At 33.7% G+C, this 72,089-nt stretch overlaps 1 protein-coding gene across 1 annotated transcript; it reads left to right on the top strand.

Annotated features, from left to right (window-relative positions):
- Nucleotides 1-16,745: 16,745 nt before the first annotated feature.
- LOC139841748 (protein TEEBE-like) lies at nt 16,746-24,659 on the top strand. The gene is made up of 3 exons (XM_071831956.1): nt 16,746-16,893; nt 17,036-17,647; nt 24,142-24,659. The coding sequence occupies exons 1-3, from the start codon at nt 16,746-16,748 to the stop codon at nt 24,657-24,659; spliced, it is 1,278 nt and encodes a 425-aa protein (XP_071688057.1).
- The last annotated feature ends 47,430 nt before the right edge of the window (nt 24,660-72,089 follow it).

The raw sequence follows: 72,089 nt of genomic DNA, 5'->3' as shown, positions 1-72,089 counted from the left end.
TGCTTTTTAAATTTAAGTTTTGTGTGAATTTAAAAACAAAATTTACTTTATTTCTTTAAGTTTAAAAACAAATGATTTCTAAAATTCGTCGTGAGTTAAACACTAGGTCATAGAACCGAAATTGCTTTACCCGAGGGCGGGGCGAAAAATTTTGTTATCATTATTTATAATTTTATTGATCTAAAGTATGCAAAAAAAAAAAAAAAAACCCAAAAATATTTGCTTTTAAAACAATCGCTTTAAAACGAAAATTTTAAAATTTTGTCGAGGGACGGACTAGGTAATTGTACCGAAACTACCTCTACCTAAATAAAAAGGAAAACAAAATTTTAAATTTATCAATTATTTGTTTTATTAAGTTAAGATTTTTATAAAAAAAAAAGTATGTATATATTTGTATGTAGTTTATATTATGTACAAATCAGGGTAAAACAGCGCACTTTCAAAGACTGACATTAAGTTCAGGAAAAGCTACTAATTTTAACGGCAAGACGTAAAATATCAAATGTGATATAAAACAATAGGTTTGCAAACTCGGTATTTTTAATCATTTTTCTATGCTAATCACCCTCATGAATTTAAATTTTTACTGATTTCTTGCAAATGAGGGCATTGCAAGATCTCAAGTGTGGGGAAGGATTACAAATTCTCTCGGGTTTACACTTGGTTTAATTGTCAAATTTTGTGAAAATTTGAAAAATTTTCAATTAAATGAATTCAAAATCATGTTTATACATATTTATGAACGGTAAAACTAGGTGATAATACCGAAATTATTGTTACCTCAGAAAGGACATAAATTGAGAAACAACCCAAAACGCTTGAATTCATTTAAAATGGAATAGAAGAGAATAAAAAGGCAAAGAAAGAAATTAATAAAAGCTAAGTGTGAAAAGAATGCACCAAGTTCTTTAAAACATATATCACATATTTTTGTACAAGATTATTGCAGGTACTTTTGTTTTGGACTAAACTAATCAGTTTTACCCAATTTACAGTAATATATTTGAAAGAAAGATGGATCTACACGATGAATCAATTCCATCATTAAAAGGAAGTAAAGTCTTCCGAAAAAGACACGCGCTTCTTGATTTAGGTCAAGAAGTTGTCGTCCAGACTAGCTGTAGGTTGACGAAAAATCTAGAAAAGTCATCTCTAAAATCAGCAGGAAATCCACGGACCTCAGCATCAAACAGGGTCGTCATGTGGTCAGACTTATCCTAACCATGAGAGGATCTGTCTCGTAAAATGGGGAGGGCGCCGTGCAAATTAGCTTGATAAGACTAATGAATCAGACCCCCAGAAAGGATAATCTCCTTAAACATTAAAAATCAGCATTTAAGACTGATATTACTCAATCTTTGAGATTGACTTTAAAGATTGAGAATTACAAACTCATGGAATTCGATGATATCTAAACTCGAGCTTGAATGAGAAAATATTTTGATCAAATTAAAACCGATTTCTTTTCTGAAAACCTATTTTCAATGCGTTCATTACCATTGAACGTAAAATCCTGAGAATTCATCAGAATTCATTAGGTCACCTGAACCAAATCGGGTGTCAACCGTAAGAACGGTGGTTGCATAGCATGGTCAAAGACACGACCTTGTGCCAGACCGAAAAAATTATAGGGCGATCTTTACTATTTCTCCTACAAAGGATAGTAATTGCATTCGACACGTTGTGGACCATGAACATCTGCATGTCATTAGACATTGCCTTAACAGTTGCTTGTTCAACGCTTTCCTTTACAACCGAACGGTAGTTTACCGAAAGTTAATATACGGGGTAAGTATACTGGATGTGTGCTTTTCTAATACAAGGATTAGCAAGTGGGTGACACAAAACCGCAAAGTTTTAAGCTAAAATTTTCAAATATGAACCCCACAAAACCCACAAAAATATTTTGCAAACACCGGTGAAGGGTTATTCCGAAAAACTTATCTAGGGTAAAGGCTAGAATGAATTTTCAAAAGATCAAATGTTTTCATAAAGATCCAAATTCCTTAAAGGATCTAAATTTTCATAGTCATGTGGGACTGTAAACCACACTTACTATCAATGTTTATACCGCCGTATCAAAATCACTGATGTATAAAGTGTGAGAATAAAAAAAGTGATTCGAGTAAAGTATGATTTAATTTTAAGTTCTGTATTGTTTAAGGACAAGCAACGTTCAAGTGTGGGGATATTTGACATTGCTCCAAATGAACATATATTTAGGCGCAATATCCTTCCAATATGTAAAATTTTCAGTTGCAATTGTTCTATTTTCAAGTAATATTCGTTTAAATAAATAAATGTGAAGACAGAGACGATGATTTGAAGATGCAAATGACCAAAAAGTTCAAATGTACAAGATACAATCCAAGTGGTTCAATTTATTGATGAATAACGTCTAAAAATGTCAAGAGTACTAGCCGCAAAATGCAAAGTACAAGATATCTAAGCATACGAAAAGGCGTTCGAAAATCCGGAACCAAGACATGAACCAACTATCAACGTACGACTCAACGGAGCTAAAATTACAAATCAACTATGCACAAGAATATAATATAATATATATATATATATATATATATATATATATATATAATTCATAATAATAATAATAATAATAATAATAATAATAATAATAATAATAATAATAATAATAATAATAATAATAATAATAATAATAATAATAATAATAATAATAATAATAATAATAATAATATTAAGTGCATGAATTGTAATGAACGTATGATTGAAACTTTCAACTCATGCACAGTACTCCTAATTTACCTATAAATACAACATCTTACGGAGAAGAGAGGTGTAACGACCCGACTTTTTCGACTTGCTTTTGTGCCTTGTGTTTTTGCGAAACTGCGTATTTGTGCGTACTGTGCTACTTTATACTCTGGAACATTTATATACATGGTTTACTTTCATTTATATATTAAAACATGCCAAAGAGTACGTAGGATATTTAACTTGTTCACCGGAAGCATTTATGACCGTTAGTGTCACTTGACGTTTCGAATAAACCGCGAACTGCACACAGGTTTAACTTTTGTCATAATCGGAATATTATGACTACGAAATATTAATTATTATTTTATAGAAATAATTACTTGGGTTTTTGGATGCTTAATTATGCGTAGTAATTTAATTATGCTTACTAGTTAGTCTTGTTGGACCTAAGCCCACCCTACTCTAGCTAGTAGCCCATTTATTTAGCCCACTTATTAATTACTAGTGACCCATTAATATGTAAGATAAATACCCATTTATTAGAGGGAACATGCTTGCTTTTATGTCAAGTATTATCCTTAATGTTGCATGTGATCCTAACATAAGCACCAACTTTAGACAATCATCCCCCTTGTCCCCCCCTCTAAATCACGGCCACCACCACCACCCTCACCCCTCATTCACCTATAAATACCACCCTTATTCCATCCATTTAACACTTGCTCTCATTTGTATTTCACACACACTTACTCTCTTATTTCCTTTCTAGTCTTTCTCACTCTAAAACTTGTAAGTTTTTGATTTTTCTTCTTCTTCTTCTCCTTTCTTTTTCGTGATCATCATCATTCTTTAAAAGATCAAGTTTTTTAGCTTTGATCTTGATTACATCTTGTAGATTCAAGCATGAATCCTTCAAGAACATAGAAGATTCAAGCTTTCTAGCTTTGAATCTTCACCTACTTTATAGATCTATATCTTTTAGCTTTAATCTTATTATTTTGTTGTAAAGATTCAAACTTTTATTTGTAATCTTCATGTAACTTAAAGATCCAAGCTTTATGCTTCAAGATCTTTAAGAACAATACAAGCTTTCTAGCTTGAATCTTCATATCTTTTTGTTGGATCTAAGTTTTCTAACTTATGATCTTGTTGTTTTGTTATAAAGATTCAAACTTGTGTTTGTTATCTTCATGTAACTTAAAGATCCAAGCTTTATGCTTCAAGATCTTCAAGAACAACCAAGATACAAGCTTTCTAGCTTGAATCTTCATATATTTTTGTTGGATCTAAGTTTTCTAACTTATGATCTTGTTGTTTTGTTATAAAGATTCAAACTTGTGTTTGTTATCTTCATGTAACTTAAAGATCCAAGCTTTATGCTTCAAGATCTTCAAGAACACAAAAGGTTCAAGCTTTCTAGCTTTGTAGCCTTGAAACTTATGTGAAAAGGATCCAAGCTCTCTAGCTTAGAGTTCCATCACCTCATTTGACTTAGATTATGTTCATACTTGTTTGATTGATGTAAAGTTTGTAGCTTTAGTTGTAAATGGAGCTTATAATTGTGTTAAGACTAAGGATATGATGTAACTTTGGTTCATCATCCATCAAAACTCTTAATTGAGTTGTGTTCTTACTTGGTCTTAACTTATTGTGTGTTGATGGTGGAATCTTGGTCAAGGTGATGCTAACCCATCAACGAGTTGTACACTTGAAGCTACAAGCATCAAGGATGAGAACCGTGATGAGCATCAAGCACCAAGAACCCCACCGGAGCACTTGTTTACTGTTTTTCGAATCTGATCAGTAACCTCTGGTACTGTAAAGTTGATTTTCAGTTATTTTGGTTCGATTAGATGATTTTTCGTTTAGGCCTCGTCTTAATCCGAGTTACGGTTTAGGATTTATGGCCCTCCGAAAGTCACTACGCCCTTGTAACGTTGTGCTGAAATTTCTGACCTACTCGCACTTAAACCATCGCCACGGTCAAAGGAAGACGCTTTAGGATCTGAAAATTGGTCAGCGGTTAGAGGACTCACATACGGAGCCATAGCCACTGACTACGCATCTTTTCGATTTACGTAGAGGTCGTAGCAGCTGATCCAAGTCAGACTATTGTTTTTACCTCTATACTTGATTAATTTACTTAGCTTTTATGATGATGAATGATGATGATGATGGCACTTAAACTTATTTTATGCACTAATAGAACTTATAAAGACAATCTACTGACCTAGTAACCTTTGATTTAGGTTGACGACCTTTCGGACCGACTTACTACTTGCACACTTTCGTATCGACTTGTATTGCCTATTCACTGTGAGTTATAGCTTCCCTTTTTACTTTACTATTTTTGGGACTGAGAATACATGCGCTTTTTATGTTTTACTTATTTGACACGAGTACTTAAACTTTACATATGTGTGGGTTATATAACGGCATAAACTTTCCCCTTAGCACGGTAACGTTTAACTATTGGTTTTTGAACCGGTAGATGCGAATCTTAGATATGGATCCATAGGGTTTAACATCCCCACTCGGGCTAGTCGCGCTAGCATTTAATGGGTGTTTAATACTTCGAGGACGTACGCACTCGCCAGGTGTACTTTTAGGGGGTGATATTTATATTTACCTTAAGTCTAGTTACCATGTGCCTACGGTTATACATATACTTTTCATACTGTTTTGAAACATTGAAATCCCGTGGTCAATCTTATATTACTGTTACAATTTAAACTATAGCTCACCAACATTATTGTTGACGTTTTTAAGCATGTTTTCTCAGGTGCTTATAGGTTTGTTGCTTCCGCTGTTAGACTTGCTGTCATACTGTTTAGACTTGCTGTTAAGGACCTGCTGTGTTAGATACCCGCTGCATAACTTAGAGATGTCTCAATCATGGAACTTTCCTTTTGCATTCGTAGTTTAGGTTATTCTCAAATAATGACTTTGTAACGACCTTTGTGTCACGTTATCTTTTGTAAACACTATGTATTTTAATGAATGCAAACTAGTTTTTAAACAGCATATAGTATTTGACCGTGTAAAGATCCTGTTGTTGACGAATCGTACACGATGGTTTTGTACGGGACGTCACATTTGGTATCAGAGCATTGGTTTTAGGGAATTAGGTTGCATTAGTGAGTCTAGACCAGGTCGAGTAGGATTCACTAATAGGACTAATCTACAACTTTCTTGTTTACCTGTTTCTGCGGACCGCTTACTTCTACTGCTGTTAATGCTTACTACTACTGCATGCCACTGCTTACTTCTACTGCTGTATGATCTGCTGCATGTTACTGCTTACTCTTACTGCTATGTGAACTCGCTGTATGCTATTGCTTATCCTTGCTACTGCATACTACTATCTGCTTTCGATTGCATGTTACATCTGTTTAGTACTGTTAATATTGCCATGCTATATACTGCTGTAGACGATCTAGGTTGCTGTAGTGCCTAATTACGTGCTTGCTTCATGCCTGCCATTCGTTGTACCGACTTGGAAAACATACCTTTCCTAGTTCAGATGTTTTTCTGAACCCTTTTCCCACATGTCTAACCCTAAGGATTGGTATTGTAATCCACATGTTACTATCGTCCCACCGTTCTGGAGATCGAAACGATTCTTCACGCAATCTAGGAGGAGTACCCCTCGGATTACACGCCCACTAAAGTTGATCCTCGGAGGAGGAGATATTGGAGGATTTGTCGGAGTAACCGTACCCCGAGCTCACCCTAATTAGCCATGTACGATGTATGAACATTAGAAGGTTGTTCAGTTTCCGCAAGTTGACCCGTATTCCGTACTCTTTCATGACCGTAACTTATCTCTTTCATTCTACACTACTACTCGATAATCTAACGACACTTCTGGACTTAGGTCCCCAACTCTCTTAGGAATTGGAGAAGTCGGGAGGACATCTCCTTTCACAAGGTTAGAATGCCTTCTACTAATGCTCGGCCATACCCAAAGACTTGGAAGTCGCCTAAAGACATATCGTATTACTACTTGCTACACGTACAACTCGACACGTGACCCAGATTGAATTTCTAGAAAGGAACCTAACGACATTACCTAAACCCGAACATTTTGGAGAAATTTCGAGACATTTAGGCAGTGATGCATGACCTGCGGAACCTACGCACCCACACCGAGATAATCATGAGATTAATTATGTAGATTTTGTTTTGAGATGGCATAGATAAAAGCACCGTTAGATGAAATTGAGTAGAACTTGAAGTGATCACGTTACGTTGACCATATGAAGTGATATTGGAATGAACGTACGATTTAGTACAATATAATGACGCCAGGCCAACGTGATTATATTGAAGTAAATCATGCAGAAGTCCCAATGTTATTACATGAGGAATATGAAGTGATTCAAGGAAAATTTTGGTAGGAACCACTTGAGTATACGCATTATGGTCTGTTAGAGGTAGGGAAAGAATAACCACGTAGCCCAGATATTGTACAAATAGGACCTTGATTCAGATTGATAACCCGACAATATGTTATAGATATAGACACCCTGGACACTTAAGGGAACAGTTCTCAAATAGAAAAAACTTTGGACTTACCTGCGGTAGAGCAATCATTACCTCAGTTATGGAGACTCGCATATATCCTGATTTTTGTTAGGGTACCTTTCATCACGACGTTTTCTTTGTCTCGAAATTGTTTAATACTAGAACGATAGAAACTTTATATCTAAGAACCTTAGTGTTATGACTAATAAGCCATTGACAATCATGAGAGTTAAGCATTCTATAGGACGAGCTAATGGTAAGCTGGCAGAGATAGAGGAATAATTTAAGGTAGTATCTTAAAATTAACAGGTGGGTCATTGGAGACGACCTCATGTCAACAAAACTTGGAAGTTTTAAGGTAGTAGTTGGAAAGGATTAGTTACCTATGCACAAACAGATGTTATTTGAGATGATTGATAGAATTTTTCACGGTAGCATAATAAGATTAGTTGGAATGGACTTTAGGATTAACCTAATACTCATCAAGTTAGGAAGCTTTGATGAAATAGTTGAAACGAACTGGCTTTCAAGGATGAAAGCGAAAGTTATTTATAGTAAGAAGATTATTCGTATACCTTGCGAGAATGGTGAGCCATTAATAGTTTACGGGGAGAAAAGTAGCCCGAAGTTGAACCTTATTGGTTGCATGACAACAACCCAAAATCCCACAATGGAAATGGGAAGGAATAACAATGGATTTCATCACGAATATACCAATAACGGTAGGCGGTTAGGACACTATTTGGGTTATGATTGACCGCCTCACCAAACCTGCTTACTCTCTAGCCATGAAAGAAACTGATACAATTGACAAACCTCACAATGATACATAAAGGAAAATGTATCCCGTCACTTCGGCAATTCAAATTCTATCTTAAGGACTAGCCAGAAATCTTATTTGATGCTCATTCTTATGCGACTCTGAATCCTAACTTATTCCGAGGGAATTCTTAATCGATGATAATCACACCATCACCCTTTTTACGTCGATATTAGTCATACCAGTTCGAGATTTCCAAAATCAATAGGTAGTTAATCCCCATCCTCGTACTCTCCTTTTCGTAACTCACTTATAAGCAACAACTTTACACTTAAACATTTTTGGTCGAAAGACTCATGCCCTACCAATAGTCATCAACCACTTTTAAACTCAATGGTTTTTATTACCTCAAAGATCACCCGAAATTTTCAAAATCTTTTACTCAATCCTCATCAATCCTTTTCCAACTTGTAACTTCCGAAGTATGAAAATTTTGTTTGCCAAAAAAAAAAAAAATTTCATACACTATTTTACGGTACGATCCTCTCAAAGTTTTATAAAAATAAATTTATTTTATTTGCCCGTGCAAATTTTTGAAATCGTATATGTTATATAAAATAAAGTGAATAATTACTTATTTTTTACTAAGACATATGAAATTTTACTTTCACTTTTACAAACCAAATCTTTCATTCAAAAGATATTTTACTTTGAATGGTACATGTTATACATAACCCTAGTTTACTAAGAACTTCGTTTCTTTTCTTACATTGTCACCTAAAACAATTTCGATAAAATTTTCGTTGCTTATTATATAAAATTTTTCGTTGCTTATTCGTATCCAAGTCATCGTGAAGACTTTACAACCGTCGAAACCTAGAGATTCATGTGTGTGTGTGTGTATGTGATGAAGGCACTTACTATCACGTCATGCAGAGCCTTTGGGCATCCGCTAAAACTTAAACCATTCAAAATTATTGCGTCACCCCAAGGATACTATTTGCCACACCTGTTGGAACGATGCTCTTTCTTACATAACTCTAAGTCCTGACCTAATCCAAGGGATTCTCATCTAGCGATATTAACATCATTAGTATTCCGACTTTAATATTAGCCATAACCTGTTTGGCATCTTGCAAAGTCAAGAAGCGATTAACTTCTCGTCCTCATGCTTTATCCTTCGTACCTCACCTTTTAGCAACGGCTTCACACGTGAACATTTTTGGCCCAAAGACTTATGTCCTGATAATTTTCAAAACTACATGTAATTCATTAAGTTTTCATTATCTAGTAACATGTAACTCGCTGATTCAAAGATTTTTCACTCAATCTTTTTCAACTCGTAACCTTTGAAATACGAAAAACTATGTTTATCAAAAATTTTACACGTTGTTTATTTGTGCGGTCCTCACGAGATTTATGGACAAATGAAAGTACTAAAAACTTTTCTGTCACTTATGCAATTTATAAATTCATATATGTATAAATCTACCCTTACTTATTTTGGTTAGTACATACCAAGTTATACATCCAAATTCTTTAAAAATCGCTCCTCTGTTGAGTTCTTTAACTGAAGACAAATAGTCTTGAGCAAAATGGTACACGTTATACATACTTCTAAATTTACTAGGAACTTCGTTCCGTTCATGTTGTCACATCGAACGTTTAAAGGTTTTTCAAAACTTCCTCGGTTGATTTTATTAAAGGTTTTCGTATTAGACTACACCATATAGGGATCACACTTCTTCTCGCCCTCCGTTAGGGATGAAGCTTACTATTAAAATCTTTGTTAAAAATGCTTGAGCCACTTTGGGTGGCAGATTTATAAAATTTGTTAGAAAGTCTTTGCGCTCGTAAAATGTTCCTTTTAAGGTTAGACATGGCAAAAACGCGGGCCGATGAATCAGTAGGTTGAGGTACTAGGAATCGTTTTTAAGATTCTTTTCACTTAGAGTAAACCATTCTTTAAGGACCAAGTGTTCACGTATCTTCTCATCCGCGCATCCCCTTAAGTATAAGGATAAATTCAGGACAAACCGCTCGAAGAGTTCACTCTCGTTCAAAGATCACACTTTTCGTGCGATTTTATTTCGAAAATGTAGTATAAAATACCTTAAGAATCTATGAATCTTGTTACCCTCTTAGAAGGGACTGCTTAAAACGTCTATAACACAGATGTGGTTACTCTACACATTCCTTCCTCCGTTTGTTGCAACTATATGTTAATCTAGTTAATGTAAACCCTAACTTCAACATGTAACTGAAAGGATAAAGTTACATTATGGAACTGTGCTTTCAATTCATCCAAGGATAAGCTCACACGCAGTATGTTGTGATTACCATGTTTTCCATTCTATCTGCCAGCCTTGTATTGCGACATAAGCGCTCAAGATTTAGATGAGTATAGTAACATTCATGATATGTTTCATGCATCCAGCTTACTGAAGATGCCTGTAGGGCTAAAAACATCATCTTTCCTTTTGTGGGTATATATATTCGGATGACACATTCGTGTTAACAAGAAACGAAATAAATTTGTTGATCTCTCAGGACAAGGAACTTAATTAATGGCATGTACCTATTCTTACTTTCATACTCCCGAGTACCTTTCAAGGTAAATAGCTCACTTTTGAGCCTACGAATCTTTCGGAACTCTGATACGTTACTTCTTATTTAAATACGGTACCATTTTTAGTCACTCCTCAAATTTCGGGACGAAATTTCCATTAACAGGTGGGTAATGTAACGACCCGACTTTTTCGACTTGCTTTTGTGCCTTGTGTTTTTGCGAAACTGCGTATTTATGCGTACTGTGCTACTTTATACTCTGGAACCTTTATATACATGGTTTACTTTCATTTATATATTAAAACGTGCCTTAGAGTACGTAGGATACTTAACTTGTTCACCGGAAGCTTTTATGACCGTTAGTGTCACTTGACGTTTCGAATAAACCGTGAACTGCGCACAGGTTTAACTTTTGTCATAATCGGAATATTATGACTACGAAATATTAATTATTATTTTATAAAAATAATTACTTGGGTTTTTGGATGCTTAATTATGCGTAGTAATTTAATTATGCGTACTAGTTAGTCGTGTTGGACTTTCTACCTTGTTGGACCTAAGCTCACCCTACTCTAGCTAGTAGCCCATTTATTTAGCCCACTTATTAATTACTAGTGACCTATTAATATGTAAGACAAATACCCATTTATTAGAGGGAACATGCTAGCATTTATATCAAGTATTATCCTTAATGTTGCATGAGATCCTAACATAAGCACCAACTTTAGGCAACCATTAACCAAAAAGCAAACTTTTGTCCCCCTTGTCCCCCCTCCCCCCCCTCTAAATCACAGCCACACCACCACCCTCACCCCTCATTCACCTATAAATACCACCCTTATTCCATCCATTTAACACTTGCTCTCATTTGTATTTCACACACACTTACTCTCTTATTTCCTTTATAGTCTTTCTCACTCTAAAACTTGTAAGTTTTTGATTTTTCTTCTTCTTCTTCTTCTTCTCCTTTCCTTTTCATGATCATCATCATTCTTTAAAAGATCAAGCTTTTTAGCTTTGATCTTGATTACATCTTGTAGATTCAAGCATGAATCCTTCAAGAACATGGAAGATTCAAGCTTTCTAGCTTTGAATCTTCACCTACTTTATAGATCTACATCTTTTAGCTTTAATCTTGTTATTTTGTTGTAAAGATTCAAACTTTTGTTTGTAATCTTCATGTAACTTAAAGATCCAAGCTTTATGCTTCAAGATCTTCAAGAACAACCAAGATACAAGCTTTCTAGCTTGAATCTTCATATCTTTTTGTTGGATCTAAGTTTTCTAACTTATGATCTTGTTGTTTTGTTATAAAGATTCAAACTTGTGTTTGTTATCTTCATGTAACTTAAAGATCCAAGCTTTATGCTTTAAGATCTTCAAGAACAACCAAGATACAAGCTTTCTAGCTTGAATCTTCATATCTTTTTGTTGGATCTAAGTTTTCTAACTTATGATCTTGTTGTTTTGTTATAAAGATTCAAACTTGTGTTTGTTATCTTCATGTAACTTAAAGATCCAAGCTTTATGCTTCAAGATCTTCAAGAACACAAAAGGTTCAAGCTTTCTAGCTTTGTAGCCTTGCAACTTGTGTGAAAAGGATCCAAGCTCTCTAGCTTAGAGTTCCATCACCTCATTTGACTTAGATTATGTTCTTACTTGTTTGATTGATGTAAAGTTTGTAGCTTTAGTTGTAAATGGAGCTTGTAATTGTGTTAAGACTAAGGATATGATGTAACTTTGGTTCATCATCCATCTAAGACTCTTAATTGAGTTGTGTTCTTACTTGGTCTTAAATTATTGTGTGTTGATGGTGGAATCTTGGTCAAGGTGATGCTAACCCATCAACGAGTTGTACACTTGAAGCTACAAGCATCAAGGATGAGAACCGTGATGAGCATCAAGCACCAAGAACCCCACCGGAGCACTTGTTTACTGTTTTTCGGATCTGATCAGTAATCTGGGATACTGTAAAGTTTATTTTTAGTTAGTTCGGTTCGAGTAGATGATTTTCCGTTTAGGCCTCGTCTTAATCCGAGTTACGGTTTAGGATTTATGGCCCTCCGAAAGTCACTACGCCCTTGTAACGTTGTGCTGAAATTTCTGACCTACTCGCACTTAAACCATCGCCACGGTCAAACGAAGACGAGTTAGGTTCTGAAAATTGGTCAGCGGTTAGAGGACTCACATACGGAGCCATAGCCACTGACTACTCGTCTTTTCTATTTACGTAGAGGTCATAGCAGCTGATCCAAGTTAGCCAATTTTTTTGACCTCTATACTTGATTAACTTACTTAGCTTTAATGATGATGAATGATGATGATGATGACACTTAAACTTATTTTATGCACTAATAGAACTTATAAAGACAACCTACTGACCTAGTAACCTTTGATTTAGGTTGACGACCTTTCGGACCGACTTACTACTTGCACACTTTCGTATCGATTTGTATTGCCTATTCACTGTGAGTTATAGCTTCCCTTTTTACTTTACTATTTTTGGGACTGAGAATACATGCACTTTTTATGTTTTACTTATTTGACACGAGTACTTAAACTTTACATATGTGTGGGTTATATAACGGCATAAACTTTCCCCTTAGCACGGTAACGTTTAACTATTGGTTTTTGAACCGGTAGACGCGAATCTTAGATATGGATCCATAGGGTTTGACATCCCCACTCGGGCTAGTCGCGCTAGCATTTAACGGGTGTTTAATACTTCGAGGACATACGCACTCGTCAGGTGTACTTTTAGGGGGTGATATTTATATTTACGTTAAGTCTAGTTACCATGTGCCCACGGTTATACATATACTTTTCATACTGTTTTGAAACATTGAAATCTCGTGGTCAATCTTATATTACTGTTACAATTTAAACTATATCTCACCAACATTATTGTTGACGTTTTTAAGCATGTTTTCTCAGGTGCTTATAGGTTTGTTGCTTCCGCTGTTAGACTTGCTGTCATGCTGTTTAGACTTGCTGTTAAGGACCTGCTGTGTTAGATACCCGCTGCATAACTTAGAGATGTCTCAATCATGGAACTTTTCTTTTGCATTCGTAGTTTAGGTTATTCTCAAATAATGACTTTGTAACGACCTTTGTGTCACGTTATCTTTTGTAAACGCTATGTCTTTTTATGAATGCAAACTAGTTTTCAAACAGCATATAGTATTTGACCGTGTAAAGATCCTGTTGTTGACGAATCGTACACAATGGTTTTGTACGGGGCGTCACAAGAGGGCACACCTTCACACTTATTTTCTCTCTTTCTTTCTGTATGTTATATTTATATTTATATTTATAATTTTAATTTTAATTTAAGTTTAATAATAAAATAATTGGGTTATTGTAAGAAATGTTTTACGGGTTTTAAAGTCGAAACTCTGTCTGTGTAACGCTACGCTATAAATAATCAATGTAAGCTATGTTCTTCCTTTTTAAATTAATGTCTCGTAACTAAGTTATTATTATGCTTATTTGAGCCGAAGTAATCGTGATGTTAGACTAAATATTATGACGCGGTTATTGGATTTTGTACCATAATTAGGGTTTGGACAAAAGGCCGACACTTGTGGACATTGGACTATTGACTATTAATAGATGGGGGGTATTGTCTAATTGAGTGAATACTCATTGGAGTCTGTCGAACCTATCTTCAATTTAATTAACCTAATAATTAATAATGATTATGGTTGTCCTATTTAGTGACGTTCATATGGAATCTGTTATAATCATTTAATTAATTATTTGGGTTGGGTAATTGATTATTCAAACTGATCAAGTGGATAAATTAATATTCATAATTAATTAAAACAGGGGTGAATTACATACAGTGATAATTGGTGTAATTGTTGACAGAAGTGATAACTGCGTCACAGTTTAAATCCTTAATGAGTTGGAATATTTGACTTCAGGTATAAGGGTAATTTGACGAGGACACTCGCACTTTATATTTATGACCGATGGACTATTATGGACAAAAACCAAATAGACGTATCAAATAAACCAGGACAAAGGACAATTAACCCAAAGTAATAAATTAAAATCAAAACGTCAAACATCATGATTACGGAAGTTTAAATAAGCATAATTCTTTTATTGTATTTTTCATCGTACTTTTATTTACTGACATTTAATTTATCGTCATTTATTTTTACGCTTTATTTTTATTTTTAATTATTGTACGCACTTTAATTATTGTCATTTATCTTTACGCTTAAAATATAAAATCAACAAACCGGTCTTTAAACGGTAAACCTCCTTTTATAATAATAATATTACTATATATAATTATATATATTTTATATAAATATAGTTTTATAAAAATATAGTACCTAATCACTAGCTCCCTGTGAAATGAACCGGACTTACTAAAAACTACACTACTCTACGATTAGGTACACTGCCTATAAGTGTTGTAGCAAGGTTTAGGTATATCCCATAAATAAATAATTAAAACTTGTGTAATTCGTACAATATTCCGTATCAAAAGTAATAGTATTTCGTACACCTCCGCTACATCATTAGTTGGCTTCGATACCATTTGTCATGATGTTTAAGGGATAACCGGAAAAGATTTGAAACTCACATTGAGACGTACAAGAGGTGAACCCGCACTAGCCATTGAGACGTACAAGAGGTGAACCCGCACTAGCCATAAGCAAGTATATATATCACGTCCAACAACTAGCTTGAAGGAGAAATAAACACAATGGCGTATGAACCACCACCTATATATTAATGTTGGCCGTGTTAGACTTTAATCATTACAATACCCCATCTTTAAAGAGCAAAGGTCCTCGTTAGTCACAACTATGTTGGTCACGACTGACATCATATCTTCAAGTCCAAGTCACCATTTATAGGTCACCACTCTTAGGCCCCTCGATCACGATTGACACCCTCTCTCTGGGTCAAAGCCACCACTTCGAGTTGTAAGAATTCGATGGGTTGATGTTATACCATTTTTATAATATTAATTGTATAAATCGGAGAAGATTCGAAACTCACTTTGAGACGTACCGCAGGTAAACCGGGACTAGCCATAATAAGTCAAGTGTAGAGCTCATTTTGATAATTCAATTCAAAGGAGAATGGAACACAATGACTTATAAACCACCACCCACAATTTAATGTTAGTCGATGTGAGATTTTAATCATTACATTATTCGACCCTTAAAGAGAAAATGCCCTCTTTGGTCACAATTATATTGATCACGGTTGACACCATCCCTTCGGGTCTAAGCCCCCACTCTATAGAACACCAATCGGAGAAGATCCGGAACTCACCTTGAGACGTACCGGAGGTGAATCCGAACTAGCCATAAGCCGAGTATAAAACTCAGACTCAAAAGCTAGCATGAAGAAGAAGAAACACTTTAACTTATAAACTACCACACACGTATTAATGTTGGCAGATGTGGGATTTTACTCATTATAATGCTCCACCCTTAAAAAGTAAACTTTCTCATTAGTCACACAGATATGTTGGTCACGATTGACACCCTCTTTCCGCATTCAAGTCACTCCATAGTCCATTAGTTCGAGGCCTCGTTGATCCGGGCTATGTTGGTCACGGTTGACACCTTCATTATGAGTTCAAACCACCACTCCGAGGTGTTAGAAGTATAAAGATGTGTTGCTTTGATACCATTTATCATGCATTAATGAAAACTCTAGTTTATCTAAACATCTAAAAATTATTATCTTCTGAATTAATTAAATCGTAATATATGTTAAATGTATGACATTACAGCTCTAAAATAAATGAAAACAGTCTATTTAAAGCATACTTACGTGTCAATTTATTCCCAATGACAGATCTAGTAGTTATCATCACGTGAAACAAACATAAAAGTATTGCAGTTATTGAGATCCCCATTCTGTAATCATCAAGGCAATTAAATTTACAAACAAAGCAAGGAATCACAAACACTTGAGTGTGAGCAAATCACGGTCGCCAATGAGACTCGCTCACTTTTGTAGGTCCAAAATTAAACACTCCCAACTCATTTATCGCCCGATTTTATGTTCTTTTAACATGGTATATGCTTTCCTACTTGTTTCCAATTATGTTGCATAAATAGCCTTCAAACGTATTAACTTTCTACTTGTGTGTTTTGTTGACGTAAATTTGAAAATGACAAGTCAAAAACGGTCTTGTTTGTTCTTTGACACACAAAAAATCACTTCATTCGTCTTTCTTTATGTTATTTGTTTGTCTACTATAGCGCATACTCAAGTCGGCGCTCGCGGTGCTGGTCGTACTAAGAACATATTCATTGATGGTAAGTTGCTCGAATGCTTGTCTAGAATTTCGTTCAGTAAAACTAGATAATATACACCAAAGGAATTATAGTCTAGCGATATCACCCTATGTAAATTTACACGAATAATGTTTTAAACAAGACTCGAACCCATGACCTCTAGGTCAGAGGAGCTCCTCGATACCACTAGATCAAAGGCCTTTTGGTATATATTATATATTATTATTATTATTCTTTGCATTATCTTTCATATTGTATATATGTTTGTTCATATTAGGTTCTCTTCCAAATGGCAACTTCGAACAAGCACCAAGTCCTTCACACCTCAAGAAAACGGTGATCATAGGGAAATACTCGTTACCCAAATGGGAAATTTCGGGCTTGGTGGAGTACGTCACTGGCGGGCCCCAACCAAATGGGTTCTACTTTGCGATCCCACGTGGAGCCCACGCAGCAAGGCTTGGTAAAGAAGCGAATATATCCCAATATATCACCTTGAGAGTGGGCGAAGATTACTCACTCACATTCGCTGCCACAAGGACGTGTGCTCAAGAGGAGGTCCTAAGGATCTCAGCCTCGGGTTGGTCTGACGACCTACCGATTCAAACCGTGTATAGTAGTGATGGTGGAGATACTTACGCTTTTGCTTTTAAGGCTACTACAAGTAGGACCAAAATCACATTTCACAACCCTGGCGTTCAAGAGGATCCTGCCTGTGGGCCCCTTTTGGATGCTGTTGCAATCAAAGAGATGTGTCCTCTAAGATACACAAAAGGTAAAACACCAAATATTCATATATGTTATAATTCAGTAGGCTTATAACTACCTTTAGTGGTTTGATTCTTGATGTTATAATTCAGTAGGCTTATAACTACCTTTAGTGGTTTGATTCTTGATGTTATAATTCAGTAGGCTTATAACTACCTTTAGTGGTTTGATTCTTGATGTTATAATTCAGTAGGCTTATAACTACCTTTAGTGGTTTGATTCTTGATGTTATAATTCAGTAGGCTTATAACTACCTTTAGTGATTTGATTCTTGATTTAGAATACTAATAATGAAGTGTAAGAACAAAGATGATAATGGAGAGAAAGAAAGAAACACTTTGTAAGTGTGAGAATTGGTGCAAGTTTAATGCTTGCATTCATGAGTATTTATAGCCTAAAATCTCAATATAAAAATACATACTTTGTGTACCAAAATTGACTATATGTATACACCAAAATTGACTATCCATATCTATATTATTATTATTATTATAACACTCCCCCTTGGATAGCAATTTTATTTTGTTGAAGATCAACTATAAATTACTGCCTCGTTAAAAACCTTGCTAAAGAAAACCCAGTGGGAAAAAACTTTAGCTAAGGGAAAAAGAGTGCAGCATGGAGTTGACTCCCCCTCAAGTAGACATCGCTTCAGCTGTTACATCTTTTGAACATGTCTCATGCCAATGTTATGAACGTGTATTCTGAAAATAGCAGTTGGAAGTGCTTTCGTGAAAAGATCAGCAGAGTTTTTGCTAGATTGCACATATCTCATTTCAATCTGGTTGTCCTTAATGAGATTTTGAGTGTATGAGAAGAATCTAGGTGGTATGTGTTTTGTTCGGTCACTTTTGATATACCCTTCTTTCATCTGTGCTATGCAAGCTGCATTATCTTCATAGATAGTTGTTGGACTTTTATCGCGTTCTAGTCCACAAGAATCAGTAATGAGTTGTGTCATTGATCTCAACCAAAAACATTCTCGAGTAGCTTCATGTAATGCAATCACTTCGGCATGATTTGACGATGTAGCAACAAGTGTTTGTTTTTGAGAACGCCATGATATTGCAGTACCTCCATTTAGGAATACATATCCAGTTTGAGATTTAGCTTTATGTGGATCAGATAAATAACCTGCATCTGCATAACCAACCAAATCTTGTTTTGATTCGTTAGAATAAAATAATCCTAAATCAGTAGTTCCTCGAAGGTATCGAAATATGTGTTTGATCCCATTCCAGTGTCTTTTGGCAGGAGCAGAGCTGAACCTAGCCAACAAATTAACTGCAAAAGAAATGTCAGGTCTTGTACAATTTGTAAGATACATAAGAGCTCCAATTGCACTAAGATATGGTACTTCTGGTCCAAGAATGTCTTCTTGATCTTCACATGGACGAAATGGATCAGCTTCAACATTGAGTGATCTAACAACCATAGGAGTACTTAATGGTTTTGCCTTGTCCATATTGAAACGTTTCAAAATCTTTTCAGTATATGTTGTTTGATGTACAAGTAAACCATTAGGCATATGCTCAATTTGTAAACCAAGGCAATACTTGGTTTTTCCGAGATCTTTCATTTCAAATTCTTTCTTTAGAAGTTGAATGGCTTCATGGATCTCTTTATTTGTACCTATGATGTTAAGATCATCAACATAAACAGCTATGATCACATATCCGGATGTTGTTTTCTTAATGAAAACACAAGGGCAAGTAAGATTATTTGTATACCCTTTGCTTATCAAGTAATCACTTAATCGGTTATACCACATACGTCCCGATTGTTTTAACCCATATAAAGATCTTTGTAATTTAATCGAATACATTTCTTTGGGTTTTGCATTTGATGCTTCTGGTACCTTAAATCCTTCAGGTATCTTCATATATATATCACTATCAAGTGATCCATATAGATAAGCAGTCACAACATCCATGAGATGCATTTCTAAATTTTTAGAAACTGCCAGACTGATTAAGTACCTAAAAGTAATTGCATCCATAACAGGAGAATAAGTTTCTTCATAATCAATTCCCGGTCTTTGAGAAAAACCTTGAGCTACAAGTCTAGCTTTATACCTTGTAACTTCATTTTTCTCATTTCTTTTTCGGACAAAAATCCATCTGTATCCTACAGGTTTCACATCTTTAGGAGTGAGAATGATGGATCCGAAAACTTTTCTTTTATTGAGTGATTCTAATTCAGCTAGTATTGCTTCTTTCCATTGAGCCCAATCATGTCTATTTTGACATTCAACCATAGATGTTGGTTCTGGATCATCATCATTATTCATGATGTCATATGCAACATTAAATGAAAATTTCTCATCAAGATTTTTCATTTCATTTCGGTTCCATAATATTTTTGAATATGCATAATTGATTGCAATTTCTGTATTGATATCATCAATCTCCTCTGCAGTAGGAGTACTGATTTGTGGTTCTTCTTGAACACTTTCTTTTACTTCATTATCAGCTGATTTTCTTTTTCGAGGATTTTTATCCTTTGAACCGATTGGTCTTCCACGTTTCTGACGTGGCAAAGATTCATGAGTGACGTTATTGCCAGCTTTTGGAATTTCAATTCGAGCTGGAGTATTTACTGCTGGTATATATGATTTTGTCACCGTTTTTGTATCTGTAAATGCATCAGGCAATTGATTTGCAAGTTCTTGTATATGCATTATCTTTTGAACTTCTGTCTCGCATTCTTTTGTGCGAGGATCAAGATACTTTAATTGAGGTTCACACCATGAAACATCATTTTCTTTATTTTTCATTTCTCCCCCTAATCTAGGGAACAATGTTTCATTAAAATGACAATCAGCAAAACGTGCTGTAAAAACGTCACCTGTCATAGGTTCAATATACCTTAATATTGAAGATGTTTCATATCCAACATATATTCCCAACCTCCTTTGAGGACCCATTTTTGTACGTTGTGGTGTCGCAATTGGAACATACACTGCACAACCAAATGTTCTAAGATGGGAAATATTTGGCTCTTGACCAAAAGCAAGTTGTAGGGGGGAATATTTATGACTTGCACTTGGTCTGATGCGAATCAATGCAGCAGCATGTAAAATTGCATGACCCCATATAGATACAGGGAGTTTTGTTCTCATTATCAATGGTCTAGCGATTAACTGTAAACGTTTAATCAATGACTCGGCTAAACCATTTTGTGTATGCACATGAGCAACAGAATGTTCAACAACAATTCCTATAGACATGCAATAGTCATTAAATGCTTGAGATGTAAATTCACCAGCATTATCAAGTCTCACCCTTTTAATGGTGTAATCAGGAAAATGAGCTCTCAATTTAATAATTTGGGCAAGAAATTTTGCAAATGCCACATTACGGCTTGATAACAGACAAACATGAGACCATCTGCTAGATGCGTCTATTAGAACCATGAAATATCTAAATGGTCCACATGGTGGATGAATTGGTCCACATATATCACCTTGAATTCTTTCAAGAAACATTGGTGATTCTTTCTCAACCTTAAGTGGTGAGGGTCTAGTTATCAATTTTCCAAGAGAGCAAGATGTACATGGAACCATTGTATCATGATGGATTTTTCTATCCTTTAGTGGATGTCCATGAGTACATTCAATAATCCTTTTCATCATTGTTGATCCTGGATGGCCTAATCTGTTATGCCATAAACTTAATACACCAGGATCAATATATTTTTCGTTAACTACCATATGTATTTCTGGTACATTTATATGTGTATAATGTAATCCAGAACTAAGTCTTGGCAGTTTTTCAACCACATGACTCTTGTCAGTGATACTTAAATATTTCTCATTTTCTGTTGTCACTGACTGATAATCATACCCGTTAAGGTATATGTCGGAGAAACTCAATAAATTTCTGCTTGACTTGGGAGAAAATAAGGCATCATTTATTAAAAATTTTGTACCATTTGGTAGTATGAAATTTGCCTTTCCTATCCCTTTTATCAAGTTAGCAGGTCCTGATATTGTATGTATAGTTCCTTCCGTTGGTTTTAGATCAATAAAATATTTCTCGGATTTAAGTATAGTGTGTGTAGTTTCACTGTCTGCTATACAGAGATCTCCACCACTTGATTGATGTTGTATTCCAGCAAAATTCATATTGAACTTCATATATAAGAAATAAATAGTGAGTACATTAATATTACACAATATTTTAAACGCAAATAGATAGTACTGAAACATTTAGCAAACATAATGACAAAGACAGACGATATTAAATCGTTTATTTTTCAAAAGACACACAACTTAAACATTCAAGAAATCTTCATATAAATCAGATGGTTTCTCAGTGACTGTTGGATCAATATTATCCACAAAATTTACTTCCTTTTCTTTACCTTTCAGCGAATCCTGATACATCTTAACAAGATGTTTAGATGTTCGGCAAGTATTAGCCCAGTGGCCCATTCTACCACATCTGTAGCAAGATTCTTCAGAATTTTTAGAAGAATTTTCTTCAACATCTTGTTTAATGGGCTTGTTTTGTGGTTGATATTTATATTTTCGTGGATTACTATTTCTTTGACCACCACGGCCACGACCACGACCACGTCCACGCCCATTACCATTACCATAAGGATGGTTTCTACCATAGTTATGGCTTTTGGCATGATGATGGTGATGGTTATTATAACCACGACCTTGCCCGCGTCCTTGTCCCTGTTTATAATTATTTGCAGTATTTGCTTCAGGGATTGCAAGTGTACCAGTAGGACGGGATTGCTGATTTTTCATTAATAGCTCATCATTTTGCTCTGCAACTAAGAGATATGAATTAAGTTCAGGATATGTTTTGAACTTTAGCATTCTCAAATTTCTTTGCACTGTGATGTTTGCAGCATTCATTGTGGAGAAAGTTTTCTCCATCATGTCTGCATCACTAATTTCATGTCCACAGAATTTAAGTTGTGAACATGTATTATACAGAGCTGAGCTGTATTCATTTACTTTCTTAAAGTCTTGGAACCTTAATGTTCTCCATTGTTCCATTGCAGCTGGAAGTAAAATTTCTCTTTGATTATTGAATCTGCTTTTGAGACCTTCCCATAAAACATGGGGATCTTCTACAGTCACATAATTATTTTGTAAGCATTCATCAATATGTTGATGAATAAAGCAACATGCCGTAGCTTGTTCTTTTTCAGAACAAGTGTTGTTTTCATTTATGGTTTCAAGAATGCCCATTGATTTAAGATGCATTTTTACTTTTATAACCCATGGCATGTAGTTGTTTCCAGTTGATTCTAAAGGAGTAAATTTAAGCTTTTCCAGATTCGACATTTTCTATTATCAAAAATTAAAACAAACATCATGATAAATTAGAGTCAATTTATATTCATAAGTATATAAACATTAAACATAAATTTAATATAACATAAATGATAAGTAGGTGACAGTGTCGACCATGTGTAAGCAATCATAAATAAATGTTATATAACAAAAATATAAATATTAGTAAACATAAATGAAAATTTGGCGACAGTGTCGACCATATATTTTTTCAGGTGGTATAACCGACCTATATCATTCTGGTGGTATAACCGACCATATATCATTTTGGTGGTATAACCGACCATATATCATTTTGGTGGTATAACCGACCATATATCATCTTGGTGGCAGAGCCAACCATATTTAGTATTAAGATTATCGTGCTGATAACGTGTTATAATTCAGTAGGCTTATAACTACCTTTAGTGGTTTGATTCTTGATGTTATAATTCAGTAGGCTTATAACTACCTTTAGTGGTTTGATTCTTGATGTTATAATTCAGTAGGCTTATAACTACCTTTAGTGGTTTGATTCTTGATGTTATAATTCAGTAGGCTTATAACTACCTTTAGTGGTTTGATTCTTGATGTTATAATTCAGTAGGCTTATAACTACCTTTAGTGATTTGATTCTTGATTTAGAATACTAATAATGAAGTGTAAGAACAAAGATGATAATGGAGAGAAAGAAAGAAACACTTTGTAAGTGTGAGAATTGGTGCAAGTTTAATGCTTGCATTCATGAGTATTTATAGCCTAAAATCTCAATATAAAAATACATACTTTGTGTACCAAAATTGACTATATGTATACACCAAAATTGACTATCCATATCTATATTATTATTATTATTATAACAATATAATAAATTTTATTTCCGGCCTGTTATTAAACTCCTAATGTGTTTATCTTCATTATTTTTTTAAGGAATTTGCTAACGACAACCTTTAGGGTTGTCGTTAATATCCATAAAAACATTGTACAAGTTTTTTACGCACCTTAACGACAGCCCTAAGGGCTGTCGTTAGCATTTTTTTAACCAATTATCAATTAGATAAATTCAATCAAACATACCTTGAATATAAGAGTAAAAATGACATTTGCCAAACATATTCTAAATCCAACAAAAATTCTACCGTTCGGACGGAGGGAATATGAAATACCTTTTTAGTTTTTACCTAATGGTTAATTTTAAAATGTAGGGAACTTGGTGAAAAACGGAGGTTTCGAAAACGGCCCACACGTGTTCAAAAACTACTCGACCGGAGTTCTTATCCTACCCAATAGGGATGACATAGTTTCGTCATTACCCGGATGGATTGTTGAATCGCTCAAACCAGCTAAATACATCGACTCCAAACACTTCGCGGTACCAAAGGGCCTTGCGGCTATTGAGTTAGTAGGAGGTCGAGAAACTGCAATCGCACAGATCATCCGCACAATGCCTAACAAAGTCTATATGTTGTCATTCATCATTGGAGATGCAAAGAACGATTGCCATGGATCGATGATGGTGGAGGCGTTTGCAGGAAAAGATACACTAAAAGCGAAGTACGAATCTCAAGGAAAAGGTGGTTCTAAAATTGCACGTCTTAAGTTTACAGCCGTTTCGAGCAGGACTAGACTTACATTCTACAGTTCGTTTTACCACACGAAGCTTAACGATTATGGACACTTTTGTGGCCCGATCTTGGATAATGTCAGGGTTTGGCTTGCGTAAAAACAAGTGATGAACTCTACGAAAGGATGAAGACGACATCAAATTGGTTTTCTTGCATATTGTTTCTTTATGTAACCTTTTTATATTAATATGTAACAACTAGATTCAACAGAAGTATACTTTTAGTTCAAGTATGATCAGTGAGGTTATAAACTAAACACATTGTTGTATATCATAGATGAATAAATTCATGCAAGTAATACCACTCAAGTTCTTGTTACAATCTTACCCGGTATATCTTCATTATCAAGGTTTCTGCTTATCATCTCTACTTACGCTATATGAAAACAATCAAAACTTCACTTAGAGCTTGTTTACCTTCTACTCAATTATCTGTTTCTGTACAGCTCTTAATTCAATAAGTAAAATTGTTGTTTCGTTGTCACTTAATATAGAAAAAATAAACACCCCCTCAAATGCATTATAATTTTTTCTATTTAACAAAAAGTAGCTTAATTACAAAAGAAGTCTATGTTCCTTTCAAAACTCCACATTGTTTGGATCCTTTTCGTGTGTTAATATATAATCATTGTCGCTCGTTAAAGAAAACTTCCATCCAAAGACAAGTCCAGATACAGAGCCAGTTATATTGATGCATTACACAAATCATATAATTTCCTTGATAATTGATAAAGTACCGAAATAACTTCTCTAGAAACCTACAGCAGCCAGATCCTAGTAAAGGAGTCACATAAATTTCACTTAATTACACGAAAAAATTCCACAATGCAGGAAGATAAGCACTTTCAAGGATCAAATAAGCAACACAATATATCACCATTCACTATAAACAACAAAAAACAGAACACGCCATGGCCATAAGCTCAGTCTACATGACACTTATGATAATAAAGAGGCAGAATTCACCTGACGGTTGGAGTTCATACATCGAAAAGGTGGTTGCAGACTTGCAGAGTCTAGGAATCACCTCGGGACTTAACAATGAAATTCCGTCGACTGATGGATTCATTACTACCGGAGGACCAACACTGCACCACTTATTGTTTTATACCACAGAGGAGTGAAATTTATGATCGACACCGATAATAATATTAGTAACATTTCAACATCTCTCTATATATTTAAGTAAACACACAATTGAGTGACAAATCCCCTTAAAAATAAATTCTAGCCATCTAATCTTTTAACCATCTCTAATCCTAGCCATTCATTTCTAATCTCTCTTTGGTTTAGGAACTAAACAGACAAAATTAACCCTCACTACTAATAAACACACGGGTAGTAACACAAAAATTAGGGGTTTTTTCCATCCAATCTCACGCACAATTCTTCATCCTCCCATACATCTTCACCCTCTCAATCAAACCCTCTCATTCTCAATCTACCCTCTCCATAATCAAATCGTCATATACGTAGATTCAACATGAAGAAAGAAGATCATCTATAAAAGCATCTAACCGATGATGAAGATGCACCCAGATAAGAATCGTCTTCTCCGGTAATACGGGTACTTCTTCACACAACTTGATTTTTCTAAATCAACTGGAGATTCAAGACACCATCGCAGATCAATGGGAACGAAATTAGGGTTTTTCCCTGATTTATTTGAACCAGCAGAACATCTGCTCGAAAATTAGGGTTTCAGTTGATTAAATAAGATTTGATGAATACTCATCATCTCCACCGTCATTGTTATGGAAATTTTTCAAAATGAGGTTAGTTATACGTGTTTATTATTATTAGTTACGATTATGCTCTCCTTTTTCATGAAAAATTGTATTTATCTTGATTGTTTTTCGATTTTTAATTTTTTTAGTTTCTTTTGTTCGTTTTCTAGATTGTTATGTAGTGTATTGTTCTTATTTATTTTAATTTACTGATTGCGTAGTTAACATTATCTTTGCTGATTTAGGCTTTTAACTTACCTTTATTTTGACAATGGTTGGTACTCATCACCGGAAAGGAATCAAATAACGTGATATCAAGGATTGTCAGGACGGAGAAAGAGTAGCATTGACTTGCAATGGTCAGGACGGAGTCAATGATGCTGTTGCCCTGGCTGAATCAACATGTACGAGTTGCCAGGAGGTTGCTTCAGCTGTTGTACTCATGGGTAACAAAATTTCGCAGGTACATGCTATCACTTTCTCAAATATGGAATCAAAGAGATATGATGACTCTCCCTAAAATAGTGGTAAATTTAGCTGTTTAGGAATGAAGGGGGATATTTTCATACACTTTAAGTGAAGAAGTGAAATTTTCAACTCGTGCAATATATATGATTTTACTTATATGGGTAAAGTTTTGTAATTAAGAATTATCTGGGTGAAAACTCACTAAAGTGATTTTAAGTTTCAAGTTGTATTAATCATTTGAAGTCATTATAGTACATGACATCATAGCTTTTCAAGGTCAGACAACAATTATTTCAGTTGGCATTGCTTATGGGAATTTGGACTCTAAAAGAACTTAAATAACATGAATATTATGTTGAATTAAGTATGTATTTTTGGTTAATTATTGACTCTCTTTGATCGAGTGATATGTTAATTTTGAAGATATGATATTCATAGTATATTAGATGTATGTAATCAAAATACTATGGTTGTTTCATATACACTACTGTTGAATCTGATGAGTCCATATAACTGTTTTTCAAGTCTTTTTTGTGAAGACCCGTCCTAATCCATCCGGACAAAGTCCATATCGATTATAAACGATTTACCATAGTTGATTACATCGCTAGGTATTTGACCTCTATATGATACTTTTTACAAACATTGCATTCGTTTTTAAAAGACAAACTTTCTTTTCATCTAAAGTTGATATTATGCATACCATTTCATAATACATCCAACTATATTTGACTTAATAATAATCTTGATGAACTCAATGACTCGAATGCAATGTCTTTCGAAATATGTCATGAATGACTCCAAGTAATATCTTTAAAATGAGCAAATGCACAGCGGAAGATTTCTTTCGCACCTGAGAATAAACATGCTTTCAAGTGTCAACCAAAAGGTTGGTGAGTTCATTAGTTTAACATAAATAATCATATCATAATTTTAATAGACCACAAGATTTTATATTTCCATTTCTCATAAACATACGTCCCATGCATAGAGACTAAAATATCATTCATATGGATTGAACACCTGGTAACCGACATTCACAAGATGCATATAAGAATATCCCCATCATTCTGGGATCCTCCTTCGGACATGATATAAATTTCGAATTACTAAAGCATCCGGTACTTTGGATGGGGCTTGTTGGGCCCGATAGATCTATCTTTAGAGTTCACGTCAATTAGGGTGTCTGTTCCCTAATTCTTAGATTACCAGACTTAATAATAAGGGCATATTCGATTTCGATAATTCAACCATAGAATGTAGTTTCACGTACTTGTGTCTATTTCGTAAAACAGTTATAAAAGCAGCGCATGTATTCTCAGTCCCAAAAATATATATTGCAAAAGCATTTAAAAAGGGATTAATGAAACTCACCTAATGTATTTTGTAGTAAAAATACATATGACTATATTGACATTGCGGGGTTGGCCTCGGATTCACGATCCTTAAAGAATAAAATTCAGAAAAAAGAATGGCCCTGTCCAGGCTCGAACCCTCGACCTCTCGAAACCCGACATCCCCCTCAAACCGTTCCTCCAATGCTGTCTTTCTGTTTTAATAGACTATTAATAAATATATAACCCGTAATTGATTATATGCTCAACTTCATCTTCTTCATTCAATCCATCGACTAGAGATTCAACCCAACATGAGAATCCATTAATGAAACGTTTTTAGGACCATCAAATAATATATAAACCATCTATAGAGACCCGTAATTTACTGAAACCGATTTAAAAAAAAAAAACCCGTAGCCTGCAGCTCACGGTAAGGTTTAAAAAGAAAAATTGATTAATGATTTGATAACGTTTTAGACAAAATTTATAACACGAAACATACTACAAATCAATGTTAGAAACTATTAGAAACACTAATTTAACTCAAATCAAAACAGAACACTCGAATTTGGCTTAAGAACAAAAGTTGACTTTTTAAAACTCAAACTTTGACTCCACAATTCGTCTTTGATAGAAAAAATTGGGTTTTGATAATTTACAGATAGTTTAAGAAAACGATTCCAAACGACTTGGCATTAATACATTTTGGAATTCGATAAGAAATTGTGATATGAATAAAAAGTTGAAGAACAGAGTTGCAGCGAGCTGTAACTTGTGGACTTTATGATTTTAATTCACGACTTGTAGTTTTTGGAATTTTAATTGATAAGGGTAGTGAATACTTGAACGGTTTTTCCATTCATTGAGCTAGATGAACTGGTTTATAGCGAGTTTAATAATTGACAGAATATAAAACAAGTAAAAGAGTACAAAAAAAAAATAAAGGAAGAATAAGACTTTAACAGATACAATTAAAACTTGATAATTGACATGTAACAAATATTTTTGGATCCTACTGGGATGAATTCGACATCTATACCAAATAATCAGACAGATTGCACAGGAAGATCAATAACAAACAGAATACAGGAATATATATGTATTTATACACGGTATATATATCAGTATCTTCATATTTATGCGGAGTATAACTGTATATAATATATTAATTTCAATAATATAAATTACTGATATGGATTTATTAATAACATCTATTTATATCATTAATTTTAATAAGAATATTAATAAGAATAGGATTAATAATATTCATAATTGTATTAATAATAATTTTTACAAGTAATGAATATATTATTAAAGATAATTATAATAATAATACTAATTAGATTAATGTTAATAATAATATTTATATATGTCAAATTTCATATTTATGTATTATCTATATAATATATATCTAACATTGATTTTAATAAAATATTTTTTATTATTAATGATACTAGTAATATTATTAATTATAAGAACATTAATTTACTGATAATGATACTAATAACAATATATACAAATCTAATTTCATATATATATATATATATATATATATATATATATATATATATATATATATATATATATATATATATATATATATATATATATATATATTCTTTATATAATAATAGTAATGCTACAAATATTAATTTTAATGTTAATAATAATGAAAGTAATGATAATGATAATAATATTAGTATAGTATTTACACTCAAAATAAAAATTTAATTTAATATGTTACAAATTATTAATTATATCATATTTACTAATAATATAATTATATTGAATCTTTAGTATTTATTTACTATTTATATTTAATATTTCTTATGTATAGAATTTACACACACACACACACACATATATATATATATATATACACACACCTGTACATATTTATTTACAAATAATTGTTCGTGAATTGTCGGAACCAGTCAACGGTCGAATGCATTCATGAAATATAGTCCAAACATTTTGGAACTCGGTTTAATAGACTTTGCTTAACATGTCGAGATCATATGAAGATTAAGTTTAAATTTGGTTGGAAATTCCCGGGTCATCACATTTTTTATCTATGTAAATAATTATATGTCTGTTTGTTGAGAAGAACATGTCGATTTCATTATTTGTACAAGTCTATTTTATTACTGTTTTCATAGTTTGTAATATGTTTTTGAATACAATTATAGACATATTACTATGGCTGTCTCTGATTACAATTCTACTGAAGTATGAGAGTATGATGAAACATTTGGTAATATGCTTTTAGAATTGTAAATCATTCTTGACTCATAGTTGTAACGAAGTTTTTTTATAATATCTTTTAAGATTTAAAATTTGAAATACTGAAAGTTGACTAGAATAAAATTCAAATTAATTGTAATGTAATGCCATGGTTTGAGCAGGTTCACGAATAATGTACTCAGCACATTTTAAAAAGTATGGTTAAGGATGTTGGGAGGTGCAAAGCCGGCTGTGGACGAGAATGCAAGTGGGATAGTAGTTGCAGCTCGTGCAAAATGATCCCTTATTTAACCATCCGAGTCTGGTGCTAGGTTAGTGTTTATATAATATTATATTAGAGGTAGCAAGATAGGTGAGCAGTTGGGTTGGGTAAGGATCAAAACTAGTTAATCAGTGTTGCCCGCCATCAGATAATGTATCTAATATGATTATAAACTGTATAGTACTAAAATATTAGCGTCATAATATTTTTTAATATATTGATTTTAAAAGGTTGAAGATGTTTAAACAACACTTTGGGTGCCTTAAAATTCATCTGACATGTTTTACTCTAGAATAATGTTTTAAGTCCAAAGTTCAACACATTTGAACAGTTGATCTAGAACCTACCCATATCAACAAGTTTTCAAGTAACTGGGCTGAAATTACCACCTTTATTATATATGGGTTGGCAATAATTGTAGTCAAGTGTAAAACTCTGACAAGAGTTGATTCAAATGTGAATAGGTTTAGGCAGTTAAAGGCAAAAAAAGAAGAGAAAATCAAGTAAGCGGTGCAAGACATTGAAATAAGCTTCGTTAAATGTGAATAATTTTAGGAGCAAAACTAAAAATTCATTTACACAGAGTGCTCCAAAACATATAGTTGGAGTCTCGCGGTGCAAGACGCTCGGGTAAGCTTCGTTAAATATCATATTTGACTATTTTATTTGTAGATTAAGAAAATGATATACAAACACAATTCAATGTCAAAATATCCCCTTCTAAACTTTTGTTACATTATAATCCGAGTCTGATTATGATGTCTCTACTATTTGTATGATTGAAATGTGAATAGGTTTTGGTGTCCACATCCCAGTCTGAAGAAGATACTGACGAAAAGTCAAAGCCCACAGTATGTCCTAAATTTTAGTGTCCGTGGAATTTTCAACTCGTGCAATATATATGATTTTACTTATACGGGTAAAGTTTTGTAATTGAGAATTATCGTAGGTATCAAATGGGTCAAAAATCACTAAAGTAATGCCATGGTTTGATCAGGTTCACGAATAATGTACTCAGCACATTTTAAAAAGTATGGTTAAGGATGTTGGGAGGTGCAAAGCCGGCTGTGGACGAGAATGCAGGCGGGATAGTAATTGCAGGTCGTGCAAAATGATCCCCTATTTAACCATCCGAGTCTGGTGCTAGGTTAGTGTTTATATAATATTATATTAGAGGTAGCAAGATAGGTGAGCAGTTGGGTTGGGTAAGGATCAAAACTGGTTAATCTGTGTTGCCCGCCATCAGATAATGTATCTAATATGATTATAAATTGTATAGTAGTAAAATATTAGCGTCATAATATTTTTTTATATATTGATTTTAAAAGGTTGAAGATGTTTAAACAACACTTTGGGTGCCTTAAAATTCATCTGACATGTTTTACTCTTGAATAATGTTTTATGTCCAAAGTTCGGCACATTTGAACACTTGATCTAGAACCTACCCATATCAACACGTTTTCAAGTAACTGGGCTAAAATTACCACCTTTATTATATATGGGTTGGCAATAATTGTAGTCAAGTGTAAAACTCTGACAAGAGATGATTGAAATGTGAATAGGTTTAGGTAGTTAAAGGCAAAAAAGAAGAGAAAATCAAGTAAGCAGTGCAAGACGCTGAGATAAGCTTCGTTAAATGTGAATAATTTTAGGAAAAAAACTAAAAATGCATTTACACAGAGTGCTCCAAAACATTTAGTTGGAGTCTCGCGGTGCAAGACGTTGGGGTAAGCTTCGTTAAATCTCATATTTGACTATTTTATTTGTAGATTAAGAAAATGATATACAAACACAATTCAATGTCAAAATCTCCCCTTCTGAACTTTTGTTACATCATAATCCGAGTCTGATTATGATGTCTCTACTATTTGTATGATTGAAATGTGAATAGGTTTTGGTGTCCACATCCCAGTCTGAAGAAGATACAAACAAAAAGACAAAGCCCACAGTATGTCCTAAATTTTAGTGTCCGTGGAATTTTCAACTCGTGCAATATATAAGATTTTACTTATACGGGTAAAGTTTTGTAATTAAGAATTACCGTAGGTATCAAATGGGTCAAAACTCACTAAAGTAATGCCATGGTTTGAGCAGGTTCACGGATAATGTACTCAGCACATTTTAAAAAGTATGGTTAAGGATGTTGGGAGGTGCAAAGCCGGCTGTGGACGAGAATGCAGGTGGGATAGTAATTGCAGCTCATGCAAAATGATCCCCTATTTAACCATCCGAGTCTGGTGCTAGGTTAGTGTTTATATAATATTATATTAGAGTTAGCAAGATTGGTGAGAAGTTGGGTTGGGTAAGGATCAAAACTAGTTAATCAGTGTTGCCCGCCATCAGATAATGTATCTAATATGATTATAAACTATATAGTAGTAAAATATTAGCTTCATAATATTTTTTAATATATTGATTTTAAAAGGTTGAATATGTTTAAACAACACTTTGGGTGCCTTAAAATTCATCTGACGTGTTTTACTCTTGAATAATGTTTTAAGTCCAAAGTTCGGCACATTTGAACACTTGATCTAGAACCTACCCATATCAACACGTTTTCAAGTAACTGGGCTGAAATTACCACCTTTCTTATATATGGGTTGGCAATAATTGTAGTCAAGTGTAAAACTCTGACAAGAGATGATTGAAATGTGAATAGGTTTAGGCAGTTAAAGGCAAAAAAAGAAGAGAAAATCAAGTAAGCGGTGCAAGATGCTGAGATAAGCTTCGTTAAATGTGAATAATTTTAGGAGCAAAACTAAAAATGCATTTACACAGAGTGCCCCAAAACATTTAGTTGGAGTCTCGCGGTGCAAGACGCTGGGGTAAGCTTCGTTAAATCTCATATTTGACTATTTTATTTGTAGATTAAGAAAATGATAGATAAACACAATTCAATGTCAAAATCTCCCCTTCTGAAATTTTGTTACATTATAATCCGAGTCTGATTATGATGTCTCTACTATTTGTATGATTGAAATGTGAATAGGTTTTGGTGTCCACATCCCAGTCTGAAGAAGATACAGATGAAAAGACAAAGCCCACAGTATGTCCTAAATTTTAGTGTCCGTGGAATTTTCAACTCGTGCAATATATATGATTTTACTTATTGTAATTAATAATTATCGTAGGTATTAAATGGGTCAAAACTCACTAAAGTAATGCCATGGGTTGAGCAGGTTCACAAATAATGTACTCAGCACATTTTAAAAAGTATGGTTAAGGATGTTGGGGGTGCAAAGCCGGCTGTGGACGAGAATGCAGGTGGGATAGTAATTGCAGCTCGTGCAAAATGATCCCCTATTTAACCATCCGATTCTGGTGCTAGGTTAGTGTTTATATAATATTATATTAGAGGTAGTAAGATAGGTGAGCAGTTGGGTTGGGTAAGGATCAAAACTGGTTAATCTGTGTTGCCCGCCATCAGATAATGTATCTAATATGATTATAAACTGTATAGTAGTAAATTATTAGCTTCATAATATTTTTAAATATATTGATTTTAAAAGGTTGAAGATGTTTAAACAACACTTTGGGTGCCTTAAAATTCATCTGACATGTTTTAATCTTGAATAATGTTTTAAGTCCAAAGTTCGGCACATTTGAACACTTGATCTAGAACCTACCCATATCAACACATTTTCAAGTAACTGGGCTGAAATTAACACCTTTATTATATATGGGTTGGCAATAATTATAGTCAAGTGTAAAACTCTGACAAGAGATGATTGAAATGTGAATAGGTTAAGGCAGTTAAAGACAAAAAAGAAGAGAAAATCAAGTAAGCGGTACAAGACGCTGAGATAAGCTTCGTTAAATGTGAATAATTTTAGGAGCAAAACTAAAAATTCATTTACACAGAGTGCTCCAAAACATTTAGTTGGAGTCTTGTGGTGCAAGACGCTGGGGTAAGCTTCGTTAAATCTCATATTTGACTATTTTATTTGTAGATTAAGAAAATGATATACAAACACAATTCAATGTCAAAATCTCCCCTTCTGAACTTTTGTTACATCATAATCCGAGTCTGATTATGATGTCTCTACTATTTGTATGAGCCACATCCCAGTCTGAAGAAGTTACAGACGAAAAGACAAAGCCCACAGTATGTCCTAAATTTTAGTGTCCGTGGAATTTTCAACTCGTGCAATATATATGATTTTACTTATACGGGTAAATTTTTGTAATTAAGAATTATCGTAGGTATGAAATGGGTCAAAACTCACTAAAGTAATGCCATGGTTTGAGCAGGTTCACGAATAATGTACTCAGCACATTTTAAAAAGTATGGTTAAGGATGTTGGGAGGTGCAAAGCCGGCTGTGGACGAGAATGCAGGTGGGATAGTAATTGCAGGTCGTGCAAAATGATCCCCTATTTAACCATCTGAGTCTGGTGCTAGGTTAGTGTTTATATAATATTATATTAGAGGTAGCAAGATAGGTGAGCAGTTGGGTTGGGTAAGGATTAAAACTGGTTAATCTGTGTTGCCCGCCATCAGATAATGTATCTAATATGATTATAAATTGTATAGTAGTAAAATATTAGCTTCATAATATTTTTTTATATATTGATTTTAAAAGGTTGAAGATGTTTAAACAACACTTTGGGTGCCTTAAAATTCATCTGACATGTTTTACTCTTGAATAATGTTTTAAGTCCAAAGTTCGGCACATTTGAACACTTGATCTAGAACCTACCCATATCAACACGTTTTCAAGTAACTGGGCTGAAATTACCAGCTTTATTATATATGGGTTGGCAATAATTTTAGTCAAGTGTCAAACTCTAACAAGAGATGATTGAAATGTGAATAGGTTTAGGAAGTTAAAGGCAAAAAAAAGAAGAGAAAATAAGTAAGCGGTGCAAGACGCTGAGATAAGCTTCGTTAAATGTGAATAATTTTAGGAGCAAAACTAAAAATGCATTTACACAGAGTGCTCCAAAACATTTAGTTGGAGTCTCGCGGTGGAAGACGCTGGGGTAAGCTTCGTTAAATCTCATATTTGACTATTTTATTTGTAGATTAAGAAAATGATATATAAACACAATTCAATGTCAAAATCTCCCCTTCTGAACTTTTGTTACATCATAATCCGAGTCTGATTATGATGTCTCTACTATTTGTATGATTGAAATGTGAATAGGTTTTGGTGTCCACATCCCAGTCTGAAGAAGATATAGACGAAAAGACAAAGCCCACAGTATGTCCTAAATTTTAGTGTCCGTGGAATTTTCAACTCGTGCAATATATATGATTTTACTTATACGGGTAAAGTTTTGTAATTAAGAATTATCGTAGGTATTAAATGGGTCAAAACTCACTAAAGTAATGCCATGGTTTGAGCAGGGTCACTAATAATGTACTCAGCACATTTTAAAAAGTATGGTTAAGGATGTTGGGAGGTACAAAGCCGGCTGTGGACGAGAATGCAGGTGGGATAGTAATTGCAGCTCGTGCAAAATGATCCCCTATTTAACCATCCGAGTCTGGTGCAAGGTTAGTGTTTATATAATATTATATTAGAGGTAGCAAGATAGGTGAGCAGTTGGGTTTGGTAAGGATCAAAACTGGTTAATCTGTGTTGCCCGCCATCAGATAATGTATCTAATATGATTATAAACTGTATAGTAGTAAAATATTAGCTTCATAATATTTTTTAATATATTGATTTTAAATGGTTGAAGATATTTAAACAACACTTTGGGTGCCTTAAAATTCATCTGACATGTTTTAATCTTGAATAATGTTTTAAGTCCAAAGTTCGGCACATTTGAACACTTGATCTAGAACCTACCCATATCAACACGTTTTCAAGTAACTGGGCTGAAATTACCACCTTTATTATAGATGGGTTGGCAATAATTATAGTCAAGTGTAAAACTCTGACAAGAGATGATTGAAATGTGAATAGGTTTAGGCAGTTAAAGGCAAAAAAGAAGAGAAAATCAAGTAAGCGGTGCAAGACGCTGAGATAAGCTTCGTTAAATGTAAATAATTTTAGGAGAAAAATTAAAAATTCATTTACACAGAGTGCTCCAAAACATTTAGTTGGAGTCTCGCGGTGCAAGACGCTGGGGTAAGCTTCGTTAAATCTCATATTTGACTATTTTATTTGTAGATTAAGAAAATGATATACAAACATAATTCAATGTCAAAATCTCCCCTTCTGAACTTTTGTTACATCATAATCCGAGTCTGATTATGATGTCTCTACTATTTGTATGATTGAAATGTGAATAGGTTTTGGTGTCCACATCCCAGTCTGAGGAAGATACAGACGAAAAGACAAAGCCCACAGTATGTCCTAAATTTTAGTGTCCGTGGAATTTTCAACTCGTGTAATATATATGATTTTACTTATACGGGTAAAGTTTTGTAATTAAGAATTATCGTAGGTATCAAATGAGTCTAAACTCACTAAAGTAATGCCATGGTTTGAGCAGGTTCACGAATAATGTACTCATCACATTTTAAAAAGTATGGTTAAGGATGTTAGGAGGTGCAAAGCCGGCTGTGGACGAGAATGCAGGTGGGATAGTAGTTGCAGCTCGTGCAAAATGATCCCCTATTTAACCATCTGAGTCTAGTGCTAGGTTAGTGTTTATATAATATTATATTAGAGGTAGCAAGATAGGTGAGCAGTTGGGTTGGGTAAGGATCAAAACTGGTTAATCTGTGTTGCCCGCCATCAGATAATGTATCTAATATGATTATAAACTGTATAGTAGTAAAATATTAGCTTCATAATATTTTTTAATATATTGATTTTAAAAGGTTGAAGATGTTTAAACAACACTTTGGGTGCCTTAAAATTCATCTGACATGTTTTAATCTTGAATAATGTTTTAAGTCCAAAGTTCGGCACATTTGAACACTTGATCTAGAACCTACCCATATCAACACGTTTTCAAGTAACTGAGCTGAAATTACCACCTTTATTATATATGGGTTGGCAATAATTGTAGTCAAGTGTAAAACTCTGACAAGAGGTGATTGAAATGTGAATAGGTTTATGCAGTTAAAGGCAAAATAGAAGAGAAAATCAAGTAAGCGGTGCCAGACGCTGAGATAAGCTTCGTTAAATGTGAATAATTTTAGGAGCAAAACTAAAAATTCATTTACACAGAGTGCTCCAAAACATTTAGTTGGAGTCTCGCGGTGCAAGACGCTGGGGTAAGCTTCGTTAAATCTCATATTTGACTATTTTATTTGTAGATTAAGAAAATGATATACAAACACAATTCAATGTCAAAATCTCCCCTTCTGAACTTTTGTTACATCATAATTCGAGTCTGATTATGATGTCTCTACTATTTCTATGATAGAAATGTGAATAGGTTTTGGTGTCCATATCCCAGTCTGAAGAAGATACAGACGAAAAGACAAAGCCCACAGTATGTCCTAAATTTTAGTGTCCGTTAAACTGTTATTCACTTGCATCACGTGAATGTTTGCTACATGATCATCATGCATTTCACACATTTAATTGACTGCTTTGCATTATTCTAGAAGTAGCAATATGTGTGGGTGACCAAGTGGCGTAACGAGTTAGGTTGGGTTCAAAAGGTGAAACATTTTTTGTCAACTGTTTTATATCATTTCATTGATGTTCTGAACTTTCAAAAAACATGATCTAGGCGTTTTATGCGTTAGCAGTTAGAACTACACTTTGGCAGACTTTTGACCCGTTTCATTTATTTGACCCGACAAAGATAAAAAATGACGGTGATATATTTATTCATAGGTAATTGGGTCTATTTTTCCACACCTTCTAAAAGGTTTGTCATTGAAAGTTCATGTGGGTCTTTTTAAAGTTTCTGTGGCTACCATATATAATCCTTACTTTACAATGAATGTGATAATTTCAGTCTATTATATTTAGTTTTATTTCATATTTCATATAATGATCAAGCTTATTATTTAAACATGGATTTTTTAGGATTTTACTGATGTCCTAAATTCAGTTTGTTGTGATTTGTGTCATTCATTATTTATATTGTTGATGCAAAATGCAACTGAATGTTCATTTTACAAGATCATACCATGTCTGGAATTTTATACTTGCTTCGTATGCGGATTATAAAAAAGTTTTGTTGTTGAGAACTAATTGTAATAGTCGGTTGTTACAGGTGGTCTTCGTGGCAGTTTACAATCACTACAAGAAAGTCGCATTTTTGGTAAACACATCGTTAGATTACCTACCCAATAGTATGGAGTGAGATTTGCATTTTTTGTTCAAATGATTTTCTATGTTCCTTCAATCCATTTAACTACCATGCTTATTGGTAGATCAATAAGCTTTTTCCTCATTATCAACGTTGATATTAATATAACCATTCAATTAGCTAAAATGCATATTATGAAGGTCTACATGAATTACATATTATAAAAGTATAAAACCAATTCATATACATAACACACATATATTGATAACTCATACTAATGCTCTATATTTTTTTATTACGGAAATATTTATTTGCAGGTGCACTTAAAGCTATTGCTTTAAGGCCATACGTTGGAAGTCATGTACATTAAAATTAGATAATCAGATTGAAGTTTCGTTCAGTATTATGTAGTTTGTTAGAGATTTAAATTAAACTCCAGACTTTAGTTGTCAAGAGGTTTCTTTGTTATTTTGCATTCAATTTAAACTATTAAACATGTAGGGCAACGAAATTGAACGGTTCGTATTGGGGTATTAAAAGCCAACTTAATTGAATATCAGCCATAGTTACCTCATTGGAAGGCCTTACATTTTGATAATGTGTTTGGGCCAAATGTGGAGTTGGACAAAATTACTTTAATATCATATTTATCTGTATATTTTTTAAATGTACATAAGGCAAGTAAGTGGCCATCCCGTCTTTCTCTATATGGTTTCCGAAATAATTGTTGTTTTGACCTTGAAAAGCTATGATGACTTGGTATAGTGCTTGGATCATAACACATGACAAAAACGAACATAGTGGTATTGTAGCGGGTTCTAGGTAGATATATTCGACTTTTCCTGATGAGAGTACTTTCTCGAAGTGTGATGTTTTCAACTATTTCATATAACAAGTATGCAAGTTTGAATATTTATGTATTTTGCGGCTCTACATTGTCTTTATAACATTGTCTTCTTCTTCCCGTTAGACATCTTCAAATTCATCATTCGTTACGATTTGAGTGGCAAGGTCTGAGACAATATGCTTAAAAAACCGGCAAGTTCATTTTCGTTATTGAATCTTTTTAATCTAATTTGTTGATACTTCATCTGTTGTTTTAATAAATGACACACTTATGTATGCATTTTTGACTGCCGCTTTTACCATCAAAAAGCACTATGGGCGCGGTGAGAGGGAATCTCAATGGGCCACAAATTAACGTACCTTGCACGGTCTCCAAGGATCAAATGCAAATGAGATCTTGAGAGACAAGAGTGACTATAGAGAGTTATCGAAACTTGAAGAACAAGCAAAGAGACGCGCTGAGGTGGCTAGGTATGTTTCTAAGTTGTTGAACTATCCATTTTGACTGTATCATTTAAAATGTCAAAATGGGACATGCAAACAAACTAAACCCATTATACTTCTAAATTGTAAGCTCATAATGGTAATTTTATCCATAATTGTACTTCTAAATTTTCAAACTATTATAGTCTGAACAATAATTAATTTCAAATTTCTACTCAAGAGTCGATAATTACTCTTTGATATCTAGAGGTCACGAACTAATTGGGTTGTGAAATGATAAAATTGGTGACCTCTTGCACAAATAGATCACTTGAAACACTTTGTATCCAGAATTCTATTATATGAATTAAAATTGCAATTAAAATTGCAGATATGAAGTATTGGCCTAAGATAATACGCATAATACCTTTATTAAGTAAATAAAAAGTTCTATGTTTTTTTCTTCCTAAAAACTATACGTGTTTTTATTTATTAAACGCATATTCCCTACATTTTTACTCTACGCAGATTATTTCTACAGGAGACTAAATTTCTAATTCATGCTCGAGTGCTGCGAGTTTGCGACAATCATGGTTGGTTTATGCGCTCCTGTGTTAACTATGATAAAGAATTGGTTGAGAGAGACTCGCTTGATAAAGAAGGGACTATGTGCTGGTGTACTCAATTCACTGATGAAGCGGCTTGGGTCCGAAAGTTAGTTTATTACTTTTTTAAAATTAATGAACATTTGATAAACTTATGGTACAATATTAACTATTATCGACGTAACCTTCTATAGGATACGTACTACAATGCGAGTAACTGATAAAAGTGGAAGGTGCGATATCATACTGTTTGACAAACTATTGTCCAAGTTGGCTGGAAAGAGTAAGGCTTGGCTTAATGCTAAGGCAGGATCAGTAAGTTTTGAACTTATCAATAATATCTTACTTTCTATTGATACAAACCTATGTTACTGCTTTTTAGTAAACTAAATTGGCTACAATTCTTTTGTAGTATGATGTACCTATTGATGTTCCATCTGAGCTTGTGGATCTTAACAACCGAAACTTTGTTTTCTTATCAAAGAAAACTGATAGTTACGTCAACAACAATTACGATAGTCACATTGCAGTTCTTGACGCTATAGATGACGCTGAAGTTTTGGAGGTGATTAACAAAAAACAGCTTGAAGAAGTTGGGTCAGTTAACCTTTTAGATGAGGTCACTGTTTTCCAACCACCGACACCATACCAGGTGAAAACCACATTATATACATTGGAAATCTGTAGTCAAATTCATACATTATAATTTAGACTTAACATATATACTAATTTATACAATTATTTTTTTGGATATGTATTTACGATTGATGATTTTATATTTAATTTGTCATTTCACAGAAAAAGAATTTTGTTCGACAGTGTTTTTCGAATTCAAGTTTTGTTAGGCGTAAGAGTACAACCCCAAATAACCTTCTTGCTGAAGACACGCCAAGTCGACAAACATCTGATGAAGTTGCATCTCTTAAAATACCAAAGATTCACCCATTCTGATTTGATGCATTGTCAAATTTTTGAATAAATATAACGTGTGTTTTTTCAACACGCAATACTCATGCTACAATAAACGTGGTCTGATTGTGCAACCACATAAGGCAAACGCCTCAAACAAAATTTTTTATTTGTTTTTATGTTGCATTTCAATGACTACATTTCCTTCTAGATTTTATATATAATAAATATGTTTTTGATTTTCATTACCAATGCTTTTTATATGTCTACAATAACTGTTTAAGTATTTTATACTATGTTCAACTTTTAAAGTTTTTTACAGACATATATGGTTGGATTTTAAATTTTAAGTACATACATTGGATACAGAACAACTAACATAACTACTTACATTAAATACAATAATTAAAAACATTATTTCTATACAAACACTCACATAGCTCCGCGAATTCGCGGGTCCTCCACTAGTAGGAATTAAAGGATATTGTTATTTTGGGAGTGAGTTATTTATGTATGTATCCACACCCATGGTTATAAAAGTCCTCCAACTAGCCCGAAACTAGTTGGGATTTTGAAGTAGCCCGACTCCGACTATTCTCTTACTTGGCTGATTTATTTGGTCAATGTTGTCAAAAGTCTGATTTTGTCAGTAAAAGTGAGAATTCGATCAAAAACTGGTCAAATACGGTCAAAGTTGGTGAAAGTCCAACGAGTCTCCTACTTGGCTGATTAGACGCTACAAGGTGTCGGCTGACTAGTAGTCTCTGACTAGGTGACTAGCCAGTGGCGGAACCTGGAGATCTTAACATATGGGGTGAAAATAATAACTTGGGGACAAAAAGTAGATAAAAAAATAAAAATTCACTCCTGAAAATTATAGAAATTACGAGCACATTATAAATTTTTAGCAGGTGGGGCGGGTATCTCTTTGGGTTACACTAACTTCCGCCACTACGATTAGCGATTCTTGCAACATTGTACACACCTCCAAATATCTTTTTGTCAGCAATAACATAGTTACAAGCCGATTGCCAATACGAATGCTCCAGCAAGGCTCTTGTCATCGTTCAACCTTAAATCGTAATATAAAAACAACGAGTGTCAGCCACACAATAAATAATAAAAATAAATAAATAAATAAAAACAAGAAATTCATTTTTTTTGGTGATAAAAATATTTTTTATGTAGCAAGTTATAATACAGTAAGATTGTAAAAAGTAGTACGAAAGTCCTAATTTAGATGTTGTTAGAATTCTAACATATAGTACAAGTCTTTTTGTATGGAAAAGAGAAGGAAAAGTAAAATGTCATGTTTACTGATTTAACGGCTAATTTAGACGGTCGTCAGATACAAGGACTAAATTAGCAACATTAACATACCACGAGGACGAAATCAGTAAAAAAAAATCACAGGGACTAAATCAGCATTTTAGTACAAACCACAGGAACTATTTCAGCAATTTTGTCTTTTATTTGACTGGAGTTGGCATTTTTTATTTTATTATTAATTTTATTACTTAATGATAAATGAAAAAATAAAAAAAATACTTAGATTCGGTTAGAGACCCGTTGTTTGCGGCGAGTGAGAGTGGATTAGAGCTTTGAAGAAAAACAAAGACGAAGCTTCGTTCTTCGGCAAGGGTTCATTTCCTTTTCGTCAGGTTTCATTCTCTTTCTTTTTTGATTGGATGATGAAATTAATAATTCTATTAATTTTCATTTAGGCCTTACTTTAGTTTCTTTACCCCTTTATAGAATGGCCCCAATGGCTACATTTATATTAAGTCTGGTCACTCGAGTCGTTGTACCTTTTGATTATGACATGGTACCACTTTGAGTTACTACCCTGAAGTACTAGACCAGCTCGTATTGAAGAATAAGACTTTAGCTCCTCTAAGGCCCAGCTAAGTAAATCGAAGAAATCTAGCCCAACTTCCAGTAGCACCAAAGACCCAATTATATAATTTTGATCCAAATCTAATTGAACCTTCTGTCAATGATTTCGCTCAGCAAGTCGAACGTTATTTTCGGGGAGCTGGACCCTAGCCCCCTTTTGATCTTCTAACGTAAGCTCCAATAACGGATGGGCAGCTTCCTTACCCATTGTGGAATTTTTTTCCTCCACTTCAATCGTTCGCTGAACCTCGGGGATAACCATTAGCGTTGAGGTCAAGCAACACCAGAGAGCCGAATGAGGGGAGGCCCTCACGTCCGGTTCGGAGGGCGAGGAAGACATGCATGGGAAAGGTTGGATTAACACCGAAAAAGTGTTCCATAAATTGATTTGACCTAAATTTTCCAGATATATTCGACTATAGGTGGGCATAAAAACCGGATCCGAAAAAAAAATGGAAAAAAATCCGGAACCGGATCTGACAGGATCCGGTTTGTGTCAGAACCGGAACCGGTTCCTGGATCCGATCCGGATCCGACCGGATCCCAACGTTCAAAACGGACCGGATATTTTTCGGATAAAAACCGGATAAAATCCGGATTTTTTTGAACCGGATAAAATCCGGAATTTTTGGGCTGCTTCGATTTTCAAAAAAAAATAGCCGTTTGGACCTTTTTTTTGCAATTTTTTGAATTGTTATGGACCATTTTACCCTTACAAGTGTAGTATAAATAGATGGTGTAACATCTCAGCTAACACGTTCCCCGTAGCATGATATTGTCCGCTTTGCCCATAGGCGCACGGATTTTTATTGGCAACCACACACGACGAGCACTTTCTCAGGAGGTCACCCATCCTGGTAGTGCCCTCGCATGAGCACGCTTAACTGCAGAGTTCTCACAGGATCTGCTGTGCTTGTGGTCCCAAAACGCGTCATGCTAGGATAGGTCTCCACACCCTTATAAGGCATACTTCGTTCCCCTCTCCAACCGATGTGGGACAGATGTAACATGGGTGTTACAATCCTCCCTGTAACGACCCGGATTTTTCCGCTAATATATATAAGATTAATATTTACATAATTAAATGTTTCCAACATGTTAAGCAATCCAACTTGTTAAGACTTGTCTATTTGAAATGAATTTCATACAAACGTTTGGCCACCCAGTTTGTCTGACGATTCACGAACGTCATAACGTGTAATAATTATTTAATGGAATATATATATGGATATATATATTTATAAATTGTTAAAATGATATTTAAGTATTTCATTAAGTATATTAACAATTGGTTATATATATAAAATGAGACTACTAACTTAAAGACTTCGAAACAATATACATATATGTAATGTTTTTCGACGTCTTAAACCCTAATTTAAACTAAATGTATATGTATTGTATTAAGATGTATTAATACACTTTTGAAAGACTTAAATACATATATCAACATAATTATACTCAACAAAGATAGCTATACTCATAATCTCATTCAACTCTATCAAGAATTCTACTCGTATTTATTCGGTATTTATACCCGTATCATACCCAGCTTCTAAACGTATTTACTATTAGTATATACATACCAAATCATTGATCTTAACAGTCCTCAATCAGTTGTTAGACATGTATAAATATGATGGAGACTTGTGGGAACCATCCTTTGTCATTAACCATGACTTATTTGTAACAAAACAAAACTATACATATCATATATCTATATCTATATTCACAGGTGTATATATACACATCTCATTTCATTTACATCTTCATTTTAACTCACTCTTAAATACATACTCAAAGTATTCAGCAACCTTTCATCATATATCTCATAAACCACTTCAAGAACAATCTTAAAACATCATAACAAGAATCATTCAAGAACATATCAAGATAACCTTCCAACATGAAGAAGTTTACTTCCAATATTTTAAGCTAACTCAACAACTCTTTAAGATCACTAATTCTACTTTCTTTCCAGTATCTTTTAAACTTATAATCAAGGTAAGAATTATATATAAGCTTTAGTTCAATTCATATACTTATAACTATCTTATTTCAGGATAGAATTCTTATTCAAACTTCTGTTCAATTCATGATTTTACTTTAAGAATTCCAAGCCATCAAGGGTATCTTTGAACTCAAGATATTCTACTTATTTTTCCAGCAACTTTGTTCATTTGATTTGAGGTAGTAGCCTTATTCATAATCTTATTCGATTCATATTCACATAGCTATCGTATTTTGAGTTATAACTAATAATAACAAGAACATAGTTTAGATTATTTCTAAACTTGTTTGCAAATAAACTTAATCCTTCTAACTTGACTTTTAAAATACTTCAACACATGTATTATGATAGTATGTCAAGATAACATAAGGATATAAAACTTGTAAACACGAAGAACACCTTAAAATCGAATATACGCCGTCTTAGTCGAACGGGGGCTGTTTTGGGTTTAATTTTAAAAACCAATCTTAAACTTTGAATTAAAAGATTTCCTTTGGTGAAAAATCTTATTTTATATGGATATGAAATATATCCAAAATCCATGGTTAAACTCTAAGTGGAAGTATATTTTTCAAAAGGGTTATCAAGATGTCGTTCTTACAACGGATATGAATATCTTCTCTTATTTGACACCTAAGCTGTATTTTCGACTATAAACCTATACTTATTCTGTTAAGATTAATAATGTTGAGTTCGATACAAAACCATGGCAACTCGAATCACTCAAAACGGATTTGTAACGAAGAAATTATGGGTAAAACAAAATTGGATATTTTTCTTAATTTTTAGCTACGGACATGATTTATAAAAATGGATGCTAACCTTATCCTAGCTAACTTACCTTGTATCCTACATGTAGTTATACATGTCTTGTTCCTGAACTTATGGAAATACAATTTATAATAGTCGTGATTAAGTTCTATGATAATATATTATAGTCTTAATAAAGATCGTAAGGCACCATATATATATATATATATATATATATATATATATATATATATATATATATATATATATATATATATATATATATATATATATATATATATATATATATATATATGACTTGATCACCGTGGATTCGTATACAAAGTTTTGACATATCATTTTGACTTCTTCTATATATATTATTGGAATGAACTATTAGACACCATTGGCAGTAATCTCGAGTTAGCTGTGGGTCGAAGTGGATTCCAAAATATTATATACTTTGAGTTGTGATCGAGCCTGAGACATGTATACAATGGGTCGCGGATTGCTTCAGACAATATATATATTATGTGTCTTATTATATTAAGACAATATATTATAGTGTTAGTGAATTCTAACACAATATACGCATTTATATTTATATATAAATTTATACTGTTGGACTATTGGACTATTGGACTATTAGACTACGAACGTTAGACTACTAACAATGGACAATTAAAATTATCACAAGTATCATAAGTACGGAATATTAATTATATATATATATATCTTGACACAAGAATATTATTATTAGGTTCGTGAATTTGTCAAAAGGCCAAGTCTTATCACCATCTATTCGGAAATCATCACAAGTGAGTTATAGTCCCATTTTTACTATCTAAATTATTTTGGGATGAGAATACATGCAAAATTTATAAATGTTTTACAAAATAAGCACAAGTTCATGGAACTACATTCTACGATTGTTTTGTTATACCGGATATCTGTACTTATTATTATTATGCTTGGTAACCTAAGAATTAGTGAAAAACACTAATTGACGCGATTCCTAAAGGTAGATCTACGGGCACCAACCACCCCCATTTTCGAATAGTGGAAATGCTTTAGTACTTCGAAGGGTTCTTGTCATACATTTGAATAGTGGAATGTATGATGCCAGATATCTTAAGCGCTCTATGTTAAGGTCGGTTATCAGGCGACTCATCGTATGAATGATTTTTGCAGTTGTAATGATCCTGCGCATTTAATTAAATGAAATCTTGTGGCTTATTAAATGTTATGATTATTATATAGAAATTAAACCTATGACTCACCAACATTTTTGTTGATGTTTTAAGCATGTTTATTCTCAGGTGAATATTAAAAACGCTTCCGCTGTCATATGCCAACCCAAGGTCAAGATTTGGAGTCGGCATAATTGTTTATATTGTTTAAACTTGCATTCGGAGTGTTGTTGTAATATATTTGATCATATTGTAATGGGTTGTGTAAAAACTTATTTATTTGTGGAGATTGTCTTTGATAGACAATCTAAATTATGTCATTAAGACCTTTATTCAATAATAATGGTTATGGTTATTTTTAAAAACTAATGCAAGATTTGAAAAACGTCTCATATAGAGGTCAAAACCTCGCAAAGAAACCAATTAATATGAAATGTTTATAATTAATATGAACGGGGCATTTCAGTTGGTATCCGAGCGTTGGTCTTAGAGAATCAGAAAATTTTTCATTAGTTTGTCTAACTGATTTTTGATGCATTAGTGAGTCTGGACTTCGACCGTATTTGTTTTAAAAATGATTGCTTAATATAATTGTTGGAAACATAAGATTATTAACATATAAATATTATAAGATATATCATTCTCTTAACGTGCCTGTTATTATATGATAGATGATAGATGACTTCATCCGATCATATAAGCATCTCTAGTGATTCAAATTTCATTTACTTATTAAGTGATTCGGAGGCTGAGTCAAAGCATACGACTTATGAACCAACAGAAAAGATAACTTTTGGTGCTACCATTAAAGTAAAAAATTGTTGGGAAAATTGGGAAGATTCACAATTGCCAGTAGAGGTTCCAGAAGAGGATCCAGAAGAAGATCCCGAAGAGGAACCCGAAGAAGAGGATCCTGAAGAATTTGTGGAAATTACCGAACCACAACGTGATTTGGGAAAATCTTTGGCTGTTATACCCGATCCCAAACCCGATGAATCTATTATGATCCAAAATGTTTGTGATCATCCACCTGAACCACCTAAGAGACCACTTTATAAAATGACCACTCGTATAACGACTGTTGGTTTTGCTCCCAAACAATTAGCCGAAAGAACCAATTGGGAGGAATTGGAAAAAGAACTATCCAAACGAAAATCCAAACGTTTGGCCGAGAAAGAAACAACGTCAACATCTAAGAAATCTCACCGTTCTTGAACCATCGTCAGCTATCCTGTATTCCATGCATTGTATAATATGTATTATATTGTGTGTTTAAGTTTGTAAGAAAATCCGCAATGTAATTTTCCTTATGATTGTATAATAATAAGAATAAGCATGGAAGGTTTATTATTATTATTACAACTTATTACGTAGTAACGTAATAACTTACTATAGTTTTTCATATTAGAATTTTAGTAGTTAATTTGTGTGTTAGCTGCTAAGTATGAACATTATTATAGTTATAAAACGCTAATATGAAGAAAAGGCTTTTATAATAATAAGTTCATATTAAGCTACAAAATACTTTTTGGCTACTTCTAAAATTCTATATGATTAACTCAGTCAGCTATTTTTGAAGGAAATGGCTCCTCCAGCTACTAGACAACAACAATTGAACACAGAAGAACTTCAAGCTTTCGCTGCAAATATGGCTGCAGTGGTGAATGCAATGAACAACAATAACCAATCGGGTTCCAGCAGTGGAGGAAACAATGGCAACCGGGTAGGATGTTCCTACAAAGCTTTTATGGCCTGCAAACCCAATGAGTTTGAAGGAACTGAAGGACCCGTTGGACTAAAGCAGTGGACAGAGAAGGTTGAAGCCGTGTTCGCAATCAGCAACTGCGCAGAAGAGGATAAAGTTAAGTATGCCACACATACTTTCAGGGGTACTGATTTGACATGGTGGAATACCTACATGGATTACGTAGGACAGAATACCGCCTACGTACTTCCATGGTCCGCTTTCAAGCACATGATGACGGAAGAGTACCGTCCCAGAACCGAAATCAACAAGCTCAAGGCAGAGCTTAAAGCACTGACAACCCAAGGGTTAGATGTCACTACCTACGAGCGACGTTTCAATGAACTGGCTTTAATGTGTCCTGGAGCATTTGAGGAGGAAGAAGCAAAAATTGAAGCATTCATAAAAGGGATGCCAGAACGAATCCAAGAGCATGTAGGTTCTAACGACCCTGCAACAATGCAGAAAGCGAGCCGTATAGCCCATAAATTGATAGGCCAAATTACAGGAAGGATAAAGAAAGAAGCGGCCGAGGAGGCCATAATAAAACAGGGAAAAAGAAAGTGGGAGGAAAGCAGTGATCAGGGTCACCAGTACAACAACAACAATCAAAACAACAACTACAACAACAATCGCAACCACCCCAACAACAACAATAATCGCAACAACAACCGCAACAATAACCGCAACAACCATCCCAATAATAATAAAAACAACAACAATCCCAATCATAACAATAACAACAACAAATGACTCAACAACAATAATCCTAACAACAACAACAACAACAACAACAACAACAACGACAACAAAAGGCAAAGAACTATATGCCCCAGGTGTGATACGTTTCATCCAAAATGGTTTTGTAGAGAATTATGTAACAAGTGTAATAGGAATGGCCATATTGCGGCAAAGTGTGAAGTCTACGGACCAAATAGAAATAAAGGAGTAAATAATGCCGGAATAAATAATAACGGCGTTGTTTGCTATGGATGTGGAAAACTGGGCCATACCATAAACCAGTGCAGGAATGGAAATAGGCAAGGCCGGGAGAGCCTTCAACATTAATGGGGAGAAAGCACAGGAAGACCCGGAGCTTGTTACGGGTACGTTTCTTATCAACAATACACCTGCTTATGTTTTATTTGATTTGGGTGCCGATAGAAGTTATATGAGTAGAGAATTTTGTGCCAAATTAAATTGCCCGTTAACGCCTTTGGATAAAAAGTGTATAGTTGAAGTAGCAAATGGTAAACTAATTAAGGTTGATAAAATTTTCCGAAATCGAAAAATTAGTTTAGTTAGCGAAACGTTTGTAATTGATTTAATACCGGTGGAATTGGGAAGCTTCGACGTAATTATTGGAATGGACTGGATGTCCAAGGTGAAAGCCGAAGTTGTTTGTCATGAGAAGGCGATTCGCATTCCGAAAGAAAACGGGTTACCCTTAATGGTGTACGGAGAAAAGGGTAGTGCCAAATTAAATCATATTAGTAGTTTGAAGGTGCGCAAACTAATAAGAAAAGGTTGCTATGCCATACTAGCACACGTCGAGAAGGTTGAAAAAGAAGAAAAGAAAATCGATGACGTTCCTGTTGCAAGAGAATTTCCTGAGGTGTTTCCGGACGAATTACCGGGACTACCTCCACACCGATCCGTTGAATTTCAAATAGATCTTGTACAGGAGCCGCACCAATAGCTCGTGCTCCATATAGACTTGTGCCCACCGAAATGAAAGAATTACAAAGTCAGTTACAAGAATTATTAGAACGTGGTTTTATCCGACCGAGTACGTCACCATGGGGAGCTCCAATTTTATTTGTTAAAAAGAAAGATGGGTCTTTTCGCATGTGTATTGATTACCGTGAGCTGAACAAAGTAACCATCAAAAACCAATACTCTTTACCCCGAATCGACGACCTATTTGATCAACTCCAAGGTTCGAGCGTATACTCCAAAATCGACTTAAGGTCGGGTTATCATCAACTGAGGGTTAAAGAAGCCGATATACCAAAAACAGCCTTCAGAACTCGTTATGGCCATTACGAATTCATGGTTATGCCATTCGGTCTAACCAATGCACCCGCAGTTTTCATGGATCTCATGCACCGAGTATGTAGTCCATATTTAGATAAGTTTGTTATTGTCTTTATTGATGACATTCTTATCTATTCGAAGAATAACCAAAAACACGAACAACATTTGAGACTTGTATTAGAGTTGTTAAGAAAAGAACAACTGTATGCAAAATTCTCTAAGTGCGCTTTTTGGTTAAATGAAGTACAATTTCTTGGCCACGTAGTCAGTAGTAATGGAATCAAAGTTGATCCCGCCAAGATCGAAGCCATCAAAAATTGGGAAACCCCGAAAACTCCAACACAAATACGTCAATTTTTCGGTTTAGCCGGTTATTATAGGAGATTTATTCAAGATTTCTCCCGGGTAGCCAAACCTTTACTGCCTTGACACACAAGGGGAAAAAGTATGAATGGACTTCCGAACAAGAGGGTGCCTTCCAATTGTTGAAAAAGAAGTTGACTACGGCACCTATTTTATCGTTACCTGACGGAATGAAAGATTTTGTTATCTACTGCAACGCATCAAGATTGGGTTTTGGGTGTGTTCTTATGCAACGGAAGAAGGTGATTGCATATGCTTCTCAACAACTCAAAATTCATGAACAAAACTACACTACACATGATCTGGAATTGGGCGCAGTTGTTTTTGCATTAAAGATGTGGAGACATTATCTATATGGGGTCAAGTTTATTGTATACACCGACCACAAAAGTCTTCAACATATTTTAAATCAAAAGCAACTAAATATGAGGCAGCGTAGGTGGGTTGAGCTGCTAAATGATTATGAAATCCGTTACCACCCGGGGAAAGCGAATGTGGTAGCCGATGCCTTGAGTCGAAAGGAAAGAGAACATATTCGAGTAAAAGCTATGAACATGATTATTCATACTAATCTTACTACTCGAATAAAAGAGGCACAACAAGAGGTTTTGAAGGAAGGAATTTTTGGAAAGGAAATACCCAAAGGATTAGAAAAACAGCTTAATATTTGGAAAGACGGAACCAGGTATTTAGCTGAAAGAATTTGGGTACAAAAGAATGGGGATTTGAGGAAAGTGGTACTAGATGAAGCACATAAAACAAGATATTCAATACATCCCGGAGCGGGGAAAATGTACCAAGACCTCAAGAGAAACTTTTGGTGGCCAGGAATGAAGGCCGATATAGCCACATATGTAGGAGCATGTTTGACTTGTTCTAAAGTCAAGGCTGAACATCACCATCGAGTCTACTCCAACAACCTGAAATCCCAGAATGGAAATGGGAAAATATTACCATGGATTTCATTGCTAAGTTACTGAGAACCGCAAGTGGTTATGATATGATTTGGGTAATAGTTGATCGTCTTACTAAGTCAGCACACTTTCTGCCAATAAAAGAAGAGGATGGTATAGAGAAATTAGCACGATTATACCTGAAAGAAGTTATTTCTAGACATGGTATACTAATCTATATTATCTCTGATCGTGATAGCAGATTTACTTCCAGATTCTGGCAGGCATTACACGAAGCGTTGGGAACTCTTCTAAATTTAAGTACTGCCTATCATCCACAAACTGATGGGCAGAGTGAAAGGATGATTCAGACACTCGGAGACATGCTACGAGCATGTGTTATTGATTTTGGAAGCAGTTGGGATCGACATCTACCGTTAGCAGAGTTTTCCTACAACAACAGCTATCATTCTAGCATTGAGACGGCACCATTCGAGGCACTTTATGGGAGGAAGTGTAGGTCTACGATTTGTTAGAGTGATGTGGGGGGAAAACAGATTACAGGTCCGAAAATTATCCAAGAAACTACCGACAAGGTCATTCAGATTCAGCAATGATTGAAAATAGCCCGGAGTCGGCAAAAGAGCTACGCGGATGTTAGAAGGAAACCTTTAGAGTTTGAGGAGGGTGATATGGTTATGCTTAAGGTATCACCTTGGAAAGGTGTTATTCGTTTTGGAAAGCGAGGGAAATTGAGCCCAAGATACATTGGGCCATTCAAGATCGAAAAACGCATTGGGCCGGTGGCCTATCGACTTGAACTACCTCCACAATTAGAAAAGATTCACAAAACCTTTCATGTTTCGAACCTGAAGAAATGCCTAGCTACTGAAGATCTCATTATCCCTTTAGACGAAATTCAGATTGATGAGAAACTAAATTTCGTTGAAGAACCCGTCGAAATTATGGATCGTGAGGTCAAACGACTCAAACAAAGTAAAATACCAATCGTTAAGGTTCGATGGAATGCTCGTAAAGGACCTGAATTTACTTGGGAACGATAAGACCAAATGAAGCTAAAGTACTCACATTTGTTTTCCGATATCGCACGTTAACTAGGTACTATTCTAAATTTCGGGACAAAATTTAATTTAACGGGTGTGTAATGTAACGACCCGGATTTTTCCGCTAATATATATAAGATTAATATTTACATAATTAAATGTTTCCAACATGTTAAGCAATCCAACTTGTTAAGACTTGTCTATTTGAAATGAATTTCATACAAACGTTTGGCCACCAGTTTGTCTGACGATTCACGAACGTCATAACGTGTAATAATTATTTAATGGAATATATATATGGATATATATATTTATAAATTGTTAAAATTATATTTAAGTATTTCATTAAGTATATTAACAATTGGTTATATATTAACAATTGGTTAACAATTGGTTAAGTATATTAACATATATGTAATGTTTTTCGACGTCTTAAACCCTAATTTAAACTAAATGTATATGTATTGTATTAAGATGTATTAATACACTTTTGAAAGACTTAAATACATATATCAACATAATTATACTCAACAAAGATAGCTATACTCATAATCTCATTCAACTCTATCAAGAATTCTACTCGTATTTATTCAGTATTTATACCCGTATCATACCCAGCTTCTAAACGTATTTACTATTGGTATATACATACCAAATCATTGATATTAGCAGCCCTCAATCAGTTGTTAGACATGTATAAATATGATGGAGACTTGTGGGAACCATCCTTTGTCATTAACCATGACTTATTTGTAACAAAACAAAACTATACATATCATATATCTATATCTATATTCACAAGTGTATATATACACATCTCATTTCATTTACATCTTCATTTTAACTCACTCTTAAACACATACTCAAAGTATTCAGCAACCTTTCATCATATATCTCATAAACCACTTCAAGAACAAGCTTAAAACATCATAACAAGAATCATTCAAGAACATATCAAGATAACCTTCCAACATGAAGAAGTTTACTTCCAATCTTTTAAGCTAACTCAACAACTCTTTAGGATCACTAATTCTACTTTATTTCCAGTAGCTTTTCATCTTATAATCAAGGTAAGAATTATATATAAGCTTTAGTTCAATTCATAAACTTATAACTATCTTATTTCAAGATAGAATTCTTATTCAAACTTTTGTTCATTTCATGATTTTACTTCAAGAATTCCAAGCCATCAAGGGTATCTTTGAACTCAAGATATTCTCCTTATTTTTCCAGCAACTTTGTTCATTTGATTTGAGGTAGTAGCCTTATTCATAATCTTATTCGATTCATATTCACATAGCTATCTTATTTTGAGTTATAACTAATAACAACAATAACATAGTTTAGATTATTTCTAAACTTGTTTGCAAATAAACTTAATCCTTCTAACTTGACTTTTAAAATACTTCAACACATGTATTATGATAGTATGTCAAGCTAACATAAGGATATAAAACTTGTAAACACGAAGAACACCTTAAAATCGAATATACGCCGTCTTAGTCGAACGGGAGCTGTTTTGGGTTTAATTTTAAAAACCAATCTTAAACTTTGAATTAAAAGATTTCCTTTGGTGAAAAATCTTATTTTATATGGATATGAAATATATCAAAAATCCATGATTAAACTCTAAGTGGAAGTATGTTTTTCAAAAGGGTCATCAAGATGTCGTTCTTACGATAGATATTACTATCTTCTCTTATTTGACACCTAAGCTGTATTTTCGACTATAAACCTATACTTTTTCTGTTAAGATTAATAATGTTGAGTTCGATACAAAACCATGGCAACTCGAATCACTCAAAATGGATTTGTAACGAAGAAATTATGGGTAAAACAAAATTGGATATTTTTCTTAATTTTTAGCTACGGACATGATTTATAAAAATGGATGTTAACCTTATCCTAGCTAACTTACCTTGTATCCTACATGTATTTATACATGTCTTGTTCCTGAACTTATGGAAATACAATTTATAATAGTCGTGATTAAGTTCTACGATAATATATTATAGTCTTAATAAAGATCGTAAGGCACCATATATATATATATATATATATATATATATATATATATATATATATATATATATATATATATATATATATATATGACTTGATCACCGTGAATTCGTATACAAAGTTTTGACATATCATTTTGACTTCTTCTATATATATTATTGGAACGAACTATTAGACACCATTGGCAGTAATCTCGAGTTAGCTGTGGATCGAAGTGGATTCCAAAATATTATATACTTTGAGTTGTGATCGAGTCTGAGACATGTATACAATGGGTCGCGGATTGCTTCAGACAATATACATATTATGTGTCTTATTATATTAAGACAATATATTATAGTGGTAGTGAATTCTAATACAATATACCCATTTATATTTATATATATATTTATACTGTTGGACTATTGGACTATTGGACTATTGGACTATTCGACTACGAACGTTAGACTACTAACAATGGACAATTAAAATTATCACAAGTATCATAAGTACGGAATATTAATTATATATATATATATATATATATATATATATATATATATATATATATATATATATATATATATATATATATATATATATATATATCTTGACACAAGAATATTATTATTAGGTTCGTGAATTTGTCAAAAGGCTAAGTCTTATCACCATCTATTCGGAAATTATCACAAGTGAGTCACAGTCCCAGTTTTACTATCTAAATTATTTTGGGATGAGAATACATGCAAAATTTATAAATGTTTTACAAAATAAGCACAAGTTTATGGAACTACATTCTATGATTTTTTTGTTATACCGAATATCTGTACTTATTATTATTATGCTTGGTAACCTAAGAATTAGTGAAAAACACTAATTGACGCGAATCCTAAAGGTAGATCTACGGGCACCAACCACCCCCATTTTCGAATAGTGGAAATGCTTTAGTACTTCGAAGGGTTCTTGTCATACATTTGAATAGTGGAATGTATGATGCCAGATATCTTAAGCGCTCTATGTTAAGGTCGGTTACCAGGCGACTCATCGTATGAATGATTTTTGCAGTTGTAATGATCATGCGCATTTAATTAAATGAAATCTTGTGGCTTATTAAATGTTATGATTATTATATAGAAATTAAACCTATGACTCACCAATATTTTTGTTGATGTTTTAAGCATGTTTATTCTCAGGTGAATATTAAAAACGCTTCCACTGTCATATGCCAACCCAAGGTCAAGATTTGGAGTCGGCATAATTGTTTATATTGTTTAAACTTGCATTCGGAGTGTTGTTGTAATATATTTGATCAAATTGTAATGGGTTGTGTAAAAACTTATTTATTTGTGGAGATTGTCTTTGATAGGCAATCTAAATTATGTCATTAAGACCTTTATTCAATAATAAAAGTTATGGTTGTTTTTAAAAACGAATGCAAGATTTGAAAAACGTCTCATATAGAGGTCAAAACCTCGCAAAGAAACCAATTAATATGAAACGTTTATAATTAATATGAACGGGGCATTTCACTCCCCCTAATGGGACACTGCGTCCTCGCTGTCCACATTTGGTCCGAGGCCTGGCTCTGATACCATCTGTAACACCCTGTCAAAAATCCCTTTAACGGAATGTTAACTCTGGTCCCAGTGTTTGGCTTGACTTCTACGTAACAGCAATATTCTACAGCGGAAGCAGTTAATACCTGAGAATAAAACACGCAAAAAGGATCAACTATAATGTTGAGTGAATCTACAGGTTTTAGGTAAACAATACAGTATGTTTAAGAAATAATGTAAGTAACTAGGGGGGGTGAATATATACTTAATACGTTTTTACCAATTTTTTGATTGATCACCAAATTCGATTTTACTTTGATCAACCTACTCAACTCAAACTTGATGTGTGTAGTGTATATGTTCAAATGATAAATGAAGTAATGTAAAGAACATAGACACAAGGATTTATAGTGGTTCGGGTGAATGTTAACTAATCCACCTTAATCCACTCCCCGATTACACTAATCGGGATTTGTTGCTTCACTAAGCACTTTTCTCCAAACCCGGTGGAGATCTAATTTACAAGTCTTCAATCTTCTTTAGTAGACAACAAACCTAGTCTTTCTACCCCTTTGAAAGATCAACTCCAACCTAGATCAACTTGTCTTCACCTTGGACAAGTATTAATCTCCAAATAAGATTAATCAACTTCCTAAGTCCCTTTAAGGAAGTAGATCACTAAGCTAGCCTATGCTTTCACTAATTGAAGTTACAAGACTTATACACTCTGCAATGATTATCCTAACACAATACTAGGACACACATTACATTAGGTAAACTCACAAGATAAATGATTTTGATTAGTAAGTTTACAACAACCCAATTCTATATCTATAAGATCATAGAATCTTCTCTTGCTTGATCACATTTGAGTAGTAGTTGATGCACTTGTGATCACTGGAGATAAGCCTTTGAAATATACAAGAGGGTCTGCTTCAAATGCTCTTAAATGTTTGCCTTTTATAGTGGGATTCAAAAAATAGCCGTTTACACACGGTTGCCTGCACGGTCGACCGTGGTGCGACCGTGCGTGCTCCAGTCCAAAATTGGTATTCGTTGTATAGCCGTTTGACTCAGATTTGAACACCACATTTTGGCACCTTTACTCCTTCTAGCACCTTCAAAAGAAACCAAACATCCTATACAAGTACTATATGCATTAAGTATGTGAGATTTGGTCTTATTGTATGAAAGTGACTAATCATTCCAAAAGTGCAAACCCAACATTCTTGGAGAAGTGTTTTGATTGATATTTAGGTAAATTTCAGTTTGGTCAAGACTTAGTTAGTCACATTAATACTCTTGGTTCAATTCTAAAGGCTAGTCACTATATCATTAACTTCCTAGTTCCAATTAATCACAAGTCATGTTTCATTTGAGTTTGGTTAGGGATTAATTGAATAATGTCTATATAAGATAATCATGAAGTATGTAGAGACATTAAGGTTAAGTTATTCTTGAACAAGCAATCACACTTAGTTACTTAGACTAGACCAAATAGACAATTGACTATAGTTTCATTGTGAACCATTTTACACTTAATCTATTGGAGTAGGTTAGTTACTTGAATCCTAACTAATGAACACATGGCAAACATATTAATCAAGTTGACAAGTTTATGAGTATTAAGCATTATTAGCAAGTAGCAAGTAATACTCATATAGCAAGAGATAGTTATTCTAGGATCAATCATATAGATACTTGCACAACTTATAATTCAAGCACTTAATAAGTTTAATGTGCAATATAACACATTACATGATTAATGTGTAAGCACACATTAATGTCCAACACATGCACAGGGGAAGAGCAATCTCTAGTTGGGACTTGGTGACCATCCTAAATGTATCTAAGTGTGTTTTAGGATTACAAGTTATTTCTAGTTTAATCTTGAGAGCATGGTTCTTCATTTAGCCTTAATTAATAACTAAGTCATTTCTAATAGCAATTATTGTTCTAGTGATATTGGCTTAAGTGTGTTGGTACTTGATGATCATACTAAGGATATCTAGATAAGAATTAAGATCACAAGTTGTTGATTAACACTTATGTGTTACGCCTAATCTTGGTTAGTTTGTCATTAAGATGTCATTAGGCGTAATTAATCACAATTAGTGTTTTTATGACCAAAACTCAATTGATTATGGAGAAGGCATCTATTCTAAGCATGTTGAGAAAGGTTTCATGAATTATAGATGTCGGGAACTAGTAAAACTTTATTTGGTCAAAAATGTTGACAGAAGAAACTGCGGTCGCACTGCGGTTGACCGTGGTGGCGACCGTGCAACTTGTTTTCACAAAACTGCGTTGCAATTTAGTTTGGGGTTTCATGGTTGACTGGGCGGTCGACCGTACCTCGACCGTGTGTTTTCCTGATCTTTTAATTTCATTCTTAATCCTATGTTTGACTTGGTCATTTGCAAGATAAAGTATGGATTAGTGACCTTGCGTGTTTTATGTTAAGATGCCAGTCATCACTTATGCATATGTATGTGCCATCATCAAAACATATTCTTTGGTTAATTACACTTTGGTTAATCATACTTAAGTTTATTGTTTAGTGTATTAACCCACATTCAACCAACATTCTCCCCCTTTTTGATGATGACAAACATACAAGTGATGAGGGACATTTTGCTATAAATACGCAAGTGTTAACAATCACTTGTATCCATCTTTCTCCCCCTTTTGTTGAAGCAAAAAGGTTAGCTCCCCCTAGAACTAAGCTCGCCCTTAGAACAAAACTTCCCCTTAAATTGTGCACGTTGGAAAAAAAACATATATTAAAACATAACAAGCACACATTTTATTCAAAGCAATCATGAAACATAGTGATGCATATATGAAAATATGCATGGAGGGTACAGTGAATCAATCCTAGGTTTGTTATACATAGGATGAGATGTGCTTGGGTGAGATGAGCATTTTCCACAAACAAGATTGTTTAGAAAGCGTCGCAGGATCTTGTGAGTTCAACGATTCTGACGATGAAGGATGAACATTTGAGTGGAGGATAATAGTGCAATGAACTGGTCATCTTCCACACTATCATCAAATCTCGTAACACTCCAGGCATGTGTGTTCTCTCCTTCTGTTTCTTCGTTAAAAGGTCAAACCGAATTGTAGTTGATTGGGAGGGAGGTTAGACCAACAGGATGTACGTCACGAACACACAGTTGTGTGAAGAGCTTCGTTAAGTGTGCTCCATAGGGAAGACAGAGAGATTCATTATACACCAATCCATTCATCCCCTTTGCCATGAATAGTGCCATGTTGACTTGAATTCGGTGTTGGAGACACCAGAGTAGTGAGGCTCCACAGGCATGAACGTTTGTGGATAGTGTTTCCCCCTTGTAGTAGATATTGTGACTTATGACTTTGAGCCAAAGGTCAAACTTAGGCGCAAGATGATTTTCCGTAAGACCATCACTTTGGATTTCAATGTGATTGATTGGCCTTTGACAAAAGGTGTTGATGATGTCACCATTTGTGTCAAATTCGGGAAGACAGAGGAGATATGGACTATAGGAGAAACATTCCACGCCTTCATCGGGAACATGCATGTGTAGTGACCCGCACTTTTCAATATTTATATATATATATATATATATATATATATATATATATATATATATATATATATATATATATATATATATATATATATATATATAATGAAATTGATATTTACATGATTAAACATTTCCAACATGTTAAGCAATCAAACTTGTTAAGACTTGATTATTTGAAATGAGTTTCATGTAGACAATTGACCACCCGAGTTGACTGGCGATTCAAGAACGTTAAAACTTGTAAAACGACATGATGATATATATATATGCACATATATATATGTTTAACATGAGATTATGATAAGTAAGTATTTCACTAGGTATATTAACAATGAGTGATATACATAAAAATGAGTTTATTGAATTAAGAAACTCGAAACGATATATATAACGATTATTGTTATAACAACGTCTTACTAAATACATATGAATCATATTAAGATATTGATACACTATGTTTAAATATAATAAAGGATAAGTAAACATATCATTAAGTGTATTAACAATGAACTACATATGTAAAAACAAGACTACTAACTTAAGGATTTCGAAACGAGACATATATGTAACGATTATCGTTGTAACGACATTTAAATGTATATATATCATATTAAGATATATTAATACATCATAATATCATGATAATGTAATAATTTAACATCTCATTAGATATAATAAACAATGGGTTAACAACATTTAACAAGATCGTTAACTTAAAGGTTTCAAAACAACACTTACATGTAACGACTAACGATGACTTAACGACTCAGTTAAAATGTATATACATATAGTGTTTTAATATGTATTCATACACTTTTGAAAGACTTCAAGACACTTATCAAAGTACTTCTACTTAACAAAAATGTTTACAATTACATCCTCATTCATTTTCATCAACAATTCTACTCGTATGCACTCGTATTTGTACTCGTACAATACACAGCTTCTAAATGTATTTACTATTAGTATATACACTCCAATGATCAATACTTAGCAGCCCTTGTGAGTCACCTAACCATGTGGGAACCATCATTTGATAACTATCATGAAATATCTCACAAAATTACAAACTAATGGAGGCTATATGGAACCCCCATATTCACGTGAATGATCAACCTCACAAACACATTCTCATTCAATTTTTATGCATCAAATTACTCTCTCTCAAACTCTATCTTCATGTTCAAAGTGTTCTTCATCACCTTCATCAAAATCTACATCAATATAGTTCATAAATCCATACATAAACCAACTTACAAAACAACACATCAAGAACACATCAAGAACACTTCCAAGTTTGCTAGCTTACTTCCAATCTTGCAAATCCACTTTGAGTGATCATCCAACCTCAAGAAATCTTTCTTATTTATAGTAAGATATATTTATAATACAAGGTAATACTCATATTCAAATTTTGAGTCAATTTCTATAACTATAACAATCTTATTTCGAGTGGAAATCTTACTTGAACTTGTTTTCGTGTCATGATTCTACTTCAAGAACTTTCAAGCCATCCAAGGATCCTTTAAAGCTAGATCTATTTTTCTCATTTCTAGTAGGTTTATCCACAAAACTTGAGGTAGTAATGATGTTCATATATGAAACTATCTTATTCGAAGGTTTAAACTTGTAATCACTAGAACATAGTTTAGTTAATTCTAAACTTGTTCGCAAAAAAAGTTAATCCTTCTAACTTGACTTTTAAAATCAACTAGACACATGTTCTATATCTATATGATATGCTAACTTAATGATTTAAAACTTGGAAACACGAAGAACACCGTAAAACCGGACATACGCCGTCGTAGTAACACCGCGGGCTGTTTTGGGTTAGTTAATTAAAAACTATGATAAACTTTGATTTAAAATTTGTTCTTCTGGGAAAATAATTTTTCTTATGAACATGAAACGATATCCAAAAATCATGGTTAAACTCAAAGTGGAAGTATGTTTTTCAAAATGGTCATCAAGACGTCATTCTTTCGGCTGAAAGGACTACCTCTTATAATATTGACTTGTAACCTGTATTTCTGACTATAAACTTATACTTTTTCTGTTTATATTCACAAACTTAAGTTCAATATGAAACCATATCAACTTGAATCACTCAAAACGGATTTGAAACGAAGAAATGACGGGTAAAACAAAATTGGATAAATTTGCTAGTTTTAGCTACGAAAATTTTGTGACAAATCTAGAATAAACATATCCTAACTAATTTATATTTTATTATACATATTATGAAATCTTGGGATACCATAGACACGTATACAATGTTTTGACATATCATATTGACCCATCTATATATATATTTCGGAACAACCATAGACACTATATATGCAGTAATGTTTGAGTTAGCTATACAGGGTTGAGGTTGATTCCAAAATATATATATATACTTTGAGTTGTGATCGAGTCTGAGACTTGTAGACACTGGGTCGTGGATTGATTCGAGATAATATATAATGCTTTATTTCTGTACATCTAACTGTGGACAACTAGTTGTAGGTTACTAACGAGGACTGCTGACTTAACAAACTCAAATCATTAAAATGTAATAAAAATGTTGTAAATATATTTTGAACATACTTTGATATATATGTACATATTTGTTATAGGTTTGTGAATCGACTAGTGGCCAAGTCTTATTTCCGACGAAGGAAAAATCTGTGAAAGTGAGTTATAGTCCCACTTTTAAATCTAATATTTTTGGGATGAGAATACATGCAGTTTTATTAAGGTTTTACAAAATAGACACAAATACTTGAAATTACATTCTATGTTAGATTATGAATACCGAATATCACCCTTTTAGCTTGGTAGCCTAAGAATTAGGGAACAGACACCCTAATTGACGCGAATCCTAAAGGTAGATCTATGGGCACTAACTCCCCCCATACTGGAAAATGGTATGCTTTAGTACTTTGAGTTATTAATACAGATGGATTTCTGTTTTGGGGATATTCTATATGCATTTTATTAATGTCGGTTACCAGGTGTTCAACATATAAATGATTTTTATACAGATTGTATGTTATTGAAAGATGAAATCTTGTGGTCTATTGTTACAATTTGATATATATAGGTTAAACCTATAACTCACCAATATTTTTGTTGACTTTTAAAGCATGTTTATTCTCAGGTGATTATTAAGAGCTTCTGCTGTTGCATGCTAAAATATGGACAAGATTTGGTGTTAGCATGCTTGTATAATATTGTTTAAAACTGCATTCGAGAATTACTTTGTTGTAACATATTAATATCGTAAACCAATATGTATTGGTCGTGTGTAAGTGTGATATTTTTAGATTATCAATTCTTGATAATCTAGGTGGTGTCCTTTTAACCTTGTCAATAAAATAAAGGTTATGGTTTGTTTTAAAAAACGAATGCAGTCTTTGAAAAACGTCTCATATAGAGGTCAAAACCTCGCAAAGAAATCAATTAATATGAAATGTTTATAATCGATATGAATGGGACATTTCATTTGGTATCCGAGCGTTGGTCTTAGAGAACCAGAAATTTGCATTAGTGTGTCTTATTGAGTTTGTTAGGATACATTAGTGAGTCTGGACTTCGACCGTGTTTTCCTTAAAAAACGATTGCTTAACACTTTTGTTGGAAACTATATATTATTAACATGAAAATATTATGTGATATATTAATCTCTTAACATGTTTGATATTGTGTGATAGATGTATACCTCTAGTACAAATTCCATCGACTCGCCTATTAATAATGAAGAGTCGAATATATTTTGGGAAGATTCACAAATTCCCGAAGAGGAACCGGAAGAGGAGGAACAGGAAGAAAAAGAACCGGAAGAAGAGGAGGTTCCGGAGGAAGAAATATCAATAACTACAGAAAAACGGTTAAATAAAAGAAAATCTTCAACCAATGGTCCAAAATTGATAATGGTCAATGGTGTTTCCGCTGAGGAAGCAAAATATTGGGAAGATTACCAATTTTTCGATGAATCGGATCCCGATGAGGATTCCGATGATGTTATAGAAATTACCCCGACCCAATTTGAAAGAGCAAAAGAAAACCATATGGGAAAAGGTATCAAAATAGAAAAACCTGATTCCAACCCCGATGAACTTTATATGTATCGTCAACATCCGTATTTCCTAAATTGTAACAATAACCCGGGAACCTCTAAACCACCAGGTTTTTCTAAACCATTGTGGAAAATGACGGCTCGTATTAGAGGAACATCATATATCCCTAGAAAATTAGGAAAAAGAACCAAGTCAGAAGAAGAAGAAGAAGAAGAAGAAACCAGTTATTCAGAATTGAAAGTTGTAATCATGTTGTGTAATATATGTATTGTAGTGTGCTTGTATTTTCATGTTATGTAAAAATTGCTTGTATTGTTTGTTATTTATATTTTACGAATCTAATCCTCGTCTATTTTACAGTATAAAAACACACAATGGACGTTAAGGATAGACACTCGAATATTCTAGAAGACCTACCCGGGGACATGATTGATGAAATCTTGTCTAGAGTCGGTCAGAGTTCATCGGCACAATTATTTATGGCGAAATTAGTTTGTCAAACATTTAAAAGACGTTCTAGGCATGCCTTAGTTTATAAAAGGCTTTCCTTTAATAGATGGGGTATATCACATTGGGGAGACTATAAGTTACGCTGTGTTTTCTTTAAAGCATTGAATGCGGGGAACCCAGATGCAATTTTACGCTACGGGTTGAGAGCCTATTTTGACTCTACCTGTCCCAACATAGGACTTCGTTCTTTAGAAAGAGCTTCTAACATGCAACATAAAGAAGCATGTTATGTCTACGGGTTATTAATGTTCGCTTATCACCAAATTGAGAAAAAGAACATAGGATTGCAACTACTAAATAAAACATTCCCACAAGTGACGGATTCAGTAGTTGGGGTGAGAAATGAGATTTTTAGATTATTACGGGGCTGTTGGGCATTACGAAACCCTCGTCCTTTTGATGACATTACAACATGCTGCCTAGCCAACGGTCATAACGGTTATTTTCCACAAGACCAAGGATGGGAAATAGTCTTAGTAAAACCAGAATGTATGACTTGTTTCTGGACTTATGAATTACGTGTCTTTATTGCCTTTGCTGAACGACTTGCGTACTAGCTAGAATTATCTTGTATCAAAGTTATTGTGTGGTATATTTCATGCTATATTTAAAATAGTGGTATTATAAGTTGTAAAATATTGTATAAAAGTTTGAACATGAAATATTATTATAAACAGTTTTTCATATAGAATTGTAGTAGTTGAATTGTATATTGGCTATTAAGTATGAACTTAACGGGTAGGTACTACCCGAATGAAAAATTATAAAACGCTAATATGAAGAAAAAGCTTTTATAGATAAGTTCATATTATGCTACGAAATACTATTGACTACTCTTAATATTCTATATGATTAAATTAATTCTTTTGGCTATTTTTGAAGGAAATGGCACCGACTACTCGTCAGAACTTGAACATGAGCGAGGAAGACTTCCGTGTTTTTCTTGCAGCAAACGTAGCTGCAGTACAGGCTGCGATGCAAAATAACAATAACTCTGGATCTAGCAGTGGAACTAATTCCACAAGAAATCATGTAGGATGCTCCTACAAAGAATTCACTGCCTGCAAACCTCTGGGATTCGATGGAACCGAGGGTCCAATTGGATTAAAACGGTGGACCGAGAAGGTCGAATCAGTGTTTGCCATAAGTAAGTGCACTGAAGAAGATAAAGTAAAGTACGCTACGCATACCTTCACATGTACTGCGTTAACATGGTGGAATACCTATCTCGAGCAGGGGGGACAAGATACTGCCTACGCGTTACCGTGGTCAGCATTCAAGCACTTGATGAACGAACAGTATCATCCCAGAAACGAGGTCAATAAGCTCAAGGTAGAGCTTAGAGGATTAAGAACGCAAGGATTCGACATTACCACGTATGAACGATGATTCACAGTGTTGTGCCTATTATGTTGATGTTATGCGAGGTGTATACAAAATAGTTTATATTTTACTAGGAAAAACTATTAAATATGATACAATTTTACACAAGATATTTATTTATTTATAGAATGGATATACTTAAACCTTGCTACAACACTTATAGGCAGTGTACCTAATCGTACAGTAGTGTAGTTTTTAGTAAGTCCGGTTCGTTCCACAGGGAAATCTTTAAACAAAGCTCAACGCTATATTAGTTTACTTTTATTAAAAATACAAATATATATATAAGTAATATTATTATTATAAAGGGGGGTTTTTACCGTTTAATGACCGGTTTGTCGATTTTAAGACTTTAGTCGCAGTTAAAACCTAATGTAAAATATAAAATAAATACAAGACTTAAATTAAAGCGTAAAGTAAATAACGATAATGAAATTGCGAATAATAAAAGTGCGATAAAATAAACTTACGATAATTAAAAAGTACGATAATTAAAAGTGCGATTAAATAACAATAAATAAAAGTGCGATAATTAGAAGTGCAATTAAATATAAAATAAAGGAAATTAAATATGAAATAAAAGAATTATGCTTATTTAAACTTCCGTAATCATGATGTTTGACGTGTTGATTTTAGTTTTATGCCCATGGGTTAATTGTCCTTTGTCCTGGATTATTTAATCTGTCCGTCTGGTTTTTGTCCATAACAGTCCATCAGTCATAAATATAAAGTGCGAGTGTCCTCGTCAAATTATTATTATACCCGAAGTTAAATATTCCAACTAATTGGGGATTCGAATTGTAACAAGGTTTTAATACTTTGTTTAATGAATACACCAGGTTATCAACTGCGTGTAAACCAAGGTTTTACTACTTTGTTAACAATTACACCAATTACCCTTGAATGTAATTTCACCCCTGTTTTAATTATTCTAGTGGCTATTAATCCATTCCCGTGTCCGGTTAAATGAACGATTATTCGTACATATAAATACCCCGCCCATCGTGTCCGATCGAGTGTATATGGTAATTTATAGGGACGCCCAATTGTAAATCTTTATATTAACATTAACAAATTATCATTTAGTTAAACAAATATAAAGCCCATTAATAGCCCATAGTCTAATTTCCACAAGTGTCGTTCTTTTGTCCAAACCCCAATTATGGTACAAAGCCCAATTACCCAATTTTAGTAATTAGCCCAACATCATGATTACTTCGTTTTAAATAAGCATAATAATAACTTAGCTACGAGACATTAATATAAAAAGGTTGAACATAACTTACAATGATTAAAAATAGCGTAGCGTTACACGGACAGAATTTCGACTTACACCCTTACAACATTCGCTAACATACCCTTATTATTAGAATTATAATTAAAATTAAAATTAAAATATAAATTATATATATATATTTTACGTATATATGAGAGAAGAGAGATTGATGGATGGTTTTTTTTTTGGTTCACCAAAGCTCGATTTTATAGGAGATGTGGCCTGACTTTTCATGCCATGCGATCGCATGGACTTTCTTCTTCCTGGCCATGCGATCGCATGGCCAGCTGGGAGAGCTCACATGTTGCTTGTTTCCTTGTGCCGACGTTTTATAAATAATATAATATATTAAATAATTATAAGAATTATTTAAATATTATATTATATTTATGTGCATAGTTGACTTGTAATTTTTAGTCCGTTGCGTCGAGCATTGAGAGTTGACTCCGGTCCCGGTTCCGGATTTTCGAACGTCCTTGCGTACAATTTTATATTTTGTACTTTGCGTTTTGAATCTTGTACTCTTGTAATTTCGAGACGTTTCTTATCAACAATTGGAACCTCTTTGATTGTCTTTTGTACTTTTGAACTTTTTGGTCGTTTGCGTCTTCAATTCGTCGAATCTGTCTTTTGTCTTCACCTTTTATTATTTAAACGAATATCACTTGTAAATAGAACAATTGCAACTAAAAGCTTGTCTTTCTTGAGGAATAATGCTATGAAATATATGTTCGTTTTTAGCATTATCAAATATTCCCACACTTGAGCGTTGCTTGTCCTCAAGCAATATTGTCTTGAAATACTAGAATCACTTCTTTATTCTTCACACTTTGTACATCAGTGATTTCTATACGGCGGTATAAAAAATGGTAGTAACGATATGGTTTACAGTCCCACATGACTATAAAAATTTAGATCCATTAAGGAAATTGGATCTTTATGAAAACATTTGATCTTTTGAAAATTAAATCTAGTTTTTACCCTAGATAAGTTTTTCGGAATAACCCTTTACCGGTGTTTGCAAAATATTTTTGTGGGTTAGGTAGGTTTTAGATTTGAAAATTTTAGCTCAAAACTTATGGTTTTGTGTCACCCACTTGCTAACCTTGTATTTGGAAAGCAACACGTCCAGTTCACTTGTCCCGTATATTACCTTTCGGTAAACTACCGTCCAGTTGTAAAGGAAAGCGTTGAACAAGCAACTGTTAAGGCAATGTCCTCTGACATGCTTTTAATTATGGTCTATAACGTGTCGGACGCAATTACTATCCTTGGTAGGAGCAATAGTAAAGCTCACCCTTATAATTTTTCGGTCTGGCACAAGGTCCTGTCTTTGACCATGCTATGCAACCACCGTTCTTACGGTTGACACCCGATTTGATTCAGGTGACCTAATGAATTCCAGGTGAATTCCTAGGATTTTACGTTCAATGGTAATGAACGCATTAAAAGTAGGGTTTTCAGAAAACAAATCGGTTTGTAATTTTGATCAAAATATTTTCTTGTTCAAGCTCGAGTTTAGATATCATTGAATTCCCTGAGTTTGTAATTCTCAATCTTTAAGGTCAATCTTAAGGATTGAGTGATATCAGTCTTAAAAGCTGATTTTTAATCTTTAAGGAGATTATCCTTTCTGGGGATCTGATTCATTAGTCTTATCCAGCTAATTTGCATGGTGCCCCCCCATTGTACGAGATAAATCCTTCTCATGGTTAGGATAAATCTGACCACTTGGCGACCCTGTTTAATGCTGAGGTCCGTGGATTTCCTGCTGATTTTAGTGATGACTTTTCTAGATTTTTCGTCAACCTACAGCTGGTCAGGACGACAACTTCATGACCTAGATCAAGAAGCGCGTTTCTTTTTCGGAAGACTTTACTTCCTTTTAATGATGGAATTGATTCATCGTGTAGATCTGATGTTAAGCGAGGTGTATATAAAATAGTTTATATTTTACTAGGAGAAACTATTAAATACGATACAATTTTACACAAGATATTTATTTATTTATAGAATGGATATACTTAAACCTTGCTACAACACTTATAGGCAGTGTACCTAATCGTACAGTAGTGTAGTTTTTAGTAAGTCCGGTTCGTTCCACAGGGAAATCTTTAAACAAAGCTCAACGCTATATTAGTTTACTTTTATAAAAATACAAATATATATATAAGTAATATTATTATTATAAAGGGGGTTTTTACCGTTTAATGACCGGTTTGTGGATTTTAAGATCTTAGTCGCAGTTAAAACCTAATGTAAAATATAAAATAAATAAAAGACTTAAATTAAAGCGTAAAGTAAATAACGATAATGAAATTGCGAATAATAAAAATGCGATAAAATAAAATTGCGATAATTAAAAAGTACGATAATTAAAAATGCGATTAAATAACAATAAATAAAAGTGCGATAATTAGAAGTGCAATTAAATATAAAATAAAGGAAATTAAATATGAAATAAAAGAATTATGCTTATTTAAACTTCCGTAATCATGATGTTTGACGTGTTGATTTTAGTTTTATGCCCATGGGTTAATTGTCCTTTGTCCTGGATTATTCAATATGTCCGTCTGGTTTTTGTCCATAACAGTCCATCAGTCATAAATATAAATTGCAAGTGTCCTTGTCAAATTATTATTATACCCGAAGTTAAATATTCCAACTAATTGGGGATTCGAATTGTAACAAGGTTTTAATACTTTGTTTAATGAATACACCAGGTTATCGACTGCGTGTAAACCAAGGTTTTACTACTTTGTTAACAATTACACCAATTACCCTTGAATGTAATTTCACCCCTGTTTTAATTATTCTAGTGGCTATTAATCCATTCCCGTGTCCGGTTAAATGAACGATTATTCGTACATATAAATACCCCGCCCATCGTGTCCGATCGAGTGTATATGGTAATTTATAGGGACGCCCAATTGTAAATCTTTATATTAACATTAACAAACTTTCATTTAGTTAAACAAATATAAAGCCCATTAATAGCCCATAGTTTAATTTCCACAAGTGTCGTTCTTTTGTCCAAACCCCAATTATGGTACAAAGCCCAATTACCCAATTTTAGTAATTAGCCCAACATCATGATTACTTCATTTTAAATAAGCATAATAATAACTTAGCTACGAGACATTAATATAAAAAGGTTGAACATAACTTACAATGATTAAAAATAGCGTAGCGTTACACGGACAGAATTTCGACTTACACCCTTACAACATTCGCTAACATACCCTTATTATTAGGATTTAAAATTAAAATTAAAATTAAAATATAAATTATATATATATATATTACGTATATATTGAGAGAGAGAGATATATTTTTTTTTTGTGTTTAAAACTCGGCAGAAAACTGGCTTTATATAGGACCTGACCAGCATTTTCACTCCATGCGACTCGCATGGATTTTGTGCCTCTGGCCATGCGAGTCGCATGGCCACCCTGGATCCAGCCAAATTGCTTTGTTTTCTTCTTGCCGACGTAATATAATAATAATATATAATATAATATATAATTATATATAATTATATATATATTATATTATATTCTTGTGCATAGTAGACTAGATATTTTTGGTCCGTTGCGTCGGGCGTTTCTTCTTGGCTCAGGTCCCGGTTCCGGATTTTCGGACGTCTTCGCGTATTATTTTATATCGTGTACTTTGCGTCTTGTAACTTGTACTCTTGTCATTTTGAAACGTTCCTCATCAATATTTTGAACCTTTTTAGTTGTATCTTGTACTTTTTAGCTCTTTGGACCTTTTTGTCTTCAATTTGTCGAATCTGCCTTTTGTCTTCACTTTTTAATATTTAAACGAATATTGCTTGTAAATCGAACAATACCAACTAAAATCTTGTCTTTCTTGGGGAATAATGCTATAAAATATATGTTCCTTTTTAGCCTTATCAATATCCCCACACTTGAGCGTTGCTTGTCCTCAAGCAATACAGTCTTGAAACACTTGAATCACTTCTTTATTCTTCACACTTTGTACATCAGTGACTTCAATACGGCGGTATGAACAATGGTAGTAACGATGTGGTTTACAGTCCCACATGACTATAAAAATTTAGATCCATTAAGGAAATTGGATCTTTATGAAAACATTTGATTTTTTGAAAATTAAATCTAGTTTTTACCCTAGATAAGTTTTCCGGAATAACCCTTTACCGGTGTTTGCAAAATCTTTTTGTGGGTTTGGTGGGTTTCAGATTTGAAAATT

This window comes from Rutidosis leptorrhynchoides, chromosome 1, assembly GCF_046630445.1.
Source record: "Rutidosis leptorrhynchoides isolate AG116_Rl617_1_P2 chromosome 1, CSIRO_AGI_Rlap_v1, whole genome shotgun sequence".
Lineage (NCBI taxonomy): Eukaryota > Viridiplantae > Streptophyta > Magnoliopsida > Asterales > Asteraceae > Rutidosis > Rutidosis leptorrhynchoides.
The sequence above is the reverse complement of the archived record's forward strand: the minus strand, read 5'-3'. Positions and strand labels throughout refer to the sequence as shown.

Excerpts from the sequence above, each read along its gene's own strand:
- LOC139841748 (XM_071831956.1), top strand. The coding sequence starts at position 16,746 with ATGACAAGTCAAAAACGGTCTTGTTTGTTCTTTGACACACAAAAAATC. Across the intron at positions 16,894-17,035 it reads TAAGAACATATTCATTGATG|GTCAGAGGAGCTCCTCGATA; the intron begins GTAAGTTGCTCG and ends CATGACCTCTAG. Across the intron at positions 17,648-24,141 it reads TCCTCTAAGATACACAAAAG|GGAACTTGGTGAAAAACGGA; the intron begins GTAAAACACCAA and ends TTTAAAATGTAG.